Source organism: Gobio gobio (assembly GCF_949357685.1).
Source record: "Gobio gobio genome assembly, chromosome: 3".
Classification (NCBI taxonomy): domain Eukaryota; kingdom Metazoa; phylum Chordata; class Actinopteri; order Cypriniformes; family Gobionidae; genus Gobio; species Gobio gobio.
The window spans coordinates 55,771,476-55,843,564 of NC_137099.1; the positions used below are offsets into that span (position 1 = coordinate 55,771,476).

At 39.0% G+C, this 72,089-nt stretch overlaps 2 protein-coding genes across 2 annotated transcripts; both read left to right on the forward strand.

Moving 5' to 3' along the window:
* Window positions 1-9,374: 9,374 nt before the first annotated feature.
* Window positions 9,375-50,357, forward strand: tbc1d9 (TBC1 domain family, member 9 (with GRAM domain)). The gene is made up of 21 exons (XM_079812746.1): window positions 9,375-9,999; window positions 20,959-21,069; window positions 23,357-23,475; window positions 26,374-26,602; window positions 27,248-27,509; window positions 28,967-29,174; window positions 29,291-29,497; window positions 29,573-29,746; window positions 33,114-33,264; window positions 34,898-35,112; window positions 35,192-35,309; window positions 35,399-35,684; window positions 37,413-37,542; window positions 38,763-38,861; window positions 38,970-39,038; window positions 43,121-43,361; window positions 44,465-44,530; window positions 45,064-45,153; window positions 45,239-45,307; window positions 45,410-45,513; window positions 48,079-50,357. Exons 1-21 carry the CDS (start codon window positions 9,879-9,881, stop codon window positions 48,784-48,786), a joined length of 3,777 nt encoding a protein of 1,258 aa, XP_079668872.1. The 5' UTR covers window positions 9,375-9,878; the 3' UTR covers window positions 48,787-50,357.
* A 12,912-nt stretch (window positions 50,358-63,269) lies between these two features.
* On the forward strand, window positions 63,270-70,108 carry ucp1 (uncoupling protein 1). The gene is made up of 7 exons (XM_079812794.1): window positions 63,270-63,677; window positions 64,187-64,320; window positions 65,827-66,034; window positions 66,161-66,358; window positions 66,444-66,545; window positions 68,540-68,720; window positions 69,136-70,108. The coding sequence occupies exons 2-7, from the start codon at window positions 64,195-64,197 to the stop codon at window positions 69,248-69,250; spliced, it is 930 nt and encodes a 309-aa protein (XP_079668920.1). The 5' UTR covers window positions 63,270-63,677; window positions 64,187-64,194; the 3' UTR covers window positions 69,251-70,108.
* Window positions 70,109-72,089: the final 1,981 nt, after the last annotated feature.

A 72,089-nucleotide genomic window follows, 5' to 3' on the forward strand; every position in this document is an offset into this window, starting at 1 on the left:
CTCGCTGGGGGCTGAGCCCCCCTAAAATGAAAATCCTAGAAACGCCCCTGATTTCAGCGAGATAAGAGTATTTGTGTTCGTGCAGATCACTCACCTTACATCAGGTACCACAGAGCTCGCCAGAAAGCTTGCCTGTGACAAAATGGCCGCCGGTGATGACGTTAGAGACTCCGCCGTAAGACATCTAGCCTTTATTATGTATATCTATGGGAGAGAGCAGAGAGTCGCTAGCGCTCTGTAGAGAAGTTTGTCCGTTTAGGGCTACTGTAGAGACATAATGGCGCAAAATGGTCAGGAGGAGACCCGCGGTGTATGGAGATCGAAATGAAAACATAATGGTACAGTCCGTCTTTATACTCCATTGAAAACATAGTTATGTATGTTGTATTGCATTTATGTCAATAGATCCTCATAAATACTACACACTGCACCTTTAAGCTTTCTACCTAGGGTATCATACTAAAGGTAGGGTGAGCGATTTCGGAGATGCTAGCAATAGCAAGCTAGCTGTGAAAGTATACAATCCTGCCCTACTTTCAGAGCGTCTACAAAGCCTTCAAAACACATGAAGGAGGGGTGCAGAGGTATGGAAATACATGTTGACAGGTAGGTGGGACATCCTATCATTGCAATCGGGCCGAATGCAATGATTGGACGAACATTTTATGGTCCTGAGACTTCCACAGAAGATGTATGTACATTTGTAATACTTCTATTAGTCAAGTCAATTTTATTTATATAGCGCTTTTAACAATGTAGATTGTTCCAAAGCAGCTTTACAGTGTTAAACAGGAAAATAATGCAGCATAATTTTATTGATTGCTATCAGGATGTGAAGAGAGTTTTAACCAGTATAACAAAAAGTGTTTATGAAAAAAAATTGCCTACCCTGCAGTATTTGCCCAAACATTAACCTGGACTTGCGTGCCTTGCTCCGGGGCATTAAAAGTGTTACACAAAAACTTGTTCACAATGAATTGTGCAACAAGTTTTAGATGCACAAGCACCTCTTACATTTTCTACGGGAAATCTAGTTGGTGCTTGCTGTGGTCTTTGAGACATCAAATTTATATGTCATCCAGGATGTGCCTCGCCCTATTCTGGGGAACAGATGCTGTGTTTTTAGGCATGACAGGATACCAGTTTGGCTTGGATGCAAGAATGTTTCTTAATCTCAAAGATATCAGTATCAAACCCATGCTTAGTCTTTTCCGCTCTTCAAACACAACCCTTGCTTTTAGGTTTATCCTTTTGTTATGTCAGGAGGAACTCGGCTTTGCACAGGCCGCTCTAAACCCAAAGCGTGGCCTAGATTTCCAAACTGTTCCTTATTATAGACCTACGGCCACCCTGCTTGCTCTCACTTCAAGTGGATGGTGGATGGATTATGGATGTTCCCTGCACTGTGTAAACCAGATTTATCTTGTGTAATTAAAAGTTAGCAATAAAACCAGATGTCCTGCCAATTTCTGATCTTGAACTTTCCAACGTTTTGTGTTGGATGTCAATAACTCGTCTCAACGTGCCCCTGCCGGTTCTCTGTTATCAGGTTATCCAGCGTTGTCTTCATTGCAGGCCGCTGAGTTGTTTGGCTGCAATCCACTTCATTATTTACTGGAATGCTTGTGGTGAAGTTTTGACGTTTACCCTCGGTAACTTTCATCAGGCATGCTGAATATTACCGGCGATTCAAAGTGATTCTGTTTCCCTGATCTGCTGTCATTAAGTGTTAAGGTCACCTGTCAAACAACAATAATTAATGTCTTTTGGCTGGTGCAGCCGCCAAATTTGTGGCTGTTGTCCTTCCAGAATCCAGGACCCATTTATACTGCAACACAATATAGTGAAAATATTTCCTCTTTCAGCCAATTTTGTCTTTTAATAACACGTCACCTAAAAAATATTTAATCTTAAAAAGTGTCCTTACCACAACGTTACAATAACGTTCATTTTATACATTTTTCTTTAATAACTTCTATAAAAAAATAATATATTTAAACAGCTTTTTCAAATTTGATGCAGTTTTCTAAATACTGATATTAAAATAATTACATACAAAATAGGGAATTTCATGTTTTTTTTCTATACCATGTAAAAAAAATTACAGTAACCTTAGATGTCAATTGTTTCCATAAACACAAAATATAACATATTTAACTTTTTATGACAGATGTTACAATTTCAATATGTACATCATCTCAACTTGAGTGTTAAAATATTTTTTTGCAAATGAAAATGTGAAAAAAAAATAGAAATAGAACAGTGCTGCGGTAATGACATCTTGTGTCGGTAAGGACACAATGCTAAAGTGCCACGAAATCAAAAACAATATATATACACTAATATATACTTCAGTACTAATAATATACTGAATATTTGTCATTTATTATACAGTAAACCTTGAATTTGTCTGTACTGCGCGCGACCCAAGGTCTTTACTGCAACACCTACATTTGCTGCGGTAAAGACATGTTGCGGTAATTCCATTTTTGCTAATATTTTAGAATGCAGCTAGCAAGGCTACTTTAGTTTTGACTCTTAGCATCTTAATATACATGAATTCAACAGTAATATACATTTATTTTTAAAATGTAGTTCAAAATACACAATTATTAAGCTGAATGGTAAGGACACACAATAAATACTACAAATAATTTTGTCAGCTTTGAATGACTAATTTATGTTTCATTTCTCAGTCATCCATTTGCTCACTTCACTTCAAAGATAATGTGGGACTTTTCAATGTAAGATGATTATTTTTTTGGTATCTTGTGAGTGAGGTAGTGTGGTTGCCCAGTCTGTCAAGTGATAATTTCTGTTTCTATAGAAACTAGACTTGTTTGTGTTTAATAAAATGTCATAATAAAAGTTTTTTTTCATTGTTGCGGTAAGGACTCAAAAGTGTGGGACAGTCACATTTAGTAAAAAAAAAAAATCATTTAAATGATCATAATACAAAGATTTTTAAGATGCTGTAAATTAATCACCAATTCCATTTTAAATAATGTCAAATTGTAATTAAATTAGCTTATTTTATGTATCTCAGCAGACCACTGTGGGACATTAACAAAAATGGTGTTTTGAGCTATGCTTCATATATTAAATTACATTAATCAGTAATTATATTTTTTGTCATAGTGTGTAATGGCACTGTGAATATATTTATTAAGCATCATATGACAAATTTGAACATAAATCTAAAATTTCACTGCTGGGACTTAAAAGTGCTCGTAGTTGCAGAAACACCCATATATAGAGAGTGTTGGAGAAACTGTAACGTTAGCCTGCCAAGCTACAAGATCATCAGTCGAAATGCTAGTTAGACCTATTAGCTAGCTAACGTTAGGCTACAAACAAACTGCACTAAAAATACTTGAGGGGCATATCCTACAGATAAAATGTATAACTAACAATAATAAAGAATAGTTGTAATAAAAAGTATCCAATAATGTATCATTGAAACAGGGCTGTATTTTGCTGGCACAAAAACAAAGCGAGGTTTTGAATCAATGAACAATCACAATTTGTCTGACGGAAGAACAGGTTAGGCTAAATACTCGAGGTTATGCATTATCATTTGTATACTATACAAATGTCATGTTTGTATAGTTGCATATCATGTTGCATATACACATTTGTATACTATACAAATGATAGTAGTAATTTACATAGCCAAGTGTGGAAAATGTGCAAGGACTATTTTTTATTCTTTTAACTGATCGGACCTTCCAAACGTTGCAGAGAGAGCGAACCATTTATCGATTCACTAATCACTAGAATGAATCAGACTTTCCATAGCTGCATATAAGAGGGAGGGCCGTTAGGACGAACCGATTCCTTACAATGAATGTCTGTTCTTTGCAGATGACTCTGTGGTTATGGCTGCTGATCACAATATTACTTTGATTTGATTATTGACTAAAGACGCACTGCCCTCTAGTGGAGGACACTTTTGTCTCTCAGACTCCCACATCAGCACTGAACTTTAAAATATCTTCAGTTGTACTGTCTTTTTTTATCATTAGCCTACTAGTGTTGTAGTAGGCTACTCAAGGTCTTGGTCTTGTCTCTGTCTCGACCACATTTGTTCTCGTTCTTGTCTCAGATTTAGAGGACTGGGGATTTTGTTTCAAGACCGGTCAAGACCACAACTGCTAGGATATTACTAAATTGCCGGTGCATTTCAAATGCAATCAATAACTTAATTCTAATTTGATTTATTTATTGTGCCGGAATACAAAGCAAGAGAGCTGTTTTCACAAAGTTCAGCATGACTGCAAACATGATATTGCATTTGTAATTTACCAGTTCAGATGCATCTTCTGTACCAGCTCTGCAGTGCAAAGATGATCTATCTATCTGTCTGTCTGTCTGTCTGTCTGTCTGTCTGTCTGTCTGTCTGTCTGTCTGTCTGTCTGTCCGTCCGTCCGTCCGTCGTTCTGTCGTCCGTCTGTCTATCCGTCTCTCCCTCTATCCATCCATCCAACTGTCTGTCTGTCTGTCCCTCTATCCGTCCATCCATTCATCCAACTGTCTGTCTGTCCATCCGTCCGTCTGTCTGTCCGTCCGTCCATCCAACTGTCCGTCTGTCTATCTGTCCGTCTATCCGTCTCTCCGTCTATCCGTCCGTCTATCCGTCTGTCCATCCGTCTGTCTGTCCGTCCGTCCATCCATCCAACTATCTGTCTGTCTGTCCGTCCGTCCATCCATCCAACTTTCTGTCTGTCCGTCCGTCCGTCCATCCATCCAACTATCTGCCTGCCCGTCCGTCCATTCAACTATCTGTCTGTCTGTCTGTCCGTCTACCCGTCCGTCTGTTCTTCCGTCCGTTCATCTATCTATCCAACTATCTGTCGGTCCTTCAATCCGTCCAACTGTCTGTCTGCCTGCCTGTCTGTCTGTCCGTCCGTCCATCCAACTATCTGTCTGTCCGTCCGTTCGTCCAACTGTCTGTCTGTCTGTCTGTCTGTCTGTCTGTCTGTCCGTCCGTCCGTCCGTCCGTCCGTCCATCCATCCGTCCGTCCATCCAAATATCTGTCTGTCCGTTCGTCCAACTGCCTGCCTGTCTGTCTGTCCGTCCGTCCGTCCCTCCGTCCATCCCTCCAACTGCTCCATTCACCAGTTAAGGTGTCCCATGCCTGAAAAAAGTTTATGAAGCATGGACATGTTAGTGATTTTCCATGTGTTTTACAGTACACTTCCCCTGCCAAGCTCCTGTCTGTAACATCAGTACTTTTGGCATTACAGGATGACTGACTGTAATCTGAAGTGTCTGCTGTCAAGAGGCGTGTGTCATCACTTCTGCATCTATCATGGGTTCTCCTCTCCTCAACTTTACCAACAACAAAGTTATGTTGTTTAATATTAACTAGGTGCAGTATTAGACCGGACGCTCTGGTTTCATTGTCTCAGATAACTGTTCTACACTCAGACTGAGGTCATATACGTATGAGTCATATTCTTACAGAAGCTAAATTAGAAAAGTACAGATTTCACAGTTTCATTTTTAGTAATGCTTCTGTGTTTATGAAGTGTGTGGTGAACAGACATTAGAGGGGAAAGTCATTAGTCATAAAGAAATCCCTCAAAACAACCCCTGATCTTATGAACACGTTCAATCAAAGCTTTTCACACCATGCTTTACCTGGAACATATGCATATATCATTGACCACAGTATTAATATTCCTGCTGGGAAATAAACTGAGGTCGATATCAGCGGGACATCCAAATCAAGCCTTTCTTAATTCTGTCATGCGGAGGTTATTTTACACTTTCTGATGTAATGCTTGCGACCTTGCATTTAGGATTTTTTTATGTTTCTAAAAAAAGAAGTTAGTTCCTCATGTAACATAGAAAAGTCCCACATTATCTTTGAAGTGAAGTGAGCAAATGGATGACTGAGAAATGAAACATAAATTAGTCATTCAAAGCTGACAAAATTATTTGTATTATTTGTTGGAATTATCAAAAAAAAAAAAAAAAGTCCAAGTTGATGCGAGAACACCACGCCATTTCACTTTTACATCCTGCTTAAAGTCACAATGACATCAAAATGGATTGAGATGGCCACTCTCATAGAACACAAAGGACTTTTCTGGAAATTAGCATCTGAGCACTCTCTTGCAAAATTAGCATCCCCATCCGAGTCATTCACACCTCAGTATTGTCTTATCTGCATTTCCTTCCCTTCACCCCCTTTCCCTCCTGTCTTCTCTACCCAGGTCTGAGACCTTTACTATAATGCAAATTCCCATTGTTAGCTCATGTCTCCATTTGGAGGATGTTTGAGACGTGCTGCAAAAAGCCTCAGGGCGATCCTGTAGCCAGATCAGCCCGTAATGCATTATGTATTTCTCTGAGGTCAGGTACTCAGGTATGAGTCTTTTACTCATGAGTCTTTATTTCTGAGCATTTGAAGTTTTTGTATTGATCGTTTTGAATTAATTATGTAATTGCCATGATACTACGGAGCCCCTTTGCATTCTCTCGCAAACGTTTTGCGTTCCCCCGAGAAACTTTGCATTTGCTCACGAAACCTTTTGAGCTCTTTGCAAGCGAACGCAAAGTTTCTCTGCGGAGCGCAAATGTGTTTACTTGAGGGCGGAGCAACCTGTCACTCACATGAGATTGACCAATAGCAAACCACAACCATCAAATCAATGCCTGATGGACCAAATCAAGCCCCGCCCTACATTTGTTCTTGTTCGAGAAGCCGTTTCACTCGGATGAACAATATGGAAGAAAAGACAATCGCAGCTTCTGTTTCACGATGACTTTAAAGGGATAGTTCACCCCAAAATGAAAATTATCCCATGATTTAGCCTCCATCCTAGGTGTATATGACATTCTTCTTTCAGACGAATACAATCAGAGTTATATTAAAAAATGTCCTGGCTCTTCCAAGCTTTATAATGGGAGTGAATAGGAGCCCAAAATTTGAAGGCCAAAAAAGGGCATCCATCCATTATAAAAGTTATTCATACAGCTCCAGCTAGGTTAATAAAGGCCTTCTGAAGCGAATCGATGAGTTTTATCTATATTTAACACGTTATAAAGTAAAATATCCGTATTTTATTCGTAGAATATCCTTCCGTATTGAACTAAATATGGATAACTAAATTAAATATGGCTATTTTTCTTATACAAACCCATGGCTTCACTTCAGAAGGCCTTTATTAACCCCCCGGAGCCGTATGGATTACTTTTATAATGGATGGATGCACTTTTTGGGGCTTGAAATGTTGGGCTGCCATTCGTTGTCATTATAAAGCTGGGAAGAGCCAGGACATTTTTAACATAACTCTGATTGTATACGTCTGAAAGAAGAATGTCATATACACCTAGGATGACTTGAGGGTGAGTAAATCATGGGATCATTTTCATTATTGGGTGAACTATGCCTTTAATTTATTACACAGCTCTCTGGAATACTTGATTCTGATTGGCCATCCGCAACACTTGCATATTAATTCAAAATTAAGCTAATCTAAGCACGTGAAGGTTCCTTTAGCTGTCTGTACATTATCACTTATTCCGAGTTCACAGCACTTTCCTTCACAGCCCCCTCACCTCCGCCAACACAAGCTTGTTTGTTGTTTGTTTTCTTGCTGTGGTTTGGCTAAGGAAAGAGCTTCATCTCTCTCACCCACCAGCGGCTGATAAACCACCACACTAGCAGCAGCTCTGTAATGGATGCACAATGCCGCTTGCAGCTCTGTTTTCTTGTCATTGTGGTTGTTTGTGCGGTAGTTTTGCTTCATTATTTTGAACTTCAACCTGTCCCACCTGTCATGTCGTGCAGGGGTGATAAACCTAAATGACACAGCGGTTAGCCACGTGGAAAAATACACTACATATAATCGTATCACGTACGGGGAAACACCTCATGCAAACATCAGCGACTGTTTTATTTGCTGACCTATTAATGAAGAGTGAGGGTTTTCACTTCACCCAACTGCTTAAAAGTCAATTGCAAAAATAGAAAGTGTGTCCTTTTGTAGTAAAATATCAATTGAAAGTTCATGGCAACACTATGTATTTGACACTATTGTGATAATCAAGCACAGGAGTTGAGAACCTTTTCTGACCTCTGACCCAGACTCTCAGACAATAGACAGTCACATTCACATTTGTTTTATGATGGTCTCCTGTTTCTGAACCAAGAAAACGCTATTTAACAAATTAAACACATTTAGAATATATATATATATATATATACTGTATATATATAGCCTATATATACACACATGCACACACATATATACACACACACACATACACACACACACACATACATATATATATATATATATATATATATATATAGGCTTATACACACACATACACAAACTATGTTAGACGCGATTAATCGCAACTAATCAATTTGACTGCACTAATATATATATATATATATATATACACACACACACACACACACATATATATATATACACACACACACACACACACACACACACACACACACACACACACACACACACACACACACACACATATATATAGGCTTATACACACACATACACAAACTATGTTAGACGTGATTAATCGCAACTAATCAATTTGACTGCACTAATATATATATATATATATATATATATATATATATATATATATATATATATATATATATATATATATATATATACACACACACATACACACACATACTATGTTAGGCGCGATTAATCGCAACTAATCAATTTGACTGCACTAATAAATTAATAAATAGATAAACAAATATATATATATATATATATATATATATATATATATATATATATATATATATATATATATATATATATATATATATATATATATATATATATCTACGTGAGTAGATATGAGTATATATCTATCTACGTGAGTAGATATCCACATGTGTGTGTGTGTATGCATATATATTATACATTATTATTGTTTTTTATTTTTATTAACATGATCAATGATTAATGATCATCACAACACTGTGTTGTCTGACAGAGACACATTACATTATTTGTTTATTGATGATTTTATTACCTGAACCAACCAAAGATGACATGAAGTACATATATATTAACACACACACACACACACACGCATGTGTACACACATACACACACACACACACATTATTTATTTTGCATATAGTTTGGCTATTATTTATTTATTTTATTAGACATTATTGACAGTAATACCTTAGTTGGACCCATTTTGTGCTCCTAAGCATTTTTGAATATTATTTTTATTTTGTTTCAGTCAAGATAAATTGTCAATCGTGTTTTTGTTTATGAGCAAATGTGCTTTCCGCCCACAATCGTCACGTCACAATGGCCTGCCCATGACGCACGCCGAGCGCGCGCCGCCGTCCGTGCTGCAGTGGCGCTAGTGAGTTGAGCAATGAGCATCAATAAAGCACGGCGGAGATGTTAGGCATTGTTTATTTTGCGTGCTTCGGTAGCTCGTGTAAGCGCTGAAAACATCCTTGTCTTTCACTATGAGTCGGCGGAATACTCTAATGGGGGATTACAGGGGCTCTGGCAGGCGTTAAAGTCACTGTCGTCCTTTAGGAAAGGTGTCCACGGGGTTATTTGTGTAGTGAAAGGAGCGCGCGCGCGTCTTAAGGAGCTCCAGGGGGACTGTATACATTTTTTAAATGCACATATTTTAATATTTGTCAATCTGTTCGATACACTAAGTGTTATAGTCTACTGACAGTTTATAATTTTGCAATACACACCGCCGTCGGGTCTTCGAAGCGCGTCGGGTGCGAGATTTGACGCTTGGATAAGCTTCAGGACAGCGACTCCATACTGGACAACGTAGGCTATATATAAGATTATTTTGATGTCCTCGTGAGGAAATCGAGCTGAAGATGTGGGTGAACCCTGAGGAGGTGCTGTTGGCCAGCGCGTTATGGATGACCGAGAGAGCCAATCCGTATTTCATCCTGCAGAAGAGAAAGGGCCATGGAGACGGCGGAGGAGGACTCGCAGGTAAAGCCTTGATAACTGATGAACTGCTTATTTATGATGACAGCTTATGCACAGGTGTGTTTCATTCATGCCTGTACAGTCAGGGGAACGCGTGCTGGGTTTGGTGTGTGGAGACGCACCTGCGCGTGCGCGTTCACCTGTGTGGTCAGATTATTTATTGTTCAATATCTTTATTTATTTGTTTAGTGCATATGGGTTGTTGACGTGACATGGCATTTTCACTGTCACACAAGATAAAAATGAATATAATTAGTATTGTCATCATTTAAAATGCAGCAAATGGTTGATATAACTTCTTTGTCTTTAGATTTTTTGAGGCAAATCTCAAAACGATCCTATGTTGTGACTGTCTCAAGTAAAATCAATAAGTTACAACTTTTATAAATTAAAAAGAAAAGCATACAAATGTTAATAAACACCTCAGGCATAATTTTGTGTCTATTTTGGTAAATGACAATCATCTATCATCCATATATTTCTAAAAGAGTAGGTACATTTTGTCACTGAAAACCAAACCCATGACACGCATGGTAAGATTTTGTCTCAGAATTGTTCAAAATATAAAAATAACTTTTTTGGAACCACTATAAAAGTGTTAATTTCTGGTGTGACACCCCCATATTCTTAATTATTTCTCCATAGGACACATTTCAGTAAAAATGTTTAAAAAATGGTGAAAGAATTGACAAAGTTAGTGACCCCTTATATTTTCTCAAATATCAGACTTCACATTACATAATAATATGCATTTATTTACTGCTTATTTGTCAACCAACCACATTGCATTTCACCAATGTTGTGCATTATTTTTTATTACCAATTATATCATCAGAATAATTTGAAAATATTAACATCAATATTTTATATTTAGACGGTCTACTTTTAGCAGTGCAAAACTTGCTGATTCATGTTATCCAGTATCATGCAGAGATGGATTCAAGCATCATATAGATGCATCTTCTGTTATTGTTTATGTTGGATGCTTCTTAATGTGGACATGTGGCTGTAATAACTAGCAGTTGAACAGTATTTTTCAATGGCTGACACTAGGGGTGTAACGATACCCTCATGTCACGATTCGATACATATCACGATACGATATTATTGCGATACTCATATGACACTTTTTTCACTGCATAGTGCGGTTTGGTATGGCTCACTTTTCCACTGCATGGTTCGCTAGCCTAGAAATCTAGACGCATCCTAGTGGCAGCAAATGTAATTTGCAGTCAGGGTAGTCTAGCAACTCTCCGTTGGCTTGTGAGCTGGAAAACCAAACTCTGGTCAGGCCAATCACATCGTGTATATGGTCGGTGGGCGGGCTTTACATAATGACGGCAGAGTTGCCGCGGTTCCGTGTGCTACTTGTAAACAAAGAAGCTGGCGAACAGCGGTCTTTCGAAACAGCTTTTGCCATGACTCTGGAAGACTTGAGTTAAGCTTTTCTTTGAGGAAAGAACAAAGAACGGCACTGAAGTCATTCTTAAGAAAGGAAGATGTGTTCGGAGTTTTGCCGACCGGATACGGCCAAAGTTTAATCCATCAACTAGCTCCGCTTCACCTTCTTCGTTGCTCTTGTTGGTTGTAGCGCTATCTTATTGCGTGCAGAGTAATTTGAAAGACAACCGTTTATCCCGCCCCTCGGATTGAGCCCTGCTAAATCTTGATGTGGGTCTGGCTTGTCAGGCTAGCGGTTCGGTACGGTTCGCTTAAATAGTACCACCTTGGTTAAGGTTCCAATTGTGCCGTAGCGATACTAAAAAGTGATGTGTAAACACTAGGGCTGCCACTAACGACTATTTTTATATCGCTTGATCTATCGACTAATTTATCGATTAATCTATTGACTAATTTATCACAGTAATTTTCAACAATTTCACTTAAAAACATTTAATTTACTTTGGCATTCAGTAGTGTACTATAAAAAAGTATAAATGTAAACAAGCCCTTGACATAATGTAAATCTAAAAGAGTAAAAAGGTACAAATTTGTAATCCAACATAACAAAAAAAAGAGAATATCAGCAAATACTTTTTATATAGAATAGTGTTGTCACGATACCAAAATTATGACTTCGATACGATACCAGACTAAAATACCTCAATACCGATACTGAATCTATACCATGGCATAAAACTGTAAAAGTAATTTAATAATATGACAGAACTTACTATTCATTGTTTTAGGGTTAAAACCCCCTAAAAACTCACTTAGCCGGCATGTTCCTGTCCTGTTTCACACAGAATATCAGGTCCGGCCCTTTAAGAGCTGCACGGACCAAACTCATTGTAACACCCGATTTCTCATTCAACTCTGTATACGTTCACTAAAGACTTATCCGACTGCGTTTACCCGAATACTCGCCAGGACGTGTATTTTTACATATTTTTTACCATTCCAACTCAATCCGCAAAACTGGGGTCGCGATCTGTCTGAGTGAAAGGCGTGTGTGTGCGGCTGCGCTTCAGGTCAGAGTCCGGCAGCTCGAGCACATCCTGGCCGCGCCGCACTTTTCTGTTGCTTTCTTTTTCTTGAGCTGCGCATATATATTTGACTGTTCTGCTTTCATTGTTTAGTGAACGGCGGAAGCAGAGCTCACACACACACACACACGTCCTCACTCCTGCTGTCACACATATTGCTCTTATTAGAGTGCTGTCATTCATTTTTAAAGTAAATTACCACTAATACAATTTCATATCGTAACCCAGTCAACTAAAAATATTGACGTTGACTAATTAACAGCGTCGACGCAGTCGATTGTATCGACCAATTGCGACAGGCCTTGTAAACACTGCAGATCACTGATTTTTCCGAGAGAATCGTCCCTACAGTCACTACCATTCTATGCTTTTGTGACAGTGATATAGCGGTTGAGACCCTAAACACATTGCTAAATACAAGATTAGTTTACCCGTGTGCGCTGTCGAGCAAATAAAGTGATGTTGTCATCTGCACTTTGTTGTACGAATGCCTACTCTCCTGTTTTTAGCAGCATTTTTTTTTTGCTGCTATCAGCCTCCCTTGAAACAAACTTCTTCGTCTTGTAGTTTAAAACATCCACATGCCGAGAAGTAGAGGCGGCACAATTACAATGATCATTCTATAATCCCACTCACTTTATAGCGGTGCTAACTGCAGTGGAAAACCAAACCGAACCGAGTCGTAACACGCAGTGAAAAAGCGAAGCCGAGCCGTGCCGTACCAAGCGTTACCATGCGGTGGAAAAGCGCTAAAAGAAATATGGTAAAAGTACTGTTTAACAAAAAATGTACTACTGATTAAAATGCTGATGGATTGACCCATTTTTTTAAGTTGGCGTTACATTGGGGATGGAAATGAATTGTCCTGGACAAAGTGAATGCACAGGACAATAATGCACAAAATAAAAACATTCATGAAGCTAAAACAATACAGAATTATTTTAGACGAATATGCTTGCGCTCCGTCTCTGACTAGATATATTAACATATTTATATTTACCACTTTTTACTGGTCACATAAGACATTTGACACAAAAATTCCCCTATTGTATTACTATGCATTAAATTCAACATCATATATGGTAGTTTAATGTAGTAATGATACTAAAACTCTTTCATCTTGAATTTTCATGTTGGGTGAACTATACACAATGTATTGTCACTATCCACGATACATATTGTTGCATTTTTTTATTGCGACATAATGTGACACGATATATTGTTACAACCCTAGCTGATACTTATATCTAGACATCAGATCTTCGCGTTCATTTCAATGTCTGTAGATTTGGATACTGTTCTACAGACTAAATATCACCTCTGTTGCTTTGCTAATATCATAATGACCAGCTGATCAATCGGTCTGGCTGACATCCATCTAATGACCCAAAATAAAAGTCCTTCTAGGAAGATTTCAGTGACCAAACCGGTATTATCGCTGGCCCAGGACAGAAAGCTGAGCTGGTTTGGGGTTGTGAAATGTGTTTTATTGATCTCACCAGGTGACCTGACCTGTATTTGCAGGTGGACAGGTGTGTGTGACACACTCTCAGTCTCAGATTGACTGATATCATGCTAGAGTTTTTGAAAAATAAGGTGTTTACGAGTAAATCTCGGATTTGATGATAGCAGAGATTAAGTATTGTAAGAGCTAAAACGTTGCCGGTATTTATGCGTCTACCTCTTTGTGTCTGTCAGTGAGAAAAGACAGACAAAGCGTACTCTAGCGAGGAAAGATGATGTCATTGTTACATAAATGTGCGAGCTGTGTGCCAGTTGCCAGTGAGAGTCGGTGAGCCTGGCACGGCCCAGCAGACTGACCCGGAGTGGCTTGGGTAGATGGCGGTTGGCCAAAAAAAAGCACATGTATGTGTTTGGTATGTTTGCATACGTCAAACCGTGATTCATTTAGAGCATAGGTTTTTTCCAAGTCTTCCATTGAATCACGAACACAAAATAGCACCCGAGAACTCACTTCTTTCACCTCGACAGCAGTGAGATTACATGAAGAACACATGGAGACTTTTGCTTCGGTCTTACCTAAATCTTAGTAGAATTTTCTCCCACGTGTGTGTCTCCTCTAAAGCAGTGATTCTCAACCTTTTTGACCTTTTAAGACAATATTTGAAACCCCAACCCACCCACAGTTTCTCATATCGTGCTATAATGATCATTTACAATAGGTATAATTACAGAAAATAAGAGTGGCAATATATTAAAATAATTTAAATGAATTTAATTCCAATAACGAAATGTTCTTCAGTGTGTACTATCATTGTTTGTTTATTATCAATGAATGAAGTTACATGACTTTTCCATTTTGTGATTACAGTTTTTTTTTTAAAGAAAGCAATTTCTACCTAATAACATATACGTTGTATATACATTTCAATGTAAATCAATTGGTTTATATGTATGCATATGCATAATGCCCCCCTAAGTTCTTCATTGGCTGCCCAAGAACAGCATCTACTTTGACCCTCAAAGTTGAGACTGGAAGAGTTTGGTTTGTGTTTTTCATGTCGAGAAGACAGTTTTCTGTGATGCGAATCCACTTTGCATGCACTTTTCTAAAGGATGAGGACTCGCGCTGGTAGACCAATCACAGACTGGGCCATCTGACCAATCAGAGCAGAGTAGACCAATCACAGCAGACTGTGCTAGGGATGTCACAAAACCAAAATTCCAGTAGTCGGTACCAATACCATACAAATTTTACGGTACTCTGTACCAATTTCAGGTACCACAGCTAAATGTTTTTTTTTCTTTTATTTAACTATTTTTTAAAAACGTATTAAGTCTATTATTTATGATGATAATCATTGTTAGTAAATAATACAAACATTTAAAGGCTGTATGCTGTTTAAAAGTAAACATTGTTCATAAAAAAAGATCAAGTGAAAAATAACCAACCATCTAGGCATAATTATTATTATTAGTAGAGACGTATTATTATTACATATAGCTAAACCTACAGTAGGCTACAACAGTAGCCTGATCTATTCTGTCAATTAAAATTTTTTAAACCGAACTTTTATTTTGACGGGTTGCCGTGAACACCTTTGAGTGTCTGTGTTCATGATATGACGCGGTAAATTCTCATGAAGTGACGATTTATGCGTTCGTGTCCTCATATAGTGACACACGGCAGAGGCTACAAAGACCGCCCGTGCCTCTGCGCCTCGTCATTCACACAGAGACGTAGAACATGGAGGAGTAATATTTAAATAGTATTTTGCTAGACTGGGTAAACCCAGTCCGATCTGTTGGTGATTTGATTTCGCCCGGCAGCTCAGTCTGGAAACCCGTACATTCATTTCTACTGCTTCTGTTACACTTTTGCGGGAACCAATCACAGACTGGCTTATCCACCTGGTGCGCTATTGGAGGGATTATCACGATGACGGATAGAGAAGTGATGGGTCGTTGCTTGTTGATCACACCTCTTGTGGTCTGATTGGTTTTTTAGGACTATCCAATTGCGTACAGAGACATTTAATTTTTGTACGTTTATGCTCGCGTGTGCAGTAGAAAATACAGAGCAGACTCCCCAGACCAATGTTCAATCTTAAATTGAGCTTGGTCTGGTGATAGCCAGACAAGTATTCTGCAGTTTAATATTCACAGACACTAGTATATATTGGGCTACAGTCTGGAGCCCTGCGCTTAGATAAACACGGAAGCGACTGAACGCAGATGCGGGTACCGAATATACTCGGGAGTCGGTACTACCAGTACTACAGAAATGCTGGTATCATCACATTTTTATAATTTCAGTACCGACTTGGTTCCGAAGTACCGGTACTTATGACATCCCTAGACTGTGCCATCTGACCAATCAGAGCAGAGTAGACCAACCACAACAGACTGAGCCGTCTGACCAATCAGAGCAGAGTAGGCTCTCAGAAAGGAGGGGTTTAGAGAGACTGAATCCTTTATTGAACCAAAACTGTGAGAAAAGAGGTGACACTTTATTATGAGAAAGCGTTTTTTGTTTGTTTATGTACCTTGGATGCATGTAAACCTGTTGTAGGAGCCTTAGGAGCTGTTAATATAGCATAATAGCGGGATCCAACACAGTTGGATTTTAGACCATTATCCAAAGGCATCCAGTAGAAGGCCAAACTCCTTTCCTGTAGTTAAATATGGGTAAAGTCAACAGCCCCTTTTTGTTTTTTTGTTTTTTTATGGAATTCAATACAGTTGGTCGATGCTGGGTATTGATTTTGTCCATGTGCTAAAAAAGTCTGTTTTTCTCTGAGCAGCGATGAATTCAACTGAGAGCAGATATTCTATATTTAAAATGAGAGCAGACAACAATGAAATGTTCCTCCCACAACTCCTCGTCCAAACGCCCTAACGACATCAGAAACGCAGGACTGATTGAATTGTGTTTCCAGGATTGATGTACTGGTGCACAGGGGAGCACAACCGTGAAACAGGCTGTGCAGTGAAGTACGCCCTACTACATTTCTCAAAATAAACACAGTGTACAATAGTGGGGGTTTTTTATTCGTCATTTAATAAAAAACATGTATGACCTCATATCCTGTTGACCATATTCATTATGGAGTTTAAAGTGATTTAGCTTGAAATCTATGGAATTTAACTTTAATATTAAATACGAATTTGCTACTGTGTATCCGTGTGAATTTAAGTCATAGTGCGTGAATATTAATCCTGGCAGGAGTTCTGGGACTGTAGTCATGCAGCCTTATTAATATTCATGATCCAAGAATAGAATATATCACGCATTTCAGAAGAAATTGAATCATTAATGTTGAATGTATTTGTAAATGAATTTGCTTCTTAAATGTCATTATATCAATAGACTGTAACACTTAATGAATGTTGATTTTAGAAAATACACTCAAATAAATATGTCAATCCTTCATATTTGACGTATGAAGGCTTGTGGTTTGGTTCTGCCTGTCAGGGAAACCTGAAATACTGGAACTGAAGAAGGTTTTTGAAGAATGAGTTGAATGTTGCAGATGGGCTCGAAGGCTCACAAACAACTGAATAGATCTCTGCAACTGAATAGATCATGTGATCCTTACTGTAGTCTCAAATCTCTGCTCTCTTGTTTCGCAACCAAGGAAACCGTGGCTCATCTGAAAGCAGGAACAGAAAGTCATGTGTTCTGGAGGAGGGGGTGTTATTGCACACATGAGCTCGAGCAGAAACAGGAAGCTAGTGTTGTTTTGGTGGATCTGTATTCACACATTCAAGTTTGGGAAAATCTGTGCAGTCAAAGAGATATTGCATCAAAACTGATTACATATGTAATCTCTTAATACGCATTCCTGGTCTTATTGTGCATGGTTCATCAGTGCATGTTATTCTCCGTGTTTTAGTAAATGTATAGTGATACTCGCGCGTGGTGTTTTCAGCCTCTGCCGCCTCACTATATGAGGACATGAATGCATGAACTTCATCTCCAGAGCCGCTCTGAGAGTCACTTCATTAGCATTTTACCGTTTCATTTGAGGAAAAACTATCGTCATATTATAAACACAGCAGCTCAAAGGTCTTTACGGCAACCCGTCAAAATAAAAGTTTGATTTAACTTGCAATTATGACAGAAACATTAGTCTATAAAGTTTTAAATATGGATTTTTCTTTTTACACAAACGCATCGCTTCACTTCAGAAGGCCTTTATTAACCCCCCGGAGCCGCGTGGAGCAGTTATATGATGGATAGATGCACTTTTATGGACTTAAAAACAAACCAACAATTCACTGCCATTATAAAGCTTGGAAGAGCCAGGACATTTTTAACATAACTCTGATTGTATTCGTCTGAAATAAGAATGTCATATACACCTAGGATGACTTGAGGGGGAGTAAATCATGGGTAATTTAGATTTTTAGGTGAACTATCCCTTTAAATCAGAAAACACAGAATTTGAGAAAAAAATTGAATTAAATGTTTTTCATATGGTCCTAAAAATATTTTCGTTTTTGCTAAACTTTTAATAAATTGTTAAACTATATGTTTTATGATTTGTGTATCAGGCATGCTTTTTGATTACTAAAATGTATTTTAACTATTAAAATGGAGTCCAAAAAATGTAAACAGAAAAGAACGAGAATTTGGGAAAAACAAAGCGTATTTCATAGGGCCCATATATATCACTCTTAACTCCTATAAATTTGAGCAATTGCTCATTAAATTTTGCAGGCCACCTAATTTTTTTACAGTTTATTTCTGATACAAAAGCGATATCGGCATCTACAGGGCATTACAGGTACTGTATTTTGTGCGTTGTCCTCTTACTCACCCTAACATGTCAACAAGGCTTCTTTACGAGAGCATTAGCACGAATCGCAGGGGATTCATGTATGAGATGAGGACATGACAGCAGCTGAAACCAGCACATCCAGAGCAAGTAGGCTTTGACTATTTCATTAGACCTTTTTGAAGGATTTTGGTTTACTTATGCCCCTTTTGAGCTCTTAACTGAGACTGTAGACCTTTAAGAGGCTGTTGTGTCCACCTTGATGTATTGCAATATATCTAGGTGGCTGTAAGGTATCTCTGCTCTTACTGTAGTATGGTTTTCTCTTTACATCTCCCCATCTTTTAATGTGTTATTCATGAAAATCTCGCCGCCTTCAAATCCCATTTTTGCGTGTGCGTGTTCAAACTGGATGAACCTGTACAATGAAATGTTGTAGGTTTTGTATTTCCACCTTCTCAGCGTATAGAGCGAGAATGCGTGATGCCAGAGGCAGAAGCTCCTGCTCTGATCTGCAGGTTTTTGCAGGTGTCCTTATTTGTGGTGTCTGATGCTCTGACACTGAAAGTAGCACCGTCTCGCCCTGCGGCAATGCTAATGCTCCTCAGGTAGTCGTCAAAGCAGTTAACAGAGGTCACTGGCTCGCCCAGGGGCTTTACAAGCCGCAGCCTTTCGTTAGAATGTTAAGGGTCAGTACAATTTAAAGAAATTAACACTTTTATTTATTAAGAATAAATTGATCAAAAGTGACAGTAAAGACATTTGTAGTGTTGCAAAAGATGATCTAGTTCAGTCATGAAACTCTAGATGGCACAGGCTGATCAGTTCTTGTAATCACATCACTACTGCATTGCACAAGCTGATTGGCCTCTGCTAATCCTGCTGCCGATGATATTTAAATAGTCTGGTTCAGTGTTTGCTGTAAACTAGTCTCTGAACCCCTCCACCTCCCCAGCTCCACCTGCATAGATCAGCTACGGGATTCATGTATGTCTATTTATGCAGCAGCAGTCATGATTGAAATGCTGTGCTTTTAACCTTTTATTTATTAAAGAATACCGAAAAAATATAATTCTTTATCAACTGTTTTCAACATTGATAAGAGATGTTTCTTGAGCAGCAAATCAGCATATTAGAAGAATGATTTCTGAAGGATCATGTGACCTTTTATGAATGTTCAGTCAAACGAACCATCATTTTGACCAAACAGCCATCCTAACCAAACAGATTGAAAAAAAACCTGCTCTAAAGTGTTATTTATAGGGCACGTTAATAATATGCACAACGTGCGTACACTCACAGCAGCACACAAACATGGCAAATATAAAAAAAATAAAAGGATTCCTCTCTGTGGAAGCGCTCAGTCTTTCCGCTCACAAATTCCTCCATGTAAATAGCGCATCCTCCATGGCGCGAGCGCAACTGGCTTTTAAAGGGAATGGGAGATGAGACTCGGGTTGGTTTACTGCACATTAAGCCCAAAACACACCCATGACTCATTAAGAGAATAGGTACAACCCTTCTTGACCATGTGCCTGGTGCGCCAACCATTTTTTCCATTTGTTGTTAAACTAGCAAAAGTTGATTCGGACACGCCCTGAGTGCACCTGCGCTTCAGAATATGCTCTCAGATCGTTAAAATAGGGCCCCATGACGCATACTTTATGGGAGGAGAGTATTTAAATAAATCATGTAAGGTGATTTAATAAGGTTTGCGCTAGTCAATTTACTGGTGTTTGCGCCATTATTTACCGCCCCCAAAAAAGCACATCTTAAACCAGACGCTGACTGGTAGATTGCGTTGTGATTCGGCTGTGTCTGTGTTCTTTAATTTGCGCATCGTCAGTAGATCACGCTCTGAACTTCTACGGTTATTGGTGTTTTTTGGTAATTGCGCTCTCATGCTAATTTGCCCTGTTTAGTAAATATTGGCCCTTAATGTTTTACAAATAATTCAGGAAAGTCTTTAGTTGATCCCTTAACTTTTATTAATGAACTAAAAGTTAAATTAATTGAAAACTAATGAATAAATAAAAATATTAATATATAAAAACTTTTTTTTAATGATTTAAATAATTTTTTTCCCCCTAACTAAACTGAAATTTGGGGCAAACAAATGTGAATATCTATGGGGGGTTTTTTTCTTCTAAGTGAACAAATTTTTTTCCTGTTTTAGGCTACTGATATCCTAGCATCATGGTCATCCTGAGCGTATGTGGTCTGTTTTCCCTCAGGTCTGCTGGTTGGCACCCTTGACGTCGTGTTGGACTCCAGTGCCCGTGTGGCCCCGTACAGGATCCTCTACCAGACCCCCGATTCCCTGGTTTACTGGACCATCGCCCACGGTAACATACTGCTTCCTTTCCGCTCCCATGCTGGAATCTTCCCTCACACATCCCGCCTGCTCCCTGATGGCCTCTCGCTGCCGGAGCATTACCTCATGCCCTAGTGCCTCTAAAGTGGAATCTCAATTCAGAAATCAATGTCCACTTTTCTTTCAAACGCTGCCCTGGTGAACATGATGTTCGCGTTACTACCTCGGCTTTTAAAGTTCAGTTTAGGTTCAAAACTTCAATACAGGAATCAATGCTTAAGCAAAGCCGGCTTTGTTAGGAATTGGTGTTTGTGCAGGGCTACAAAGAGTCTGCTGATGCAGGACAGAGCGGTTAATGTGCAATTAAGAGCACTTATGATGAGAGGTTGTGTTAGGCAGCAGCGATACACACTGAAACTAAACGCCATGTCAAGAACTAATCATTAGGCCAGGGCGGCATGCAATGGTGCAAATGTGTTAACCAGTATAGATCCATGATATATTTTTGTGCAGGTCTACTTTACGTTATTTGCATGTGAAGAGAGATGGAATTAGTTTTGTCACAATACCCAAATTTTGGAAGCCAATAGCAATACCAATGAAATTTCACGATTCTTTATGCCAATTTTGATACCACTACAAAAAGAGTTATTGAGCAATTAACCTTTTCATTATTTTATTTTATTTTATTTTACATTTATACAAGATATACTGTAGCAATAAAATGTGTATTGTCGTCAAACAATGTTTAGCGTCCAAGCCCTAGCTGAGAACATTACGCCTGAAGCCAAAGGAAAGCGCTGGCTTCCCAGAGGAGCGGAGAGTGCTCTGCTTCTGAGCTAATCTGGTTTAGAGGAAACTGCGAATGCTGGTTCATATTACACAAGCTGTTACTTTGGTAGCTGCAAGCCATTTGGTAAATGTCTTTATTTAAGGCAAGAGAGACATTTGCCTGCTCTGAGATGCTGCATGTGTTCTGTGAAAGGCTTTAGCATGACTGTGCATCTCATATTAAAAAAAGTGCAAATGCAAATTCTATAAATAATCACAGGCTGCATTTTACAGTACATCGGTATTATGAGACTTTTGCTAAAATGATGGATGGATGAGAGAAATAGATAAATGGGTGAGATAGATACATGGATGGATGGATGAGAGAAATAGATACATGGATGGATGGATGGATGGATGAGAGAAATAGATACATGGATGGATGGATGGATGGATGGATGGATGAGAGAAATAGATAAATGGATGGATGGATGGATGGATGGATGGCTGGATGGATGAGAGAAATAGATAAATGGGTGAGAGATACATGGATGGATGATGGATGAGAGAAATAGATAAATGGGTGAGATAGATACATGGATGGATGGATGGATGAGAGAAATAGATAAATGGGTGAGATAGATACATGGATGGATGGATGAGAGAAATAGATAAATGGGTGAGATAGATACATGGACGGACGGATGGATGGATTAGAGAAATAGATAAATGGGTGAGATAGATACATGGACGGACGGATGGATGGATTAGAGAAATAGATAAATGAGTGAGATAGATACATGGATGGATGGATGAGAGAAATAGATAAATGGGTGAGATGGATGGATGGATGGCTGGATGGATGAGATAAATGGGTGAGATGGATACATGGATGGATGGATGGATGGATGGATGAGAGAGAGAGAGAGAGAGAGAGAGAGAGAGAGATAGATGGATGAGAGAGAGATAGAGAGATAGATGGATGAGAGAGAGATAGAGAGATAGATGGATGAGAGAGATAGAGAGATAGATGGATGAGAGAGAGAGAGATAGATAGATGGATGAGAGAGATAGATGGATGAGAGAGAGAGAGATAGATGGATGAGAGAGATAGATGGATGGATGGATGAATGAATGAGAGATGGATGGATGGATAATCAGTTAATTATCATTTAAATTATCATTTAAATATTAAATCATATGAAATGTATCATTAATTGTATAGTAATTGTCGGTTGTCAGAGGTAATAAACAACTGAATAAACTATTAATGTTTCCTCTTGACCTAATTGCAGGGTGTTTGTCTCCGAGCGATCTTAATGAGTGGTTTCTCTTGGCTGTAATGTGTTTAATGTGTTTAATGTGTTTAATGTGTTTAATGTGTTTGATGTGTTGCCTGAGGAGAGCTGTGCTAATACAGAGCCCGACCCATCTGCTGTTCAGCACTCGCTGCGGATACAGACTTCAGATGAAATTCATTATCCTAAACTGCTGGATTAGAAATATTTGACAACTAAGAGGTGCCAAAATGTTTTTGTTTCTGGCAGGGAGCTCTCGTAAGGAGATCACGGAGAACTGGGAATGGCTGGAGCAGAATCTGCTGCAGACGCTCTCCATCTTCGAGAACGAGAATGACATCACCACGTTCGTCAAGGGCAAAATACAGGTTGGACAAACATTCATGGACTGAGGTTCATATGGACCTTAAAGGGGATCTGTTATGCTCTTTTACAAAGTCTTGATTTTGTTTTTGCGGTTTGAGAGAAGAGATTTTCATTTCTTAAAAGTTTGTTTTTGTTCCTCGCTTGGGGGTAAAAATAAGTTGGAAATACCTTTGCAGTGATATACTGTTAACAAACATCCCCATTTAGATGAATACGTGCTGCACATTATCCTCTCAATAACAAAATAAACACAACAAAAATGACAGCGGTGAGAAAGCATCTGAGCATCTGATCATAGCGGTGTGGAAGTGTTTGCGCCAGCTCTGCAATTCGGCACTCCAGTCAAGTCACTTCACGTTTATTAATATAGCACTTTATTATAGATTATTTCAAAGAAAGCAGCTGTACAGTATTAAACATGAAAAACAGTGTCTGTAGCTATGTTTCCATCCACCTATTTTTTTTTTGCACATTTGAGATCTCGCATATAAAAAAATTCTGGATGGAAACGGCAAAAATACGCATAAATTAGATATAATTAGCTATTTCTTTACCAAATAAATTCCTCGATACGCATCAAAAAAGACGTAACTTTGGAACGGTGTCATGAGAAATCACCCCCCCCCCCCCCCCACCAGGAATCGGGTCTCCTTTAGGACCCAGGCGGTAATGCCTAATAAAAAGTACTTTAATTATAAAGTTTATATAATTATAACCTATTTGACATGATTTTTGTTAAGTGCACAAACAACATACTTGAAATATAACATGGATGCCTATGTATTGCATAATCAAACAAACTGGAAACACAACCATGCCTAACAATGTATTTTTATATAAGGATTGTTGCAGTTCTGTAAAAGTAATTTAATATTAATTTTACACAATAATTGTAATGTGGTATAGTATATAATAATACTAGAATAACATTTGTCATGCTAAGTACACACAAACATTCATTTGAAACATGTAATTGGGAAATACACTCACCTAAAGGATTATTAGGAACACATACTAATACTGTGTTTGACCCCCTTTCGCCTTCAGAACTGCCTTAATTCTACGTGGCATTGATTCATCAAGGTGCTGAAAGCATTCTTTAGAAATGTTGGCCCATATTGATAGGAGAGCATCTTGCAGTTGATGGAGATTTGTGGGATGCACATCCAGGGCACGAAGCTCCCGTTCCACCACATCCCAAAGATGCTCTATTGGGTTGAGATCTGGTGACTGTGGGGGCCATTTTAGTACAGTGAACTCATTGACATGTTCAAGAAACCAATTTGAAATGATTGGAGCTTTGTGACATGGTGCATTATCCTGCTGGAAGTAGCCATCAGAGGATGGGGACATGGTGGTCATAAAGGGATGGACATGGTCAGAAACAATGCTCAGGTAGGCCGTGGCATTTAAACGATGCCCAATTGGCACTAAGGGGCCTAAAGTGTGCCAAGAAAACATCCCCCACACCATTACACCACCACCACCAGCCTGCACAGTGGTAACAAGGCATGATGGATCCATGTTCTCATTCTGTTTACGCCAAATTCTGACTCTACCATCTGAATGTCTCAACAGAAATCGAGACTCATCAGACCAGGCAACATTTGTCCAGTCTTCAACTGTCCAATTTTGGTGAGCTCATGCAAATTGTAGCCTCTTTTTCCTATTTGTAGTGGAGATGAGTGGTACCCGGTGGGGTCTTCTGCTGTTGTAGCCCATCCGCCTCAAGGTTGTGTGTGTTGTGGCTTCACAAATGCTTTGCTGCATACCTCGGTTGTAACGAGTGGTTATTTCAGTCAAAGTTGCTCTTCTATCAGCTTGAATCAGTCGGCCCATTCTCCTCTGACCTCTAGCATCAACAAGGCATTTTGGCCCACAGGACTGCCGCATACTGGATGTTTTTCCCTTTTCACAGCATTCTTTGTAAACCCTAGAAATGGTTGTGCGTGGAAATCCCAGTAACTGAGCAGATTGTGAAATACTCAGACCGGCCAGTCTGGCACCAACAACCATGCCATGCTCAAAATTGCTTAAATCACCTTTCTTTCCCATTCTGACATTCAGTTTGGAGTTCAGGAGATTGTCTTGACCAGGACCACACCCCTAAATGCATTGAAGCAACTGCCATGTGATTGGTTGATTAGATAATTGCATTAATGAGAAATTGAACAGGTGTTCCTAATAATCCTTTAGGTGAGTGTATTATTTGGGTCCGAACCAGGGGTGCGTTTGTGTCATCAAAGCAGCAGCTGTTTACCCGGTTGCTTAGTAACGACAGCGAGCGTGAAGGCGGCGAAATGCATAGCGTTGCTCATCTCACTTCTATAATTTTGTTTTTGAACCGTTGGTTTTGTTTCCAAAGCTTCAGTACATAATGGCACTTGCGTCTACCGCGAATGCACTGCAAACGCTCTAAAGAACACTGAAGACGAGCAGAAATGAGATCTACAGCTCTCGGCTTGCAGTACGTCAGTCACTTTTCTTAGAGACATTTATCACCAGTTTATCAGGAAGTGACTGGAAGGAAATGCTGCTTTATTTGCAAATGTTTTATGCAATATTCCAATTTTGCGCACAAGTTAAATTCGGATGGAGACAAAGCTAGTGTTTCAATTAGAATTACAATTTCAGTTTCTACGATAAAGCAGCTCACCGTGTTTTTAATCATGTCTGACCTCGACAGACTGAACTGAACTGTTTTTTTACGCCAAAGGAGGCGGAGCCTCAGAGCCACACCTACCTATTACGCAATCACAGTGGAATTTCTGGAAAGCTGTTTTGAACTCCCAAAATTAACTCCAAACATACTTAGTTTTGGCCTGATTTTGTTTTGAAATGAAATCACACCAGTTTGTGTATCTGTGTTAACATGTGTCTGCCTGTGTGTTTGTGTCCAGGGCATTATAGCAGAATACAACAAGAGCCACGACATCAAAGAGGACGACGACACGGACAAGTTCAAGGAGGCCATCTCTAAGTTTCGTAAGCTCTTCGGCATGCCGGAGGAGGAGAAGCTGGTGAACTACTACTCCTGCAGCTACTGGAAGGGGAAGGTGCCGCGGCAGGGCTGGCTGTACCTCAGCATCAACCACTTCTGCTTTTACTCCTACCTGCTTGGGAAAGAGGGTGAGTACGGCAGCAGCTGTACAGGCAGCAGCGGTTAGACGCATGGGCGTCGGAACCATTCTATGGGACAAGACCCACCAACTTTTTACGATCAATGATATTGGACTCACTCAATTTTATCGTCCCTAATTCAGCACATGTCTGTTTACCTACCCCTAACGATAAACACTTAATATAAAACACATGTTAGATGCTTTATTTCCACTTTTCTAATATTTTCTTCATTTTTATTGAAAATAAATTCCTTTCCGATCTGATATGTGATGGGAAAAGGGAGTAGAGTGAGTTCGGCAAAAGGCGGATTCGAACCTCAGGTCGATTTGCGTCAACTTGATGCCATGTGTCTTACCCCTACACTATTGGTGCTCTCAATAATATGATGATCCGTAATATTGTCTTGCCCAACCATACGTATAGCAAACAAGGCAATATTTGTACTTAATGTAAATGGCATCAACTCCAGTAAAATTTTTCTGAGAGAGGACCCACCCACATTTTTTTTGCTTCTGACGCCCATGGTTAGAAAGCATATTGAATTTAACCGGATGAAAATGAGGCTGTGAGGGATGGATTCAAAACCTCATATTTTCTGCTTGTATATTCTGTCCTAACAAATCTTTTCTGTGTTTTTTGTGTTTGTTTCAGTTAAGCTGGTGATCCGCTGGGCTGACATCACTCAGCTGGAGAAGAACGCCACGCTTCTGCTGCCGGACATGGTGCGCGTCAGCACACGCTGCAGCGAGCACGTCTTCTCCGTCTTCCTGAACATCAACGAGACCTTCAAACTCATGGAGCAGCTCGCCAACATAGCCATGAGACAGCTGCTGGACAACAAGGGCTTCGAGCAGGACCGCTCCCTGCCCAAACTCAAGAAGAAGTCGCCCAAGAAGGTGTCGGCCCTCAAAAGGTCTGTGCCAGTAACACTCATGAAGCCAGTGAAGAGATTTAAACAATATAAAACTGATAAATCAAGAGAAACTGAGCCTGGTAAACTGGGCTACATTTATACTTTTATGGAGAAATAATGATATTAACGTCAACTGATTAATTATTTTTGTAAAAGGTTTTTGCACTGCTGCCAAATTTGTGATTATTCTTCAGAAATTTGTTTATAAAGTTTAAATAGCTTTTTAAAAAAATACTAAATGAGCACCTGATGAAGTGGTTCTCAAACTGTTTACTTGGATAAATAAAGGTAAAAAAGAAAATGAAGTACTTTTATTATGTAGTTATTTAGTAAAAGTATTAATTTCACTAGATTATAAAGGCAAGTAATTTAAAGTGTGTTAGTTGGTTGTGATTATTAACTAAATTAAAATTTGTTGTGATTTTTCTTCCGAAGTTGTATATAAAGTTTAAAACTTGAAGTACTTTTAATATGTAGTAATTTTGTAAAAGTATTCATTTTCACTGGATTATAAAGATGACTAAATTTAGATTTGTTGTGATTATTCTTCTGACACTTTGTCTACGTTTATAAATACTTTTTTAAAGAGAAAAAATATATTAAATGAGTACTTGAAGTACTTTAATACGTAGTCATTTAATAAAAGTATTAATTTTCACTGGATTATAAAGATAACTAAATTTAAATTTGTTGTGATTATTCTTCCGACACTTTGTCTAAGTTTATAAATATTTTAGTTTCATTTCAAAGAGAAAAACTTATTAAATGAGTTCCTGATGAAGTACTTTTAATATGTTGTAATTTAGTAAAAGTATTAATTTCACTAGATTATAAAGATAAATACGTTTAGATTTGTTGTGATTTTATTAAGTTCATAAATGCTTTTTTTTATTTAAAAGAGAAACTTATTAAATGAGTACCTGATGATGTACTTTTATTATGTAGTAATTTAGTAAAAGTATTCATTTCACTAGATTATAAAAAATATACATTCACCTCTTGGTTATGTAATGTATAAAAAACTAGGATGGAATTTTTCACAAAATAAATATTTGAATTGTAATAATATATACTGTCACTGTGAAAAATTGATCAAATAAAATTAATTCTTGAGGGGATATAACATTTTTGTCATATCAATCAGTCACAGAATTGCTTATGGAATAGAAAGTAATATTACAAACAATAAAAAGTCAGATTCATATTGCAATTGGCAGTGGAAATGCAAAATGGTGAAGGATTATATTGTAGAGTAAATGGCCGTCTGGCACCGGTGTGAAATTGGAAGTAGCAGATCGGTTTTTCCTTCAGAGCGCTTTGAAATAATCTTTGCAAAGTAAGAGGATTATCTAAGAACGCTTTGACTAGCAGAACGGTTCCTCTCCACCAATTTTGTTAGCAATATGCACTTTATAGCAGCCTTTTTTTCAGTATTACATTTGTTTCTGCAACTACAGAGATTTGGACGCAAGGGCTAAAAGCGAGCGATACCGGGCGCTTTTCCGCTTGCCGAAGGACGAGAAATTGGACGGCCACACAGACTGCACGCTATGGACTCCCTTCAACAAGATGCACATCCTCGGACAGATGTTTGTCTCCACTAATTACATCTGCTTCACCAGTAAAGAGGAGACCATCTGCAGCCTGATTATCCCACTCAGAGAGGTCCGTCACAGCAATCGCTACTTGTTTATAAGCATTTATCCCACATTATCCACCGTCTTCCACAATCCAGACAGTTGTTTTTCTCAGAAATATTTAACCCTCTCTCTCGTCACTAGGTGACCATCGTTGAGAAAGCCGATAGCTCCAACGTCCTTCCGAGCCCCTTGTCAATCAGCACCAAAAACAAAATGACCTTCCTCTTTGCCAACCTCAAAGACCGGGACTTCCTGGTGCAGAGGATCTCGGACTTCCTGCAGCAGACCACCTCCAAAATCTACTTTGAGAGGGAAATCACAGGCAGCCTCAGCAGCTCAGACGATGAGGTGGGAGAGGTGTTTATTTGTATATAGAGTAAATAATCTAGAGGTGCCATGTCTCATGCTGTGCTCTGTGTGTAGGTGTACTCTCAGCAGGGCAGTGCTCTGTCATGTAGTCCTCAGTGCAGCGCCCTCGGCTCTGAGGGAGAGAGTGAGCGGCAGTTCAATCTCAATGATAACAGCGTTCCCACCGCAACACAAGCCCTGATGACCATGTACCGCCGGCGCTCCCCGGAGGAGTTCAACCCCAAACTGGTAAAACGCCCTCAGTAGCGCTTTTTTTTTCTTTCTTAATTTTTTCCTTTTTTTTACTGATTGGACTAATGGAGAAGCTCAGGAATCGATAGAGGGTTAAACAACACCCATGGAACCCAAGGCACAAACAATGGGAAACCCTTTGAGAGTTCCAGAGTCGTCATATGATTGGTTGAATTCTACAGGTGTACCTGGAGACGTGTGTCTCGTTCTTTAACTCTTTCCCTGCCAGCGTTTAAAAAAAAAAAAAAAGTTGCCAGCCACCGCCAGGGTTTTTGATCATTTTCACAAAAATGTAATGGCCCATAGAATATTTTGTTGTTTGAATATTAGCATGCAATATATCAAAAGAAAGAGCAGACCCTCTTCTTTTAAACAAGTTTTATTCTAGCTTCATGCATTCCTTTTTTTATCAACACTTGAATATGGGAATAAAGTTTTATTAAAAAAAGCAACATTTTGCTGAGAAAATCAATCATCCTAGAGCTCGCCCTCGGCCCACATTTCATTCAGTAACATTAGGCATATGATGTTTAAATTCACGTTATGCATCTGCTTACATACGATCGCTTGTTTTCTTCGTCTTCTTCGCCTGTGTTTTGATCAGGAGATTCTGTACTCATTCAGAATATGCGTAGTAGTGCCCCCTAGGGTATAACAGTGAAAACACGGGCGGGGAAACGTTTTCTCACAAATAACGAAAAATGCTGTGTTTGGCAGGGAAAGAGTTAACAGTCCGCTGGAAACAAAGCCGTGTTAAAGCTACACTATGTAACTTTTCCGTCCACTAGAGGTCGCCTGTTCAAAACAAAGGCGTAGTTTGATGACGGCACGTTTGAGCGCAGAATCTCGGGACATGTGGTCTTCACCTCACAGCCGGTGGAAAACAGTCAGGATAGGACTCAGGCAGAAATCATGTTCATGGATGCGATTATTAACATTACTGTAGTCTGAAGTAGAGCAGGAGCGAGTGTTGTGGAGCTGAGCAAGGCCGCAGGAGCGATTGAAGAGCGGGACTGTTATTATGGCATAGTCGCTGGCGGGACTTTTATTATGACACGGTTGCCGGCGCTACTTCCTCTTTTCCAGTCATGAGTCTGAGGTAACCCAACTCTGTTTATCGTATTAGATATATCTGAGTGTGTTGAAAAGGAAGTTATGACGTTCGCTCGGCGGCTGCTATGACACTTGTTCACACTGCAGTGAGAGTAAAGTGTTTCACTGAATAAAACCGGAGACCGAGTGTGACGCAGATATGACGCAATCGACAGGCGACTCCCTCACACGCATAGCTCACACGTCCCGGCTCCTTGGTTAAAATAGCAATTTTCTCACGATTTACAAATAGTTTAAAACATTTGGGATATTCTAAGTACTCAACTGAACAAAATATATAACACTGGCCTAGTGGTTTCTGGATATTTTACTGCAAAAATCCTACATAGTTCACCTTTAAGGCAAAACCACCCTCATACAAGAAGAAAGCTGTTGTGTTTACAACTAAGGCCCTGTTTACAGCTGGTATTAAGATGCGTGGTGGTTGATCGGAACACAAGTAGACGAGGGAAACCAAGCGGCAACCTCCCGCAGTTTCTCTAGAAGCCAATACGGAAATGACTTAAACTGCACTTCATCGACTGGCCACTAGAGACAGGCTCCAGAAGGAGCAGAATCTCATTGAGCCTCATGTTAAAATGCCCGACTTTACAGCAGAAAAAAACATGTTTACGGTCTGGTACAAATTGTGGTTTTGGTCTATACGGCGCATTTTGCCCTTCATGACAACTGTGAGGGGTGAATTTTTTTATAACTCATTTGTTTACATTATATAAAGCCTTAAAGTTCTGCATAATTAAGGGCGTGGCCACTTTGAGTGACAGGTGGATAGCCATTTATCTGCTGTCTGTTAGTCATCACGTCACCTCAGCTCCGCCCACGTCCCGCCTCTTTGCCCATTTTCAGTTAATCGGGAGTGACGCGCGATGATGCGCTGCCAAGATGGCAACGGCCAGCTCGACCCTACTTTACGCTTCAAAACTGCTCTTTAGAAACCTATGGGTGACGTCACGGACACTTCGTCCATATTTTTTTACAGTCTATGAGGGAAACGCATTCCCGTTCACACCTGATGTTTTAATCCGTCTCTTTTGTCCACTTTCAAACACTTCTGTCCTGATTTCTTCGAGGGGAGGGTCTATGGGCGGGTAATGTTTTTTCTGATCTTTCGATCTAATGAAAAAAATGAAAGCTTGCACAATTTACATTTAAATGCAATCGGAGACGACAGAAAAACACACAGAGAGCATCAGCTTTAGTTTCTGCTCTGACAGACACAAGACCAGCCGAACGCTCTGAGTGTGTGTTAGAAATCAGGAATGGTGAGAGAACATTGTGCATGATATGGTTTTCATCTTCAAACCGAGCAGTGTGTTAGTGATGCACGGTTTGCGGTTATATCCACCGATCGGGCCGCCAAGTAATAAAAAAATAACATTTAAATCAATTGCGGATGGATGAGAGATAAATCATTGTGTTTGTTTGGTGAAGACGTTTTGCGAGCCCTGTTGGCGATTCATTCCGGTTGCCGTTTCTCCACACTCTTTCAAAACAATTCCCACATGTACTGACAGGGGAACTGAAGCTCATTAAATATGCGAAGCTTATCCAATCATAGCAGTGACTTTACTTCCAAGTCTTCAGTGCGGCACGCCCATCAAAACAGAGCGTTCCAGGAGAGAGCCTCAAAACCAGGGCAGAAAATAGCCTATTACTTATTCATTATGATGTTTTTGAATGTAAAAACCACGCAAACGTCATAAGTTGACCTCAGACAACAGTATTAAAAAAAAGCCACTTCATGTGCTTTAGCATATAATGTGCGGTCACAGGTGTGCGTTTATCGGCATTGGAATGCACCTCATCCAGTCAGAATTCAAAGCCTGATGCATGTTATTGTGTTTGTTGTGGTTAAAGCAGATGCTTTAGTAGGACACACACAGGAAGTACAACTCATGAGAAGGCCTAGTTTGTTCTGTTTGCTGACCTGCAACAAATGAAGTTGAAATGACCTGAAAAAGCTGCTTATTCAAATCATTTGCTTTCAAAGTAGTTCGCAAGAGCAAAAATGAATCTGTTTAGCATTCAGATGAGTATTTTAGTGAGTTTTGGGGGAGGAGAGGGGGTTCTGCTTGGAAGATTGTCTTATCTAAAGCTTTCATATACATTAAATGTACCACATTTCAAATGTATTGTTCACGGTTCACTGGCTTTGCTTCTTTGCAAGTCAGAGTCTCCGTCATCAGCACTTCTGCGGTTGAAGTCTGTGCAGCAGTGATGAGATGACCTCTATTTTCTTGCGTGTTTTCAGGCTAAAGAGTTTCTGAAGGAGCAGGCCTGGAAGAATCACTTCACCGAATATGGCCAGGGAGTGTGTATGTACCGCACGGAGAAGACCAAAGACCTGGTGCTACAGGGCATCCCGGAGAGCATGAGAGGAGAGCTGTGGCTCCTGTTTTCTGGTGAGTCGGATGTCTGACAGCAGGGAGTAAAACAAAGCTGAATGCAGCTAACCAGATATTCAAGCACAGTTAGGGCACCAAGATCAATACATTTACATGTACGCATTTAGCAGACGCCTTTATTCACAGCGACTTTTACTAAAGACGAACAAAAGCAGAAATAGTTTTTCATTTTGAAACTATGAAAATAAGTTTTAACAGACATTTTTGTATTATGGAATAAACAATAATCAGGACACCACTTAATGTCCCATGTAAAATCGGGGACGTGAAGCAAAACCAGCCACTGCACTAGATATTTCTATTCACTTGAATATTCAACAACAACCTGGACATGTTTAAAAGTGCTCTCTTTCACACACACACGCACACACACACACACACACACACACCTGTTTTGTTGTGGTTATCTTGTAGTGCAGTGCATGTACCTGTTTATATCTGACCCTGCTTCCTGTTTGTAGATGTGAGCACCTTATTCTGAAGAGTCAAGCTTTATAGGCCAGTGCACAAACTGAAACGCATGACCGCACAAGCATGCAATCAATCTAGCTGCCTTGTGTTTCTTCACAGTTGTGTGTATTAGCAGGGGAAAACACAACGGTTTGTTGAAATCGTGGGATAAAAGCTACTTTACATCATGACATGCTTGTACTGTAGCTTGGCAGGTTTCAAAGTAGCTCCGCTAATGTTAACAAAAACTTGTAGTGAACTACACAAGCTGCCAATTATAGCAATCAAGTATGACAATCATCACCATCAAATACATTGATGCCTTTCATGCAAACTGATTAGTATATCAAAAATTTATAAAATTAGAATTAAATTAAATTATAGTTGAATTGAATTAAAGTTGAGTTGAAATTAATTGGAGTTGAATTAATCTAAATTGGATTGAATTAAATTAAAGTAGAGTAGTATTGAGTTATATTAGAATTGACTAAATTAGAGTTGAATTGGAGTTGAAATTGAATTTTAATTAAATCAAGTTGAATTACAGTTGAATTGTATTAAATTAAAGTAGATTTGAATTTAATAAAAGTTGAGTTGAAATTAATTAGTTGAATTAATTGTTGAATGTAATTAAATAAAAGTTGTATTGAGTTATATTAGAATTTAATTAAATTAGAGATTGATTGATTTAATTAAATTAGAGTTAAATTGCAGTTAAATTGAATTTGAATTAAATCAAGTTGAATTACAGTTTAATTGTATTAAATTAAAGTAGACTTGAATTTAACTGAATAAAATTAGAATTCAATTCAATTTAATCATAGTTGAATTTAATTAAAGTTGAGTTGAAATTAATTGAATTAAAGTTGAGTTGAAATTAATTGGAGTGGAATTAATCTAAGTTGATTTTAATTAAATTGTATTGAGTTGAATTGGAGTTAAATTGAATTTGAATTAGAGTTGTATTGAATTAAATTAGAATTGAATTCAGCTGAAGTAGAGTTGAGTTGAATTTAACCGAAGTAGAGTTGAGTTGAATTGAAAATAAAACCACCAGTATAACTGGACTCATCATGACTTAATACAAAAATGTTGTTCCTGGAGTGTTTTGAATACAAGATTGTTAGCTAAATGTGTGTGTGTGTGTGTATTGTTTGTGTGTGTGTATTGTTGCGTGCAGGGGCGATTAACGAGATGGCCACTCATCCTGGTTATTATGAGGATCTGGTGGAGAAGTCAATGGGGAAATATAATCTGGCCACAGAGGAGATTGAGAGAGACCTGCACCGGTCTCTCCCGGAGCACCCAGCCTTCCAGAATGAGATGGGCATCGCCGCCTTGCGAAGAGTCCTCACTGCATACGCCTTTCGCAACCCCAATATCGGCTACTGCCAGGTATGAAGCACAGCTCGACAGCTCCTACAACACATGCACGCACAGCATGGTCATAATGACAGTTCGTCGTCTTCCACAGGCCATGAACATCGTGACCTCCGTCCTGCTGCTGTACGCTAAAGAAGAAGAGGCCTTCTGGCTCCTGGTGGCCTTATGTGAGCGGATGCTTCCCGATTACTACAACACCAGAGTCGTAGGTGAGCTCCAGGACCATCCAGCTTCTCAGCCAGCAAACGACCCGGATACAAGAAGATCTAACAGTACTGTGTGTGTGTGTGTATCTCAGGTGCTTTGGTGGACCAGGGTGTGTTCGAGGAGCTGGCTCACGTCCACGTTCCTCAGCTGTACGACTGCATGCAGGCGCTGGGCGTCATCTCCACCATCTCTCTCTCCTGGTTCCTCACGCTCTTCCTGTCCGTCATGCCCTTCGAGAGCGCCGTGGTGGTGGTCGACTGCTTCTTCTACGAGGGCATCAAGGTCATCTTCCAGCTGGCTCTGTCCGTGCTCGATGCTAACATCCATCAGCTGCTGGGCTGTAAAGATGACGGGGAAGCCATGACCATCCTGGGCAGGTAGGACAACCGCATACCACTGAACATGTGTAGTACAGCATAATGAGTATGTTTAGTGTGCTATATAGTAAGTATATGGAGTATTCTGCATATGTACTGTACGGCAAAGTGATTATATGCTGCATACTACGTAGAATATACACTATGCTGCAAATTTAGTGCATGTTGCATACTACTTAGCGAGTAAAAACAGTGTCTATAGTTGAGTTGAAGTAGTTGCTGAGTATACATAGTCTATAAGCAAATTTAGCGTTTGTTGTGTACAGCAAAGTGAGTATTGTATGTAGAATGTTGCTTAGTAAGTGTATGCAGTGTGATGCAAAGTGATTAAAAATTGCATACTGCACAGTGAGTGTACAGTATTCTGCATATTGAGTAAATGTAGTCCACTATGTGGTGAGTAAATATAATCAAATGCAATGTTTGTGTATGTAGCATGCTACATTGAGATTAGACATGGTATACTGGAAGGAACTAGTTATAGTAAGCTACATACACTCACCTAAAGGATTATTAGGAAGTAGGAACACCTGTTCAATTCCTCATTAATGCAATTATCTAATCAAGAATGTCATCTGAATGTCAGAATGGGAAAGAAAGGAGATTTAAGCACTTTTGAGCGTGGCATGGTTGCTGGTGCCAGACGGGCCGGTCTGAGTATTTCACAATCTGCTCAGTTACTGGGATTTTCACACACAACCATTTCTAGGGTTCACAAAGAATGGTGTGAAAAGGGAAACACATCCAGTATGCTGCAGTCCTGTGGGCGAAAATGCCTTGTTGATGCTAGAGGTCAGAGGAGAATGGGCCGACTGATTCAAGCTGATAGAAGAGCAACTTTGACTGAAATAGCCACTCGTTACAACCGAGGTATGCAGCAAAGCATTTGTGAAGCCACAACACGCACAACCTTGAGGCGGATGGGCTACAACAGCAGAAGACCCCACCGGGTACCACTCATCTCCACTACAAATAGGAAAAAGAGGCTACAATTTGCACGAGCTCACCAAAATTGGACAGTTGAAGACTGGAAAAATGTTGCCTGGTCTGATGAGTCTCGATTTCTGTTGAGACATTCAGATGGTAGAGTCAGAATTTGGCGTAAACAGAATGAGAACATGAATCCATCATGCCTTGTTACCACTGTGCAGGCTGGTGGTGGTGGTGTAATGGTGTGGGGGATGTTTTCTGGACACACTTTAGGCCCCTTTTGGGCATCGTTTAAATGCCACGGCCTACCTGAGCATTGTTTCTGACCATGTCCATCCCTTTATGACCACCATGTCCCCATCCTCTGATGGCTACTTCCAGCAGGATAATGCACCATGTCACGAAGCTCCAATCATTTCAAATTGGTTTCTTGAACATGACAATGAGTTCACTGAACTAAAATGGCCCCCACAGTCACCAGATCTCAACCCAATAGAGCATCTTTGGGATGTGGTGGAACGGGAGCTTCGTGCCCTGGATGTGCATCCCACAAATCTCCATCAACTGCAAGATGCTCTCCTATCAATATGGGCCAACATTTCTAAAGAATGCTTTCAGCACCTTGATGAATCAATGCCACGTAGAATTAAGGCAGTTCTGAAGGCGAAAGGGGGTCAAACACAGTATTAGTATGGTGTTCCTAATATTCCTTTAGGTGAGTGTACACATTGTGCTACAAAGTGAGTGTGTATGTGTATTTATATAGTATGCTGTCACAAACAAGTGTGTGTGTTGTAGGTATCTGGACAGCGTGACCAATAAGGACAGCACCCTTCCTCCGATCCCTCATCTTCACTCTCTCCTGACGGATAACGGCGAGCCTCATCCTGAGGTGGACATCTTCAAACTTGTGCGCAGCTCGTATGAGGTTAGTTCATCTCAAGTGCTGAAGTTTCTCCTTGTTCCATTCTTAAATGTTTACTAATAACTAGTGCTGTCAGTTAAACGCGTTATTAACGACGTTAACGCAAACCTATTTTAACGGCGTCAATTTTTTTATCGCGATATTAACGTTCTTTTTGGTCTAACAAACTTTGTAGTTTTTTCACATGCTGTTGCAACAACTAGTAACGTTAGAAAAACTACAACACCACTCCGGATGTAGCTAGACCGGAAACAAAACATCAGGCACGCTGCGGCTGCCCACACTCGTTTGGGCCATTAAAAGATTAGACGTGGATGGCAAGCGTGAGACGCCGAAATGAGAAACGTATTAAGCCATGGTTTAACTCAGGGGTCTTCAACTAAAAGTGCTTGTCTTGAGCGCTGCTTTCTGCTCTGACACCAGACGCGAATGAAGCGTTTTGCGCAAGTGATTTAAGTCAATGCAAAGACGCAAATAGACATTCTGCGGCGCGGATTAAGCGGCGTGCATGTAGCGTCATTCGCGTCCGGTGTGAACGCACCATCAGTCTCTTCTTCACTGCATGCTTGACCGCGCGTCTGGGTCTGAACGTAGTAACTGAGCATTGCAACGTTAACTGTTTCATTACGTCAAAAGGCTTCGCGGTCCGGATTCGGACCGGAGTCCACTAGTTGGCGACCCCTGGTTTAACTGCACTATAGGCGGAGTCCTAGTTTACCTTGCATGTGCACTTTGTAATTTTATTTTGTATCACCCTGTTTTGATCCCTTAGAAAGGGCTGTTGAAGGGGCTGTTTGTGCAACAAAGTATTTGTTTCACCCTTTTATTGATGGGCAGTGTTACATTGTGTGAGCGATTATTTGCTCCAAGTGAGAATGTTGGTGTGAAATCGAACACTAAAGTATGCCAATGTTGTTTTCAATAAAACAAACATTTGAACAAAGCAAGCCGATCCACTTTTCTATGTTGATAAGAGCATTAAAATAAGAAAAAATAATGGGACAAAAAGAAATCAAGGGACATTTAGAATAAATAAAAATGTGCGATTAATTGTGAGTTAACTATGACATTAATGCGATTAATCGCGATTAAATATTTTAATCGTTTGACAGCACTACTAATAACGTATAGGGCTCACTGGTTTAGAGTGCGTTCATGTGTTCTGTCTGTGTGTCATATTGCCATATTGTCATATTGTGTGTGACATATTTGCTCGTCTGCAGAAGTTCGGCTCCATTCGGGCAGATGTGATCGAGCAGATGCGGTTCAAACAGAGGCTGAGAGTGATCCAGGCCATTGAAGACACCACCAAACGCAATGTGGTAATCTGACACTCTCCATACGGACTCCATCAGTGGGTCTGTGACTTTCAGTTTTATTGAAGCACTGCACACACACGTTCATGTTTGCCTCATCCGCTGGTTTTCCAGGTGCGGACCATCGTGACGGAGACACCATTCAGCATTGATGAGCTGGAGGAGCTCTACACACTCTTTAAGGTCAGTCACATGACGAGGTCACCCAATTAGGACCCGACTAGAGCAACATATTTACTGCACTTGAGCAGAAGTCAAGTCACCTTTATTTATATAGCGCTTTATACAATACAGATAGTTTCAGAGCAGCTTTACACAGGAATATGATGCATTTCGGCTGAAGTCAGTTCAGTGTCCTTTCAGTTCTGTTGTAAAGATCATCAATTATTAAAGTAGTTAATCTATAAGCGGTTCTGCAGAAAACTGTCACGTCATCATCCAGCTCAGTTCACTTCTCATACAACAGAGTCAGTACAGTCAGATCAATACTGTTGAATATTTAGTGTCCCCAACCAAGCAAGCCAGAGGCGACAGAGGCCAGAACCCAAACTCCCATCAGGTGACCGAATGGAGAAAGAAACCTTGGGAGACAAGAGCTGTCCTCTGGACAACGAACAAACACGGTGTCATTATGATTCAGGCTGCATCACAAGTCAGAATTCAGTTCGGGAGCATTCATATATTCATCCAGTTCCTTTTGCTTGAAGATCGATTCATCACGCCGGTATGGAGCCGAAGCTAATAGGATATGTGTGGAGGACCTGTCTGGTTCTTGTGGTCTCTGCTGAGGATCTGTGCTGATGGCTGTCGTGTGGACGAGGCCTTCACAGGGGATTGTCTAGTTGACGCGGTCTCTGCTGACATTCAGGGCTGCGTTGTGGTCGTGTCTAGGCGCGGGTCCACCATCTGATCTGGATACGGCGGACTACGGTAACCTCAGGATAAACAGAGAGACTAAGGCCCAATCCCATTTCTACCCCTTTGGTTGGAGGGGGAGGAGTCAAATTCAAACAAAGATTTTTCGGGATTTTTCGGGAGATGAGAAATTCCCCTGCATACAGCGCCAACATGTAGGGCCCTATGATTTTCTTGACGAGGAAAACACGGACAGAATCGCTGAATCCAGTCATAAAAACTGAATGTACTGTAACGCGGTATTTAACGGAATTTGTCAAATTTATGAAGAATTAATAAAAAGCAGGTCAGTACACTTAAATCAACTTGTGATATAGACTAGTGTCTGTGAATATTAAACTGCAAAAAGACTGTTTAAATATGAATCCTGCATGTTCTGCGTGTCTCTGTGAATGAATTGCGCAGATGCATAAACACAAAGTCTTCACAGCAACCCGGCAAAATAAGTAACTTGAAATTGTGACATAAATATATTACAGTTGTACAGTAGAATTTAGCTGCGTCTCAATCTAATGGTAATACTAATAATATGAAAAATAATAGTAAATTATTAAATCTTTTTTTTTTTTAAGGAATAACCACAGTTTTTCTTCCTTGTTTTAATTTTAACAGTAAAGCTCTGTTGTGCTGCACTTTGTTTGAAAAACAAATCATATTTCATATGATTAAAAGATCAATTCTATTAATGTTTTATGCCTACATTTGATTGCCAGAAAATTTAAATAAACAACACAACATTTCTGGGGGGGATTCATAGAAATAAAATAAAAAATAATGTTTTTAATTAAATTCATTAGACATGATTTTTGATTATTAAAATGTAATAAAACCATTAAAATGGAATCCAGAAAACATTTTGGTAAAAAAAAATTATAAAACATATTTCATTGGGCCTTAAACAAGTAATTTTTTCATGGTTCAATCATGATTATTGTCACTTTTAATAAATTATTGTTAAATTTGATAAGTTTCATGATTTCAATTAATTAAACATGCTTTTTGATGATTACAATTTAATTAAACCATTAAAATGGAATCCAGAAAACTTAAAACAGAAAACATTTTAGGAAAAAAAATTATAAAACATATTTCATAGGGCCTTAAACAAGTCATTTTTGTTAAACTTGTAATACATTCTTGTCAAATTCGATAAGTTTCATGATTTAAATTAATTAGACATGCTTTTTGATTACTAAAACGTTAAATTAACCATTAAAATGGAGTCCAAAAAAATGAAAATGTGTTCATATTTACGGTCATGTTCTTGTGATAAACATCAGCACATCTCCTTTGACGTTGGAGCTAGTGACGACATATGATGAGGTGTAGTAGTGGTGTCCCATTTCTTAGGGGAACATTTCCACCCCTACCCTTTGCCACTCTGTTTCATGGGGGTAGGGGAAGGGGTATAAAATAGAATTGGGATTGGGCCTAATATTAGCGTAGATGCCATTCTTATGAGGGTGTTATGGGAAGTGATCCCGGTTCCGGTTGACCTAATTTATGCAGCCTAACAATCCTTTAATTGATTTGAATAATGATAATGTTATATGTGTATGCCAGGTTAAAGAGATGTGTTAGTCTGGATTTAAGTTGACAGAGTGTGTCTGCTTCCCGGACAAGGCTAGGAAGACTGTTCCAGTGATTTAAGATAATGACTCCTCTTTATACGGCTGATGGATGGAGTGAGTGTGTGAATATATTGCAGATGGATGACTTTTTTTATTAGAGAGTCATGTATCTTCCTCTTTAGCAGTTCTTTAGGACAGTCATTAGCTCTCAATCACACAGTAGCCGCTCTGAGAGTTTTCCTGTTTCTGGATCAAAGCCATTCATGTCCCAAATGTTATTAATCAGACGATGCTTTGCATATGGCAATAATAATAAAAGTCACAGAAAACAGCATTTCACAACGAATGATACCACCTAGCTGGAGTTAAAATAATGATTATTATATAATTATTATTATTATTTACTGTATAATAATTAGTATAAAATCAATGTTAATTCATTAATAATTGTATATAATAAATTTGTTAAAATGTATTATGCATGCTATAATTTCTATTATTCTTTAATGGTTCTTGCTAAATAATTGTAATCATTATTATGTACACTTTTGCCAAAAGTATTAGGACGCCCCTCCAAATCATTGAATTCAGGTGTTCCAATCACTTCCATGGCCACAGAGCGGGGTCAGTGCATGCTGAGGGTCACAGTGCGCAGAAGTTGCCAACTTTCTGCAGAGTCAACAGCTCCAGACCTCCAAAATTCATGTGGCCTTCAGAGTAGCTCAAGAACATGTGTAGAGCTTCATGGAATGGGTTTCCATGGCCGAGCAGCTCATCCAAGCCTTACATCACCAAGAGCAATGCAAAGCGTGAGATGCAGTGGGGTAAAGCACGCCGCCACTGGACTCTAGAGCAGAGGAGACGTGTTCTCTGGAGTGACCAATCACGTTTCTCTGTCTGGCAATCCGATGGGCGAGTCTGGGTTTGGCGGTTGCCAGGAGAACGGGACTTGCCGGACTGCATTGTGTCAAGTGTAAAGTTTGGTGGAGGGGGGATTATGGTGTGGGGGTTGTTTTTCAGGGGTTGGGCTTGGCCCCTTAGTTCCAGTGAAAGGAACTCTTAATGCTTCAGCATACCAAGACATTTTGGACAATTTCATGCTCCCAACTTAGTAGGAACAGTTTGGGGACGGCGCCTTCCTGTCCCATCATGACTGCGCTCCAGTGCACAAAGCACCGGTCCATAAAGACATGGATGAGCGAGTTTGGTGGAGGAACTGGACTGGCCTGCACAGAGTCCTGACCTCAACCCTATAGACAGAACAGCTTTGGGATGAATTTGAGTGGAGACTGAGAGCCAGGCCTTCTCGTCCAACATCAGTGCCTGACCTCACAAATGTGCTTCTAGAAGAATGGTCAAAGATTCCCATAAACACACTCCTAAACCTTGTGGAAAGCCTTCCCAGAAGAGTTGAAGCTGTTATAGATGCAAAGGGTGAGCCAACTCCATATTAAACCCTACGGATTAAGAATGGAATGGACAGGCGTCCCAAAACTTTTGGCAATATAGTGTACTTTTATAATAATAATTAATAAATAAATATTAATTATTTATTCATTTAATATAACAATTAAAACAATCTTATTAAATGATTATTTTACTTTTTTTGTTTTAATGAGAATTTTATAAAGTCTGTTGAGGAAACCGTTTTATTATTTAGACGATGAAACGCATTAACACCATTGCAGGTGCATTCACATTTAAACATTTACTGTTTAAAGTCACATGCTCCCTATGCATTGACTTTTCATGACCTGTGCGTGTGTTTAATATAATCAGGCTGAGCATCTGACCAGCTGTTACTGGGGCAGCACCAGTAACCCCATGAGCCGCCACGACCCGAGCCTGCCGTACCTGGAGCAGTACCGTATCGATCTGGAGCAGTTCAAGGGCCTGTTTCCGCTGCTCTTCCCCTGGGCCTGCGGCTCGCACACCGACGATCTGGCCCTGCGATTCTTCCGTCTGCTTGACCACAACGCAGACGCGCTCATCAACTTCAGAGAGTTCATCTACGGCTTGAGTGAGTGTGTTTCATCAGGGCGATCATATTTTCCTTAAAAATTAAGCATGAAACTGAAGTTGCGATTAGTCTTTTCTTCCCAATGTCGTGAAACGGCTTCTCGAACAAGAACAAAAGGGCGGGGCTTGATTTTGTTCGTGGAGAATTGTTTGGAGGGTTATGGTTTGCTATTGGTGGATCTCATGTGAGTGACAGGTTGCCCCGCCCTCACGCCAGTAAACGCATCATCAGAGAAGAGATGATGCTCAAGAGGGAGGGGAATTATTTTGATTAAAGATTATGAGGGCACATGAATAAAAAAAAAAGCATAGATAAATCCTTTATAATAAATACTGCAATATTCCATTAGAAAATAAGAATGGTCAATTTTGATTTATGGTGTCCATAAAAGTTTGATCTACTATGAAAGCTTACTTTTAGAAGTCAAAACATTATTAAAACAAGTCAAAAAATTATATTATATTATGAAAAATAAAAATGATAAGTGAACCTCAGGGTAAAAAAAGAATATTAATGAAAAAAAATAAATAAATAAACAAATAAAAAAAAAAATATATATATATATATATATATATATATTATAATATAATATATATTATATTAATTTTATATAATAATAAATAATAATTATATTTGTATATATTAATGGATTTTTATTTATTTAATTTGTGTATTAATTATTATATTTATTGTTTAATCGTTTAATATTACAATTTAAATTCTTATTCATTTAAATGTTATTTTTAGTCTTTTTTTGTATATTGTTTTTAATGATGCTAAATAAGGCTTAATCTTACTAAAGCATTTAAAATTATGATTTTTTTCCTTTTTTGCTTTACTGAGATGATTTTAATTATGTTGAATGGTGCTTATTTCATTTTAAATTAGTTTTATCATAAATGTTATGTCTTTTTTTTTCTTCCTTTTAGTTTTATTGAGATGCTTTTGGTTATATTTAATGGTGCTTGCTAAATAAAAAATGAAATCTATTATATGGTATTTTATGTTTACATTCAACCTAAATCTAACTGAAGTTCATCGGGTTGATTGTTTTTGGACACATATATAAAATTATTAACTTGGCAATTTGGTTTGTGTTGCAGGTGTCCTGTGTCACGGTGACCTGACGGAAAAACTCAAATTTCTCTATAAGATTCACGTAATTCCAGGTAGGTGAGAATATATGGCTGTAAAAAAAATAAAATAAATGTTTTAACATTATGCTGGTAATTATTAAAGTTGAAACTGGGTTATTAATTATTTTCAGCTTTTGTTTACATTTGCACATACTATATGCCTGCCATACGGGTGGGTAACTGTAAGATTAGTCAAGAGGAAAGACAAATAAAAAGCAGAAATGAAAGTGAAGTTGGATGTTTTGTCCTTTCTTCATGTATCACGCTTGAGTTGTTATGCACTGCAATAGTGGTCAGTCTCATGAAATCATATTTAACCCCCAAATCAAAAGAATAAGAATTTTTTTTGTCAAATAAAAACTTAAACTTGATAGAAATGTTACTGAAGTGTTACTATAAGTCTAGTTACAACATCCAGTTGCTTGTCAGGAAATGTTCATGTTCAGGTCATATAATAATGACAAAATATACTATATTTAATTAGCATTTTTCTATCATGTAAATGAAGCTGATTTGTATTGGGCTGTATAGCACAGGGCTGAGTGTGCAGTGTTTGTTGTTGTCAGAGCTGCACCATGAGCAGCAGGAGGAGCCGGACTCGGCCTGTGAAGCCACGCAGTATTTCTTTGAGGACATCACCCCAGAGACCTCCAGCGGTACAGCTGCAAACTCACTCTCACTCACCATACGCACACACAAACTGTGATCACTGGTACTGATGCTTTGACCTCTCTCGGATAGGCCTCGACCCCAAGAACAGAACCGAGAAGGATGATGGATTCGTCAGAGTCACCTTTAAGAACGATAAAGGTGGGAGAAACGTCCGCTCCATTTACACAGTTGAAAACTAATCAGAGTTGACCTGTTTTAATGTGCAGCATGCAGTAAGGCTTCTTTCCGTCTGTGATGTAGTTAAGAAAATGCACACTCCGGATTACCGCACGTACCTGCGCCTGTGGAACCAGGAGACCAAAGCAAAGCTAGAGAACATGAAGGATCTGCCCAAACTCAACCAGGTACATCTGCAGTTACTTCAAGACCTATTGAAGCTACATTGAACTGTGAAGAAAAGTCATTTCAGAGGCTGAGCACGAAAGATCACAAAGATGAAATGATTCTGGCAGTATATCACACACAGGAATGTGAATTGAGGAAGTAAATATGGGATCTTTTGAATTCATGCTGACTTTAATACGAAAACATGTCTATTATTTTCAGTAGATAGTTAGTATATTTCGACATTTAAACAATTTGACACTGCTTTACAACAATGGTTGTTTGTTGAAATTATGATTTCTCTGATACTTCAGACAACTTCAGTCATTTCAGAGTAAATGCACAAATTACTAACATCTATGAATAAGCTAAATATATATGAATAAAAATGAAAATTTTATATATTTTTTTATTTTAATATAATATAAATAAAAGATAAACCTTTATGTAATTTTTAGCTTTTATATATTATATTGTAACAAAATAGCATGTTAAATAATTTATATAGTTTAATAGTTATAATATATAATAGTTATAAAACATTTATTTAATAAATTGACATTAGCTCAAAATATTTCATATAATAAATCGCCATTTCTAACTCAAAAACTTTATCTAATTTTTAGCTGTAATATATTATATTATATCAAAATAGCACATAAAATACAGAATACAGAGTTTGTGTGTAAATATGTATATAAATATAAACGTTTTATTTAATAGACATTTTAAATTTAATTGACATTGACATTTCTTAACATACAACTTTATATAATGTTTTGTTTATATAGATTATATAATCAATATAAAATACTGTGTGTGTGTGTGTATATGTATGTGTGTGTATATATATATACACACGCACACGTTGGGTTTTCATGTTTTATGGGGACTTTCCATAGGCGTAATGGTTTTTATACTGTATAAACTGTATATTTTATCCCCCTACACTACCCCTACCCCTAAACCTACCCATCACAGGAGACATTCTGCATTTTAACATTTTCAAAAAACATCACTTAGTCTGATTTATAAGATGTTTTCCTCATGGGGACCAAAAATGTCTTCAGGATTTTGGATATGGCCATCTTTGTGGGGACATTTTGTCCCCATAACGTAGGGTTTACCAGGCCGCACACACACACTCTAAAATCTAAATGCATCTGATTGTTGAGAACACATATGTAAATTTTACTCCTCGTGTTATGGGCTATATGACATGTTATAGCCAGATATGACCGCGCTACTGAAGCACGCATCGCCGCAGACGAGCAGCTGAGTATCTCTTCATCAAGCCAGCGCACAAACTACCGAAAGTAAAGTCTTGGTGCTCAACATATAATCATCTTCATTAAAAGTAAAGAAACTGAATGACCTGTGCTGTTGCCGCGCGCTCTCCTATTGCGATCTTTGATTTTTAAATGAGCTGATGATCAATAAAAAGCAGCTCATATCTGTTGTTTTTGGTGACGTGAACTCCAATAAATCTGCATATAGTGCGGGAATTGAAGATTGGATTTATATCGGTTTTGCAGAGATCAATTATGTGCCCAAGTGTAAATGAAATGGTTTTGATAAATCGGATAGCTTAAAGGTCCTGTTCTTCGTGATCCCATTTTTCAAACTTTAGTTAGTGTGTAATGTTGCTGTTAGAGCATAAATAATACCTGTAAAATTATAAAGCTCAAAGTTCAATGCCAAGCGAGATATTTTATTTGACAGAAGTTCCCTTTCAAAGCCTACAGCGAACGGCCGGTTTGGACTACATCCCTGTACATCCTGCTTTAATGACGTCAGTAGAACCGTTTGTTGACTTAACCTCCGCCCACAAGAACACGTGAAAAAGGGGGCGTGGTCTTGTTGCTCCCTCGTGGAGAAGAGGAAGTGTTGCGTTCGGTTCGGTTGCGTTTGTCGCCATGTCGTCCAGACGCTGTTATTTTCATCCCGGAGTCAAATCACCTTTGTTTTGCCTTCAGGGGCTGTAGTTTGAGCGCGTTCATCTCCCCGTTATGGTAAGAGGCGTGACCTTTCTGGGCAACGTGTGTAAGCTACTGTCCAATCACAACACGGGAATCGCTGGCACAATCAGAACTCGTTACGTATTTCTGAAGGAGGGACTTCATAGAACGAGGAAATTCTCAGGCCGTTTTGAGGACAGTGAAAACAGCGGTATACAGATAAGTAAATTGTGTGAAAAATACTGTTTTTTTACACATGAAACATGAACACATGTTATATTGCACACTGTAAACACAATCAAAGCAAAAAACATGAAAAACGGGACCTTTAACACCGCGCGTGCGTTCTCCAGGTCGTGCTTTTTAGGTTGTTCGAAATGTGCCCAGATGTGGTCTTTTAAAGTAGTTGGAGCATTTTAATTACTCGCGTCTCGCCTCCCTCTGCCATTGTGTGCTACCGCGACACAGCACGTACGCGACAAATGACGTCAGAAAAGAATCAGTATGTTATAATCGGTTATGGTCTATTACTGAACCGATACCGAATCGGCCTCGTCTGCATCGCGATGCATCGAAGAAACGATTCATTTCGACACCCCTAATGTGTTTCTTTTCTCTTGTCTTTAGAGTCAGTTCATCGAGCTGTGTAAGACTCTCTATAACATGTTCAGCGAAGACCCCAGCGAGCAGGAGCTGTATCACGCCACTGCTACGGTCACCAGCCTGCTGCTGGAGATGGGAGAGGTGGGAAAACTCTTCTGCAAGGACTACGCTAACAAGGACTACGACGAGGCTGACGACGAGGAGGACGACCGCATCCCCGTGGGCAGGAGCAAGCGGGAGAGATCGCGGCACAAACCTTGCAACGGCGAGATGAACTCCTGCACTACGGGTCCATTAGAGGACATCAAACTGGAGGACTCATCGCCCAAAGACACCGGCACGTCCTCCGCCATGCTCATCTCAGACGACGAGACCAAAGACGACACGTCCATGTCCTCCTACTCCGTCCTGAGCGCCGGCTCCCACGAGCTGGACGATAAGCTTCAGTGCGAGGACATCGCGGAGGACACGGTTCTCATACGCAACGGCGGGACGCATAGGGGAGCGGGGCATCACAGGAGAGGTGGTCTGCCTCACAGCGCCAGCATCGATAAGGACTGGGCCATCACATTCGAGCAGTTCCTGGCCTCTGTGCTCACCGAACAAGCCCTGGTGCAGTACTTCGAGAAGCCTGTCGAGATCGCCGCGCGAATTACCAACGCCAAGAACGTTCGCAAGGTGGGACACCAACACATGTCCGCCAGTGACTATGAGATCTCGCTATCGGGCTAACGTGCGACACACAAAAAACTATTACCTTTCCTTTCACAAACTACATTTCAGGATTCAAGTCCTACAGTTCATCCAAAAATGAAATTCTAGCATCATTTACTTCACTTTTCACTCTTCCCTATACAATAAAAGTAGCTAAAATAGCTATTTATTGAATTTTCTTAAGCAATCATTAGCAAAAAATGACATAAATTCAATCATGTTCCTCGCACAAACCGATTGACCGACTTCAGATGTTTTGTAATAATCATATTGTTCACTTTTAGTGTCATTTAGAAGGATCTCCATTAGCTTTGGAAATGAGCGGCATGGACATTCGGCGAAATATCTCCGTTTGCATTCTACCTTAAATATTTGGAACGACATGAGGGTCAGCAAATGATGAGAGCTTTCATTTTTGGTGAACTATCCCTTTAACCGGCCACCTATTTTATCCACGGATCTAGTCTTAAATCAGCGTGAGACTTTAAAGGCCTCATTTATGGACGGACGGTAATGCGTTTCCCCAGAGGCTCTTCTTTGATCTAATGACAGCGGGACCGTGATGTGAACAGAATGACCTTTTTACCTGTACAAACTCTGAGAGGACCTGGTGTAAACTACAATGTGCTTGATGTACTTTATATACACAAATGTTTACTAATATAGTATCTAATACAGTTTATCACAGTGATCGTGTCTAGAATAGCTCACTAGTCTGAGAAGCTGCGCTGCGAAAACCCTTTTCTTAATCAGTATTTTTATGTTGTGTTCCAATAAATCATCCGGGGAAAAAACAATAACAGTTTACTTGGGAACCAAAACTGCGTGCAATCACAAGACTTTTTAGAAAATATGTTTTATTTATTTATTTATTTGGGTATGGATGAACCTCGGTAGAAATGTTTAGATGTATGCCAAAAAAATACAGTTTTAAAACGTTTATTGTTTAGACGTAAAAGTAAAGTTTCTTTGTAAGAATAATCATTACATACTTTAATTCATATTATATTCTCTAAAATAGCCTTATGCAATCTTGCTTCTCAAGTATCTTCTCCAGACGTTTTTACTCTAAAATTTGACACAAATACAGATTAAGAGAATGGTTTTGGTTTTACTGTATAGTAGTAAGTCATCTTTAATGTGAGAGCGTTCACTGGGATAACGTGAGATTTAACACAACTCTTGACACGGAGAAGGACGCTGGGATTGTTGGAACGACGTGCCACAAAATCACCTGTAATTTCCCAGATTTCTCATTTCTCTCCTCCTCTGTCTCTTCCTTTTGCACCTGCACTTTGGGTTTTTCTTCTTTTGTAAAAAGTGATATGAATCAGCTGAGAGACGATGCGGTCCAGCTGTGTATAATGTCTGAGTGTGTCCTGTACAGTTTTTAATTTGCTGTGTGTTCTCGCCAGGCATGTCTGTGCACCTTCTCCTAACTTATTCCGTTTGTTTGTTTTTTAAATAGACGAGTTTCTACTGTATTTCATGCTGCTGTTTTTAAGTTTCCGTTTTTATTGTGACTGGTTACAATTGAGCTGTAAATTATTCAGACCACTTCCAGGAATTAAACGTATAAAAGGACACGTATCATGTCATGTTATCAGACACTCTTCATTTTCATGAATGAGGTGGGCGTGAAACGTCCATCTCAGGAGGTCAACCTAAAGACTAAAACATTTTATGCAGGTTTTGCCATTTTTCTTAAACCACATAAAAAAAATCCTATGTTTAAATAGAATAAATTTAAGCTAGGATGGGTAAAATGGACACAGATTTAAGGTCTGTTCACACCGGGACGATTTTCACGCGTTTATCGCCAACGTTTAACTCCTTGTGACAAAACAAAGGGCGCTAATGTGAGTATGAACACTGACATGCAAAACGTCAGGCTTAAAAGCGTCATTTAACGAAAAACGCCTTGGGGTTGTTTTGACGCGGCACATTAAAAAATGTCCAACCAATGAGATCGGCGCTTTTGTTCACATGCCTGGAGCTGCTGAAGTTACAGTAAAACACCACTTGGTGGCGCTCAAGCACAAAACGGTCTTGCCGAGCACACATTGATACGACAAAGAGGCAGTAAGTAGACAAAGAAGAAGATGAGCTGCTAATGCTGCTTGCCAGTTAGCAAAAAGTGTGAATGGTTTTGGCAAGCACGTAAATACCGTCTCTCTTCTTCTTCTGTGTGACAAGCGAGTGTCAGAAGCGTAAAGTGCCGCAGCTCCACCTTGTGTACCGGGAGCGCTATCTACTGAATTTGCATGTTCACTCTGCGCATCGACAGTGAAAATCGCTTGGGTGTGAACACAAAGGCGTGCCGAAAAACATCTCAAAGCGCTGGCGATAAGCGCACACGATATTCGTCCCGGTGTGCACAGGCCTTTAGGATAAATAAACCTGGCAGAGAATTGACTAGCTAGTTTGACACCAAATTTTGGTTAGAAGTTATTGATAAACTTATATCTCAAAAATGGTTTTTAAAAAAAATGTCCCACACATTTTGCATACAATTACAACCACTACAATTTTAATTTAAAATTTAGGAAAAGATTTTGCACTCCCTGAGAAACCTTGCATTCGATCGCAAATAACTCTGTAAGGGAATGCATCGTTTCTCAGGGAACATTTTATGTCTCGGGACAGGGAATGTAAAGTTTCTCTGAATATTTTATGTCTCGGGACTAGGGGTGCACCGATCCGACTTTTTCAGTCCCGATACCGATACCGATGCCTGGGCTTTGTGTATCTGTCGATACCCGATACCGATCCGATATATTGTTGAATTAATAATAAACTGTATATCTTCCACCTTATACCTTCCTTGAAGAGACTAAAGGCACCAGACTTTACTAACTAAACATAACTAAGACAAAATAACAGATGTATGTAAGGTGTTGAATTCTTATTTATTTAAAAAACAATTGTGCATTCAAATCTAAAATAGAATGTAATCTAACTTCTTTAAATAAATAAAATTTAGCAGTGGAAACAAAAAACAGTGTATTGGTCAAACATACAATAGTAATCTGACAGTTACCAAACATTTTTTACACTACAGATAATTGTTTTGGTATATAATCATATCAATATTAAAAAGAAGCATTACAAATTAACAAATAGTCTAATTTTCTACCATATGCAATTTAATAAAAATTTTCAGCTAGCTAATAACAACTTTGTTCTGGTTTCACCTCACTCCAGATTAAATGATTGTAGGCTAGGCCTATTTATTTTACTACACATTGTCAACAGAAATAAGATGAAATACTGTTGATAATTAAAAATAATTCTTACTACCCACTCTTGCTAAATTGGGTAAGCACACTTGTGTTCTCATTTCAGTTGCGTTCTGAGTAAATTAATAAACTGAGTTCATGAGTTCAGTGTTGGACAGATCAGTTGTTCTGGCCAGTCGTTAAAATGATTCGGTTCAAAGGAGTCATTAGGTCACGAATCGGACATTAGCAGACACGTTGTGTGCGAATCCCGTCTGTTAGAACATCGCGAAAGATGTCAACACACAGAAAACACTTCATAACTGGATATAATTTGTCTCCCGCTTATTGAAAGTATGCTTTATGTCAGCTGGTCAGAGAAGAGTCAATGTTTTTTGAGCGCAATTCACACCCAGTGATAATTCAAGGCCAAAATTGTCCGAATGTGTCACGTGCAACATGGTTTCGGTCTTCCGAGCTTTTGATTTGGATTAATATGTGAAATATGAGAGCGAACACTGATTATTTTGAAGACCCAGAGAGCGCGCGCGGGGGAGGAGCTCTCAGATCGGTCTCTCTGTCACTCAGTCACAAGCGCAGCATCTGTTCTACATCACTCGTAAATCACAATAACTCATCAAATTAGGCTTTGGCCGTCAAAAAAATGTCAATGCAGGAAAGACCCTGACTTTGCAGTAATACCCTCGAAACAGCGACGAACTAGTTGGCGTGCAAGCGTGAAATATCTCCTCCACACAGCCGACTCTCTGGCTCGCTCCCTTCTAGCCTTTTTTTTTTTTTTCGCTCCCTTGTAGCCTGCGAGACACGTGAAGCTGACGAATGACGTAGGTTCTGCTGCGACGGAAAAAAACACCTGGATCGGCTTGTGGATCTGTTAATTTTTCCGATCCAGCTATTTTGTCAGTATCGCGGCCGATATCCGATCCTAATATCGGATCGGTGCACCCCTACTCGGGACAGGGAATGTAAAGTTTCTCTGAATATTTTATGTCTCGGGACAGGGAATGTAAAGTTTCTCGGGAAATTTTACGTCTCGGGGGACAGGGTACATAAAGTTTCATGGGGACAGGGTACACAAAGTTTCTCGGGGGACGGTACGTAAAGTTTCTCAGGGGACATTTTATATCTCGGGACAGGGAACGTAAAGTTTCTCAGGGGACATTTTATATCTCGGGACAGGGAACGTAAAGTTTCTCAGGGGACATTTTATATCTCGGGACAGGGTACATAAAGTTTCATGGGGACAGGGTACACAAAGTTTCTCGGGGGACGGTACGTAAAGTTTCTCAGGGGACATTTTATATCTCGGGACAGGGAACGTAAAGTTTCTCAGGGGACATTTTATATCTCGGGACAGGGAACGTAAAGTTTCTCAGGGGACATTTTATGTCTCGGGACAGGGAACGTAAAGTTTCTCAGGGGACATTTTATGTCTCGGGACAGGGAACGTAAAGTTTCTCATGGGACATTTTATATCTCGGGACAGGGAACGTAAAGTTTCTCAGGGGACATTTTATATCTCGGGACAGGGAACGTAAAGTTTCTCAGGGGACATTTTATGTCTCGGGACAGGGAACGTAAAGTTTCTCAGGGGACATTTTATGTCTCGGGACAGGGAACGTAAAGTTTCTCAGGGGACATTTTATATCTCGGGACAGGGAATGTAAAGTTTCTCAGGGGACATTTTATATCTCGGGACAGGGAACGTAAAGTTTCTCAGGGGACATTTTATGTCTCGGGACAGGGTACGTAAAGTTTCTCAGGGGACATTTTATATCTCGGGACAGGGAACGTAAAGTTTCTCAGGGGACATTTTATATCTCGGGACAGGGAACGTAAAGTTTCTCAGGGGACATTTTATGTCTCGGGACAGGGAACGTAAAGTTTCTCAGGGGACATTTTATGTCTCGGGACAGGGAACGTAAAGTTTCTCATGGGACATTTTATATCTCGGGACAGGGAACGTAAAGTTTCTCAGGGGACATTTTATATCTCGGGACAGGGAACGTAAAGTTTCTCAGGGGACATTTTATATCTCGGGACAGGGAACGTAAAGTTTCTCAGGGGACATTTTATGTCTCGGGACAGGGAACGTAAAGTTTCTCAGGGGACATTTTATGTCTCGGGACAGGGAACGTAAAGTTTCTCATGGGACATTTTATATCTCGGGACAGGGAATGTAAAGTTTCTCAGGGGACATTTTATATCTCGGGACAGGGAACGTAAAGTTTCTCAGGGGACATTTTATGTCTCGGGACAGGGAACGTAAAGTTTCTCAGGGGACATTTTATGTCTCGGGACAGGGAATGTAAAGTTTCTCAGGGGACATTTTCTATCTCGGGACAGGGAATGTAAAGTTTCTCAGGGGACATTTTATATCTCGGGACAGGGAACGTAAAGTTTCTCAGGGGACATTTTATGTCTCGCGACAGGGAATGTAAAGTTTCTCAGGGGACATTTTATGTCTCGCGACAGGGAATGTAAAGTTTCTCAGGGGACATTTTATATCTCGGGACAGGGAACGTAAAGTTTCTCAGGGGACATTTTATGTCTCGGGACAGGGAATGTAAAGTTTCTCTGAATATTTAATGTCTCGGGACAGGGAATGTAAAGTTTCTCAGGATATTGTATGTCTCGGGGGACAGGGAATGTAAAGTTTCTCTGAATATTTTATGTCTCGGGGACAGGGTACATAAAGTTTCATCGGGACAGGGAACGTAAAGTTTCTCAGGGGACGGGGAACGTAAAGTTTCTCAGGAGACAGGGAACGTAAAGTTTCTCAGGAGACAGGTAACGTAAAGTTTCTCAGGAGACAGGGAACGTAAAGTTTCTCGGGGGACAGGGAACGTAAAGTTTCTCAGGAGACAGGGAACGTAAAGTTTCTAGGGGGACAGGGAACGTAAAGTTTCTCGGGGGACAGGGAACGTAAAGTTTCTCAGGGGACAGGGAACGTAAAGTTTCTCAGGAGACAGGGAACGTAAAGTTTCTCAGGAGACAGGGAACGTAAAGTTTCTAGGGGGACAGGGAACGTAAAGTTTCTCAGGAGACAGGGAACGTAAAGTTTCTAGGGGGACAGGGAACGTAAAGTTTCTCAGGAGACAGGGAACGTAAAGTTTCTCAGGAGACAGGGAACGTAAAGTTTCTAGGGGGACAGGGAACGTAAAGTTTCTCAGGGGACAGGGTACGCAAAGTTTCTCAGGGGATGGGGAACGTAAAGTTTCTCGGGGGACAGGGAACGTAAAGTTTCTCAGGAGACAGGGAACGTAAAGTTTCTCAGGAGACGGGGAACGTAAAGTTTCTCAGGAGACAGGGAACGTAAAGTTTCTCGGGGGACAGGGAACGTAAAGTTTATCTGGGACAGGGTACGCAAAGTTTCTCGGGGGACAGGGAACGTAAAGTTTCTCAGGAGACAGGGTACGCAAAGTTTCTCAGGGGACAGGGAACGTAAAGTTTCTCGGGGGACAGGGAACGTAAAGTTTATCTGGGACAGGGTACGCAAAGTTTCTCGGGGGACAGGGACGCACAGTTCCTTGGGGAAATGCAAAACATATGCGAGAGAGCACAAAAGTATTGCCTTGTTTTTCCTCCCATCTCATATTGTTTTCCCACTGCTGTATCCCTTCAGGGGCTTGTGTTTTTCTGCTTGGTCATGCTGAGTGTGACTGTTGTTGAGTGTCCTGACCACAAGAGGCCAGTAGTGAAGCGCTTTCATCTGCACACATTTGACTGGGCCTCTAGTGTTTCAGCTCTCTGCTGTCAGTCAGAGTTCAGGGCTGTAGCGCAGCAGGGTGTCCTGAATGAAATGCCGATGCCCTCCCTGCTCTCCCTGTCTGGCCACCGCTGACGTCCAGAGGGTGTGAGCGGAGGCGTCCAATCAGACGCTGCTGTCCTCTGGTCGTCCCAGCACTGAAGAGACTTGGCACTCAAATAAAGACCCCATGCTGTCTCCGTCAACAAGCCTTGCGTCATTAGCGGGCTGAACCCCTTCTCTCAGCTTTAATGCGCACCTCTTATTTTCTTAGAATCAAACCCCCTGTTTACTTGCTAAAGCTCTTTCCCATCATTAAGCACTAGATAAGTCGGCTGTTTATCTGTTCCGGTTATCCGCTCACATATCAAGTATTGTTTTATCTTCAACCTCATATCTTTTGTACTCTCCATCCAAGTGTTGTGCCATAGATTGTAGAGCAATACAAACAGTAAATCCCTGTACATTTATCGTTTATGAATTAACCAAAAAAAATCAAAGTCTACTTTAATTTGCACACTTGACAGTCTGTACAGCAGCACTGTGTTGCAATGTAACCGTGTGTGTGTGTGTGTGTGTGTGTGTGTGTGTGTGTGTGTGTGTGTGTGTGTGTGTGTGTGTGTGTGTGTGTGTGTGTGTGTGTGTGTGTGTGTGTGTGTGTGTGTGTGTGTGTGTGTGTGTGTGTGTGTGTGTGTGTGTGTGTGTGTGTGTGTGTGTGTGTGTGTGTGTGTGTGTGTGTGTGTGTGTGTGTGTGTGTGTGTGTTTAAAATTATGTTTCAAGATATTTATTAATTGATATGCTGAATGAAGTTAAACTCCTTTTAAAACATGATTATTCCTTCAGCCATTGAGGCTCTTTTATTTTTTCAAATGGATTTGTCTTTCTTTCATTCTTGTTAATATTTATTTATTCATTCATTCATTTATGCATTTTCTTAATGAATTTATTTGTTTATTTGTTTGTTTGTTTTTAAATTTGGTTATTTATTAATGATTTATTTATTCATTCATTTCTTTCGCTTTTGTTTTTAATATATTTATTTATTCATTCATTTATGTATTTGTTAATTTATTCATTTGTTTATTTTTAATATATTAGTTTATTTATTTAATTATTTTCTTTTTCCTTTCTTTTTTCTTGTTTAATACATTTATTTATTTATTAATTAATTTGTGTAACTTGTTTGTTCTTAAATTTGGTTATTCATTTTTTATTTATTCATTAATTTATTTCAAATTTCTTTTTGATCTTTTGTGTTTGTTAATATATTTTTATTTATTCAATAATTTATGTATTTAACTTATTCATTTGTTTGTTTTTAATATATTTGTTTATTTAATTATTTATTTATTCATTCATTATTTATTTTTTCAAATTTCTTTCTTTCCTTTCTTTTTTCTTGTTTGTTAATACATTTATTTATTTATTTATTTATTTATTAGTGTATTCAGTTGTTTGTTTTATTCATTCATTCATTCATTCATTATTTGTTTTGTTTTGTTCAATTCTTTATTCATTAATTTATGTTTTTGTTAATTAATTAATTTTTTTGTTTTTTAACCCGGCGAGAGCAGCCTTTCCTCGGCCAGTCCTTCTGGCGTCTGCCGCTGGCTGTGATGTCCTGTAGTGGTTCGTCTTGTGTGGATCTAACGGGCGATCTTTGGTGTCATGAATCTATCATTTGTTGTCTGCCAAATCGTTTTGACTGAGTGCAAAGAGAAGTTTCATAACTTCATTTTTTAAGGATATTTAAATATACATGCAGTAAAGATAATATAGGAGTTGTCTGGACCACATTTGTGTGGCTATTAATGTTTAATATAGATTTTTAATGAAAACGAAAAGAGGCAGAGTGGGGTTTTATGACATATTTCTCCTGGAGCTTCTTGAACGCGTGTCTATTTTGCTTCAAATGCTCGATTTATACGCGTGTCCAATTCGCTGTGGACGCGCAAACGGATTCAAAATGTTCAAGCGTCCAACTAGACACGATTTTGACGCTCTATTCGCGTTGGGTGTGAACGCACCATTAAACTGTGAGCCATTATTATATATACGAATGCTTAGTGGGGACAAACAACAGCAAATAAGACAGACAAGTCACATAGAATGCTTGCTGAAGAGCCAGCTTCCCTTTGTAGCTTCTGTGTATGCTGTCACGCTACGTCATGACGCAAAACCAATCAAGATTGGACTAGTTTCACACATGCTTCAGACGCTGTAAAACTGGAGGCGATCACCAAAATGTCGTCTTTGATGCAGTGTGAGTTCCCTCAAAAGGGAACTATAAGTGGTAAATGAAACATATAAGTATTAGTAATAATAATAATGAAACGGAAGTTGCGATTGCTCTTTTCCCCCCTATTGTGATGTATATCCGAGTGAAACGGCTTCTGAAATTACAAAATATGTAAGGCGGGGCTTGATTTCGTCCGTAGGGAATTGATTGGCTCGTTGGAAGGTGGGCGTTGCTAACAAAATGGAGGAAACGAGACAGACCACGATAGCCCCGGCCTCGCGCCACAGAACATGACATGAGGGGTGAGGGAAGAAACGTTTTTGATTAAAGATTATGAGGACACATGGATAAAAATAGAAAAAATTAATGCACAGATAAATCATTTATAATAAACATTATATTACATAACAAATAAGAACGGTCAATTTTTGATTTCATGGCGACTTAAATTCGTGAAATTGAAGTGATTTCTCCACAACTACATCAAAACTTTAAAGGCTAAATTTATATTTAAATTAAATATATAAATAGTATTAATAAATAAAACAATTAATAAGAATTATTATTATGCAACATTTATTTTTAAAATAACCATATAAATACTACAAATATAAACTAAAATGGAGCCACGTTTTCTTTTAAAGTAGCTGACTACATCAAAGCGATTTAAGAGAAGCCATTTTAGAAATTATCTTTCAGATAATGGTCGGATTATATAATTTTAAAAAGAACAGATAATTATTTTATGGCACAAAAACAAATAGAGTGACAACAACAGGAGTGAAATCACATTTTGAGATTATTCCATTGACAACCTTGAGTCACACTCATGAATCAGCACTAAAATGAACTGCCTGAACCAACCGAGTTCCTAAAACAAACAGTCAGAACAAATGAACTGAAATGAACAAAAGAGGGAGGGAGATATTAGTTGAGCATGTTTGCTTGAATGCAATGCGTAATTTAAAGCACAAGCTACTCAAAAATCAATATATCCTCAACACTGCAGTACAACATTTGTCAATCTATGAGCACTTGTGCTTCACTGCACCGACTCCTCAGAAGAAGCGTCACTAATGCGGTCCAGTAGTGGTCTAATGTTTATCTGAGTCACCAGAAGGAGGGGCGACTGAAGTTCACGGAGGACTGATAACAGGCTCACCTTATGCAACTGAGCCCAAACAAAAGCCACCAGATGCAGCTGGAACATTATCTTCAGCATCTGCTGACTGTCTTACAGCAGTTCATGAACCACAGGAACAGCTTATCACAGGCACATCAAGACTGAGACTTACTTTATACTACGTCCAGTTCTGAGGGCTTTAAATCTGGTCCACACTGTCCTAATAACAATCTCTGTATATATGTACAGGGGTTCACATGCTTGCAACTCATTGGCCAGGTTTTCATTTCAATACAGCAAACATTTGAATAAAATAAAAAGTACATGCATGTCCCAAAGGACAAAAAAACAACTATATGTCTAAGACAACAATGTACTAAAAACAATTCCTGTTCACACGGATCCTCGAAAATGACCACAAACGCTGTATTCTGCTGCCAGGCCAGTAGTTGGCGATGTCTGGACATCGTAATACGCATGCACACAATGTCACCATTTTCACAAATTCGTGAGACAATAACAGTATCGTTTTCAAAAACTTGCACTTTGAAACTGGTTTCTTAAATGTTTGCATATTTTGAGGCTCTGTTCTTTCTTTTGATATATCGCATGTTCAGATACTAATACAAAAAATATTCTGGAGGCCATGAAAATGATCAATGCTTGTGGAGGCTGGCAACTTTTAAAAAAACACTGGCAGGGAAAGAGTTTAATTTAAAGTATAAATAGAAATATACTAATAAATACGAAAAATAATAATACAAAATAAAAAAATAACTAATAAAATATAATAATATTAATTATTATTATTATTAGTAGTAGTAGTATTATATTTTATAACTGCACTAATATAATAATAATTATAATCAGCATAATAATTCTTGCCTTTTGCTAGGTTTGCAAAAATGTCAAACCTAAATAATAAATATATAAATAAATAAATAAATATATATATTAATGAGCGCTGAGCGCCTGGTGATCGCCTGGATCTCACAACTCCACAAACACATATAGGCGCTCTCTTTATAAATAAACCACAGATTTGAGCTTTAAACAACTACATTCTCACCTGAAAAAGTCTTAAAACTACATTTTGTGACCAATGTAAGTAGTATTTTTAAATTATGCAGGGTTTCTCATCACGTCACTTTATGTGCAGCAAGCAGGCTCCTGATTGGTTAACGCAGCGCGAATTGATGCCAAAGTTAAACATTTTCAACTCTGCGTCAGACGCGAATTCGCTTCAAACGCGTGAATGCACAAAAAGCACCACTGCAAGATGCTCAATTCGCGTCATTCGCGCGAACGAGGCGGAATCGCGTCCATCGTGTCCATCGTGTCCATCGCGCCGCAGGACCTCCAGACGCGCGTCAACGAGCCTTTCCATTGACTTAACATTGAAATCACTCGCTCCTGACGCTCTATTCGCGTTCGGTGTGAATGCAGCATAAGCTGTACGCTACTCTCTGTCACAGATACATCACAGGCGGGGACACACACGGGCAGCTCTCAAGTTATGAGCAACTGCGGCTCAGAACATTGGACTCTGGAGCAGTCATTGGGGGCGGCTTTACCCCAAAGCACTGTGGAGAGGGCATCATCTCTCTTGGCACATAAATTGCATGGAGATGATGGCTGTGCTTCTAGCTCTGAGGCACTTCCTCCCAGACCTCAGGGGCCATCATGTTCTAGTATGAACAGACAATATGTCGGTGGTCTCCAACATAAATTGCCAGGTGCTTCTGTGGTCCGAGGGCAAGTTACTCTTACTCAGAGCAATGTACATTCCTAGGGACCAAAATTTGAGAGTAGACATCCTGTCGAGGCAGGGGCTGAGGCCCAGGGAATAGAGACTCCACCCCGAGACAGTGGAGTTAATTTGGAGGAAGTTTGGCCAAGCGGAGTCAGATCTGTTCGGGTCACAAGAGAACACTCACGGTTCATTTTGGTTTTCCTACATGCATCCCACTCCACATCCAGCCATGGTACAGGTATGACTGAGGTGGCAGCTGTACGCATTTCCCCTGATCTCTCTGCTCCCAGCAGTTCTAGAGAGGGTCCGCCGGGACGGGGTCAGACTTCTCCTAGTAGCCCCATTCTGGCGACCCCGAATCTGGTTTTCAGATATCATGGTGCTCCCTCCATGGGAGATTCCCATCAGGAGGCACCTTCTCTCTCTCTCAAACAAGGTGCAGAGAACTTCAGTTGGACCCAGTTAACTGCCCAGTGGCTTCAGTGCTGGAGTTCCTCCAAGATGGTTTCTCTGGGGGTCTTTCCCCGTCCACAGTTGCCTTCCACGCACCTTTAAGTGGTGGCCCCATGGGGAGACACCAATTGATTATTTGTTTCCTTCATGGGGCTCGGAGGACGAGCCCTGTCGTCCAGACCAGGGTTATCCCTGGCACCCTTCGAACCCATTGACAAGGTGTTGAAGTCAATACTTTTAAAATGGCTTTCCTGCTGGATATTATGTCCCTTAAGCGAGTTGGGGACCTGCAGGCTCTTTCTGTTTCTCCCTCATGCCTCGAGTTCACTTCTGGGAGGGTCTCAACCCTAGACCCGGCTACATCCCAACTAATGTGGCGCGTCCTGTAGTCCTGCAGGCCTTTCATCCTCCACTGCTTGTGTTGGCAGATCAGGAGAAGCTACACTCATTATGCCCTGTCCGGCCTTGGAGGCCTGTGTGTCCTCTCGTTGGAGGAAGTCGGTCCAGCTGTTGGTGTGCTTTAGGTCGCTTTAGAGAAGGTTCCCCTGCCTCAATGCAAATACTTAGCAGGATTGTTGAGCCGATTTCTACAGCATTTTCCTCTCCTCTGCTGATAAGAGCTCGACTAGAGGAGTGGCGTCTTCTAAAGCCCTGCTATCGGGGTCTTCCTTCAAGAGGTCAGGTCAATTTGAATAATTTTGAATTATTACATACACTCACCTAAAGGATTATTAGGAACATCTGTTGCATGCATTTAGGGGTGTGGTCCTGGTCAAGACAATCTCCTGAACTCCAAACTGAATGTCAGAATGGGAAAGAAAGGTGATTTAAAAAGAGGCTACAATTTGCACGAGCTCACCAAAATTGGACAGTTGAAGACTAATTGTTGAAAAATGTTGCCTGGTCTGATGAGTCTCGATTTCTGTTGAGACATTCAGATGGTAGAGTCAGAATTTGGCGTAAACAGAATGAGAACATGGATCCATCATGCCTTGTTACCACTGTGCAGGCTGGTGGTGGTGGTGTAATGGTGTGGGGGATGTTTTCTTGGCACACTTTAGGCCCCTTAGTGCCATTTGGGCATCGTTTAAATGCCACGGCCTACCTGAGCATTGTTTCTGAACATGTCTATCCCTTTATGACCAGCATGTCCCCATCCTCTGATGGCTACTTCCAGCAGGATAATGCACCATGTCACAAAGCTCCAATCATTTCAAATTGGTTTCTTGAACATGACAATGAGTTCACTGAACTAAAATGGCCACAGTCACCAGATCTCAACCCAATAGAGCATCTTTGGGATGTGGTGGAACGGGAGCTTCGTGCCCTGGATGTGCATCCCACAAATCTCCATCAACTGCAAGATGCTATCCTATCAATATGGGCCAACATTTCTAAAGAATGCTTTCAGCACCTTGATGAATCAATGCCACGTAGAATTAAGGCAGTTCTGAAGGCGAAAGGAACACAGTATTAGTATGGTGTTCCTAATAATCCTTTAGGTGAGTGTATATGTTTATTTAAATATACATTTATAGTTTTTGGGTAAAAAAAATATCATTTGTATCCATTTTAACAGTCCTTTGATATTGATGGTTTGATTTAAAACCGAACCAGAAATGTCTTTTAATGAAGTAGTTTAATTTGAGCACTTTATTTAGTTTTAATTGACAGAACATATTTGCAAAAGGTACAGGTTGTAACTTTTTTTTTCTTGGACTGGTTTAGTGATTGACAGTAAATCCTGCTGTCATGTTTTCGTCCATCTGTTAAACAGAAACTCATAGACGTTCGCAGAGGTTTGTTGTTTGGTTTCCCACCCTGTCATGAAGCCAATCATCTTTGAGACCCTGCAGGACTGCCCCAGCTCTACTATTGGCTGAGAGTGTTGTCCTTCAATGCCTCTGCACTTTCATTATTAGCTATATGACAAAAATCTCCAGTCAGTGTTGCAATGGAGAGATATATATTCATACTATCCTGCTTATAGCGGAAGTGTAATGTTCTTAGACACAAACACATAGTGATTGTAGTCATTCATTGATGGTGTGCATGTTAATGTCAGCAACATCTTGCAATGATTCAAGCGTGAAGTTTTCAACAGCTTTGTGTCCACTAAGTTATCTAAAAGGCTTGTTATCTGGATGTGGGATGTTCTGGACTCTGTGCTGGAGGGTGGACTTTGTGTTGGCCAGTAATCGTTCCCGGGGGAAACACCTCCCTGAGCGGAGGAGGGAAAACCCGTCTTGGATAATGATATAAAGAAGGACCGAACGTGTCCTCTTCCCTCCAAAGCGCCGGTTTTTATCCTCCCAGCCCTGTCACTCCATCAGACAGAGGAATTCACTCACAGGTCAGTGATCTTATAGCTGTGTATATATTAAATGAAGTATAAATGTGTTATGAAAGTGCACACGCTAGCTGAAATGCTTTGATCTTCACTTGGAGAACATTTGCACATGCTGTAAATATTTACACTGCCGGGCAAAAGCTTAGGCGCTTGACTGAATTCATTTTTCTCATGATTTTAAAAACTTTTTGATCAAAAGGCTTGATGATGAAATGCTTTAAATTAGTGTTGCAGACAATTATGAATTTTGCCTAGAAACAAATTTCTTACATTTTTAACCATTTAGCAGTTATTAGAGTATGCTGTATGCAACAAGTGTGCAGCATGACTGGAGCGCCTTCAGTCTTTTAAAAGCATCCCTGGATGCACCTCATGATGAGTTTATGTGTTTTCTTTTGAGTTTTTCTCAAAGGTTGGACTTATGTTAATGTGAAATGGTCAGAATGGTCGTAGTAATGGATGAGTTGGTGTGTCCAGCAGTGTACTGCATGTCGTGTGTTTTGTGTCTTCAGCGGTCAGTATGGTGGGTCTGAAGCCGTCCGAAGTTCCTCCTCCTCTGGGCGTGAAGGTCCTCAGTGCAGGAACGGCCGCCTGTATCGCTGATTTAGTCACCTTCCCTCTGGACACGGCTAAAGTGCGCCTGCAGGTACAGACTGGACGTCCCATCAGAGCCTCTGGAGCTGCAGCAATAATACTTACTGCTACTTATTATACTTACATTAATACTAGTAATAATGCTATATATATATATATTCCCTATGTTTGGAATTAATATTTTAAATCGGAAATCTTTTTTTTTTTTTTTTTTTGATTACTGAAGAAGAATTTAGTATTAATACAAAATAAAAAAAACTATTTAAAATTGTTATATAATCTGTTGGTGAATATGACTGAATGTTTTAAATTAAATTTAAATATGCAATATTAAACGTTATATAGGCCTATTATGATATATATTTAAACATTATAATATTTTATATTATTATACATTTGTGCACCAATAATATATTTATGATTATTATTTTAAAATTATATAAATCATCTAGTTAGCTGTTTGGAAATTTCAAATTGTAACATTCATTTCTGATTAAGAAAAAAATATATTTATTATTATTATTATACTTGTGCACCAATAATATATTTGATTATAATATATATTATAAAAATTATTAAGATAGTTGTTAGGAATTTTAATAGGAATTAATATTTAAATTGTACATTTTAAATTAAGATAGATTAAGATAAAAAAAATATAAATAAATTGTTGACATTAAAATCTATTTAAAATTATTATATAATCTTTTCCTGAACGTTTTAAATGATATTGAAATATTATTTATTATAATTATAAAAATAATTATATTTTTGCACCAATAATATTTTTTAAGAATATTATATAAATAATCTGGGTAGTTGTTAGGAATTTTGTTAGGTATTAATATTTTGTTAGGTATTAATATTTCAAATTATATAAATATACCTTAATTTTTTTAAAGATTTCTTCTGAAGAAATATATTATTCAAAAATCTATTTATTATAATATTAATCTGTTCCTGAATATGGTTGTTTTAAATTATATTGAAATATTATATCTTATGATATATATATTAAAATATAGTATATATGTGTGCACTAATATTATTTTTATAATGTATGTGTATGTATGTGTATGTATGTATGTATGTGTATGTGTATGTATGTATGTATGTGTATGTATGTATGTATGTGTATGTATGTATGTATGTATGTGTATGTATGTATGTATGTATGTATGTATGTGTATGTATGTGTATGTATGTATGTATGTATGTATGTGTATGTATGTGTATATATATGTATGTGTATAAATATATATATATATATATATATATATATATATATATATATATATATATATATATATATATATATATATATATATATATATATATATATATATATATATATATATATATATATATATATATATATATATATATATATATATATATATATATATATATATATATATATATATGTGTATGTATATATATATATGATATTATATGATATTTTATATATATATAAAATATCTATATTTTTTTTTCAAGAAATATAGTATTCCCCTGGTCTACTCCCATCTCAATCTGTCCATGTCCTGTTTTGTCCCAGATCCAGGGAGAGAAGGCGGTGACGGGCGCTGCTATGGGCATCCGGTACAGAGGGGTGTTCGGGACCATCAGCACCATGGTGAGAACGGAGGGGCCGCGCTCGCTCTACAACGGCTTAGTCGCTGGTCTCCAGAGACAGATGGCCTTCGCATCCATACGAATCGGCCTCTACGACAACGTCAAGAGCTTCTACACGCGGGGCAAAGACAGTGAGTTCAGCTCTGCGTAACACACATCACTGCATAGAGAACTGCCAGATCTCAGCTGCTTCTGCTGCACAAGCATGAGAGAATATGGGGATGAAGCTGAAAGTAAAGGTGATTTTCCCCTTGCAGACCCCAACGTGGGCATAAGGATCTTGGCGGGCTGCACCACAGGAGCGATGGCCGTGTCCGTGGCTCAGCCGACAGATGTGGTGAAGGTGCGTTTCCAGGCCCAGATGAACCTGCAGGGAGTGGGCAGACGCTACAACGGCACCATGCAGGCCTACAGACAGATCTTCCAGCTCGAGGGGCTCAGGGGCCTGTGGAAAGGTGCAAGTTTTACCATGCCGTTATTTGACTTTGCAGCACTGATGATCCTAGTGAATATCTTAAAATGTGATTTGTTTTAATACAGGAACTCTACCGAACATCACGAGGAACGCCCTGGTCAACTGCACAGAGCTGGTTTCGTACGACCTCATCAAAGAAGCCATTCTCAAGCATAAGATCCTGTCAGGTGAGTCCCGCGACTGAAGATATGATTTCAGCATGTCTCCCGAAACTCAAAGCATGTGCCAGCGTGTGATGGAGCCTCGAAATCAGGCCAAGAGTCCATAAGGAGACACAGCTGGAGCGTCTGTGATTGGTCAAAAGCTCACACACCCTCTCTTTACTGTCCCACCTCCAATAACCAGTGTGGAATGCGTTGGAATGAACCAGTACGAACCACTTTCACCAGATAAGATAGTGCTGGTGATCAGGCCATGCTTTGGTGGATCAGCAAACCATGACATGCCATCAGCACATCTGTAGTAAAGGCCTGTGTAAGCAGGGTCTCTGACTGCAGTAACTTAAACTAAAACTACTAAAGTTTGCTGTTGTTCATTGAACAAATTAACTTATTTTATTCTGAGGGGGAAAAAATCAATTACACCTAAATAGAAATGTATAAAAAAAGAAAAAAATGTAGTTTTCATTACAAAATTACTAAAACTTAAAATTAAAGTAAAACTGTAAATATAAAAGTAAATATTTATTCAAAATATTAATAAATAATACTAAAATAACTACACCGGGTATGTCATTTGCATACTGTACACAATGAAAAAAAGATTCACACAAAAACTCTGACTTTTAGATATAATGACAATATATATAAAAAGAAAAAATTAAAAAAAAAAAAAAAAAAAAAAAAATATATATATATATATATATATATATATATATATATATATATATATATATATATATATATATATATATATATATATATATATATATATATATATATATAATTCAATCATAATGTTTAATCATTAATATAAAAAGATAAATCATAAAAATGATAACCACATAAGATTACTAAAATTAAAACTGAAAATGTAAAACTAAAATGCAATTAAAATGTATAGTTTTATGTTATTAATAGGGCTGTCAAAATATGAACCACATCCAAAATAAAAGTTTGTGTTTACATAATATATGTGTGTGTACTGTGTATAATTATTGTTTATAAATACACACAAGCATGTATACATTTAAGAAAAACGTATTATATTTATATATGCGATTAATCTTTTGACAGCCCTAGTTATTAATATAAATACTATAATAACATATAAATACTAAAAACACTAATTTATACAGTGTTATTTTGGCATCATTAAGATACTATTATGGTTTTTATTAATATTTCGAATCAGTTTTTATTTTTGTATATTTTTCATTTTCATTTTAGTTTTTTTAAATGTCCATCATTTTTTTTATTATTATTTCAATTAAATTTTTTAGTTCGATAATATTTTTTTTATTTAATATTTTGTATGTTTAGGGGATTTTATGGTACTATTATATTTAAGGAATACTTATAATCCATGTATTACCTGAAAATGAAATGTCCAACTTAAACTGTCATAAATCAACACTTCAGCACAGACCTGTGGCCTCTCTTTAAAGACACTTGGAAGATTATTGCTAAACTAAAAAAAAGGTTTGTTTATTATTATGAAAAATACATTAAAATAAACTTTTTTACTCTAAAACTGTGTGTACAAGTTGTGTTCCAAATTTGAGGTTGATATCTCAGAAAATGAGCTTTCAGTCAGATTGTGTTTGGGGCGCAGTACCAAACGCTTCCACTTGATTTTCAATGCGATCATTTTTGACCGCGAACAATACAAGTGTGACTTTTTTTCAGGACCATTTTAAGCATTTTTGGTGTTCACATAGCAGAGAGCCAAAACCTTTACTAAGTTTCATATCATTCTGATGAAGTAAAAAATAAAAATAAAACGTTCTGTCAATATGACCGAACCGGACCGGGTTAAACTCAATGAAAATGAGAGATTGTTTTTATTCAGATTTTACTTTATTTCAGTTAGTGTTTATTGTATTTCAAGTAATGCATTTTTAGAATTTCTTTAATAACTCACACTAGACATACTGAAAATAATAAACGAGAGCCTTCAAGCACACATTTCAGTAACATTTATCCCTGTTTTTGCATGGCAGACAATCTTCCGTGTCATTTCGTGTCTGCGTTCGGCGCCGGTTTCATCACGACAGTGATCGCGTCTCCTGTGGACGTGGTGAAGACTCGCTACATGAACTCTCCTCCCGGTCAGTACAAAAGCTCCATCAACTGCGCCTGGACGATGATGACCAAAGAGGGACCAACCGCCTTTTACAAAGGGTGAGCGAGCACATACTTTAACACTGATCCTCTTGCATGCTGTTTACGGCATATAGGGCCCAGTATACGACTGGGATCACGGGGTCACATTTTGAGATTTTATTGGAGACCAACCTACTTGTAAATTTCACATTTGCATCCTGGTTAAATAAAGGTGAACAATAATAAAACGTTTATTCTAATGCTACACCATAAACGATAACTATATTAGCATCCACATCAATGCGTATTCTGACTGGCTGTCAATGTTTTTATTGTTTATTAACTGGAAACAAAAACCGGCGAAATCGCTTCTCTGTGCCGTTATCGTTATAGTTGTGGTGTGAACACTCGGCTGTTCTTTTATATTAGAGCGATGTTTCGAACCGTGTCGTTATCGTTAACAGACGACACTTTGTTTCTCTTCCTCCTTCAGTTTCGTTCCATCTTTCCTGAGGTTGGGCTCCTGGAACGTGGTGATGTTCGTGTCGTTCGAGCAGCTGAAGAGGGCTATGATGATGTCCCGGAACAGATTCGAGGCCAACACGTAGATGCTAAACTCAAAACGACATCCTTACAAACACACGGACTCACATGAGCGGCTGTTTTAAGCCCCTCTGACGGGACGATGAAAACCGGAGCGCAGGCGCAGCAACTTCCAGTTTCACACTTCACACTTCCGCTTTGGAAGCTGAACGGGCAGCACTATGGGATGCATCACGAGCATTTGATAGAAACATCCGAATCAGATCATCCTTTCTCCTTCAGGGCATTTTTCACGTATAAATAATTATAAAACCATTACACAATACAACGATTGATCATCCAGCGCACAGATTGAAATGAGAGGATGTTCTGAACCTCACCCCTTGATATGTTAATGTACATAATGTTTATGTAATATTTATCTTGACTCATTTTGTAAGCAATTAGTGCTTTGTTTAAAGCAACCATTTACATGAATGTCTATTTAACCCCAACTCTTTTCCAACTCGTAACCCTGGAATGACCTAGAAAGTGAGATTGCCTCATTACTGGAAACCTATAAAGATAAGCATACATGCTTCAATAAAACACCTTTATACAACGCCTGGATGTCTTTATGTCTTACTGCGGAATATTAAGTTACTTTATGTGAAGTAAGATTTATATTCAAAGGCATAGAAATATTTACAGTAGCCGCATTTCCATTACCCTTCAAATTGCGCAAATTGAAATTGCGAATTGAAAATGCGCCAAATGGAAACATAATTTTTGCAAAAACTGGTGAAAAAGATGGTTTTTCAGGTAAGTCGCAAAAGCAATATTTCACGAAACTCGCATTTACAGGTCACCTGGCATACATTAAAGCCGATCATTCTTTAACCCTCTGGGGTACTTCGGGTCAAAAATGACCCGAAGCGTTTTATAATAAAAAATAAAAAAAATCGTAGCTTCATTGGAATGGTCCGAAACTTGGTGACTTTATTGGTACTTGGTATATGAACACCCCAAAAAATTGGGGATAGGATTTGAAAAGTCTAAGTGGTCTTAAAAAAAAATAGTCACACTCAGGACCTTCGGGTCAAAAATGAGTGCAAAACGGACAAAAAAACACAATTAGCTTTTGGAATGGCACGCGTTAATTTGTGTGTGCGTGTGTTTTTGTGTGTATAAGTGTGTGAGAGTTTTTTTGTCTGTTTTGCACTCTTGATGTTTTAGAGATTCACCCCTTCACTGTTGAGTCCTTTTTTTCTGCATCCTGGCTGATTTGTAGATTGTATGCACAAAAAAACTATTTTTGATATTTTTGCCAATTTCCCATTCATTTCCTATGGGGGTCATTTTTGACCCGAAGGTCTTGAGTGTGACAAATTTTTTTTTACAACCACTTAGACTTTTCAAATCCTGTCCCCAATTTTTTTGGGGTGTTCATAAACCAAGTACCAATAAAGTCACCGATTTGTAAAAAAAAATTATAAAACGCAAGTTCCACTATAGTGGTAAAAATGTGCTATTGCGTGATAAAAATGCTCAATGTGTCCTCCAGATGGCCCCGATCTCTTTAAAAAAATTGCTTTCATGAGGCCTAGGCTTGACTCTAAAATGAAATACAGCTTTAATAAAAAAAAATTATATATATATATATATATATATATATATATATATATATATATATATATATATACATTTTTTATTATATTCAATGGGAAAAAAATGGGTCATAATTATTGCATAATTTTATGATTTATAATTAATATTTATCTCAAAACACCAAAAAAGAAAACAAAATATTATTGAACAAAAATATATTTCATTGATTTTACTCAAATCTTTTGTATCTTAATCCCGCCCTCTGGGTCATTTTTGACCCGGTCCTGAGTGTGACCCATAAATGAAGAACCCCAGAGGGTTAAAGGGTACATAACACAGTTTCTGCCTATCTCATGTTAATCTTGAGTACCTATAGAGTAGTATTGCATCCTTCATATCTCCAAAGAGTCTTTAGTTTTATCAGATTTATAAAAGACAGATAGGCTGTACCGAAAACAGCCGAGCTTGTGGAGGTGCAGTGGGCGGAGCTAAAGAGTCACAAGTGCACACACACATGATTGCAAAACAAAACCAGTGGTGTGAGTTTGTGATACGCAGGACAGGTATATGATGTACCCACTAGAAAAGGTCAAGAATTTCACTACACCCACTTAAAAAAAGCGCAAAGGTACGCAACAACATCGTTTTGTGGCAGAACTTTCACACTTTTTAATTCATAAATTTACCCCGGCCGTCTGTGTTGAGATGGGACACGGATCGAATCAAATTTCGATATGGTCTAGTGTCTGTGAATATTAAAGTCCTCATGAAATCAAAATCGATCTTAGCACACATTACAGGTCTTAGGGTGAACAATTAATCCGTGCAAGCTAATACAGTCAAAATTGAGGGAGCGAGGGTCTGTCCATATGAACTTCCCTCGTCCACTTCACGAAGTGGAACGCACTTCAAAATGGCGGCGGGGATTCCCTCGAGGGGAAGTGCTTAGGGAAGTTCGCAAGTGCATGTCCTTCAGGTGCCTTTTGGCAAACTCCAGCTGGCCTTTTCCTGAGGGGTGGCTTCCGTCTGGCCACTCTACCATACAGGTCTGGGGCCTCATTTATAAAACTTTGCGTAGGATTTGCGTCAGAAGTGGCGTACGGATGAAACATAGGACGTGCGTACGCACAGAAATATTCGGATTTATAAAACCGTGCGCACGCACATCCTACGCAGTTTTCCCTTAATAAATCACAATCAATTCTAAATGTAGCGTAGCTTTTGCGGCTTCATGTCACGCCCATAGTTGCCTATAAATAGTCCGCGAAACGCCCACAAGTTAATATTCATCGATTGCGAAATCATGGCAAACACAGA

Coding starts and splice junctions, on each gene's coding strand:
- tbc1d9 (XM_079812746.1), top strand. CDS start 9,879: ATGTGGGTGAACCCTGAGGAGGTGCTGTTGGCCAGCGCGTTATGGATG. Junction 33,265..34,897: donor GCTGTGGCTCCTGTTTTCTG/GTGAGTCGGATG, acceptor TGTTGCGTGCAG/GGGCGATTAACGAGATGGCC. Junction 37,543..38,762: donor TTGTGCGCAGCTCGTATGAG/GTTAGTTCATCT, acceptor GCTCGTCTGCAG/AAGTTCGGCTCCATTCGGGC.
- ucp1 (XM_079812794.1), top strand. CDS start 64,195: ATGGTGGGTCTGAAGCCGTCCGAAGTTCCTCCTCCTCTGGGCGTGAAG. Junction 64,321..65,826: donor CGGCTAAAGTGCGCCTGCAG/GTACAGACTGGA, acceptor GTTTTGTCCCAG/ATCCAGGGAGAGAAGGCGGT. Junction 68,721..69,135: donor CCAACCGCCTTTTACAAAGG/GTGAGCGAGCAC, acceptor TTCCTCCTTCAG/TTTCGTTCCATCTTTCCTGA.